This window comes from Lactuca serriola, chromosome 4, assembly GCF_051521515.1.
Source record: "Lactuca serriola cultivar US96UC23 chromosome 4, Lser_US96UC23_V15, whole genome shotgun sequence".
Lineage (NCBI taxonomy): Eukaryota > Viridiplantae > Streptophyta > Magnoliopsida > Asterales > Asteraceae > Lactuca > Lactuca serriola.
Genome location: NC_136411.1, coordinates 373,392,618 through 373,464,706, shown reverse-complemented (window position 1 = coordinate 373,464,706; position 72,089 = coordinate 373,392,618). Strand labels below are relative to the sequence as shown.

The 72,089-nt window shown below is 37.7% G+C and overlaps 3 protein-coding genes and 1 non-coding gene across 8 annotated transcripts; 1 reads left to right on the top strand and 3 right to left on the bottom strand.

The window, feature by feature from the left end:
* Positions 1-22,352: 22,352 nt before the first annotated feature.
* Positions 22,353-22,426, bottom strand: TRNAM-CAU (transfer RNA methionine (anticodon CAU)). The gene has a single exon. It is a non-coding gene; the product is annotated as a tRNA-Met (tRNA).
* An 8,022-nt stretch (positions 22,427-30,448) lies between these two features.
* Positions 30,449-32,985, top strand: LOC145097737 (amino acid transporter AVT6A-like). Of its 3 annotated transcripts, none has more exons than XM_079035379.1 (6): positions 30,449-30,723; positions 30,794-30,880; positions 30,987-31,455; positions 31,552-31,704; positions 31,793-32,462; positions 32,639-32,985. In XM_079035379.1, exons 3-6 carry the CDS (start codon positions 31,023-31,025, stop codon positions 32,778-32,780), a joined length of 1,398 nt encoding a protein of 465 aa, XP_078891505.1. In that variant the 5' UTR covers positions 30,449-30,723; positions 30,794-30,880; positions 30,987-31,022; the 3' UTR covers positions 32,781-32,985. The 3 variants fall into 3 exon arrangements, with proteins under 3 accessions (XP_078891505.1, XP_078891504.1, XP_078891503.1); XM_079035378.1 differs by having other exon boundaries at positions 30,794-30,913; XM_079035377.1 differs by lacking the exon at positions 30,794-30,880 and having other exon boundaries at positions 30,452-30,723.
* Positions 32,986-40,335: 7,350 nt separating this feature from the next.
* Positions 40,336-51,155, bottom strand: LOC145097735 (ARM repeat superfamily protein). Of its 3 annotated transcripts, none has more exons than XM_079035376.1 (16): positions 50,934-51,155; positions 50,661-50,828; positions 50,363-50,481; positions 50,113-50,289; positions 49,930-50,025; positions 49,738-49,855; positions 49,371-49,637; positions 49,184-49,285; positions 48,761-49,118; positions 48,554-48,667; positions 46,679-47,328; positions 46,400-46,596; positions 45,390-45,609; positions 45,178-45,297; positions 44,323-45,096; positions 40,336-43,572 (listed from the first exon to the last, which is right to left on the bottom strand). In XM_079035376.1, the coding sequence occupies exons 2-16, from the start codon at positions 50,754-50,756 to the stop codon at positions 40,537-40,539; spliced, it is 6,444 nt and encodes a 2,147-aa protein (XP_078891502.1). In that variant the 5' UTR covers positions 50,757-50,828; positions 50,934-51,155; the 3' UTR covers positions 40,336-40,536. The 3 variants fall into 3 exon arrangements, with proteins under 3 accessions (XP_078891502.1, XP_078891501.1, XP_078891500.1); XM_079035375.1 differs by having other exon boundaries at positions 50,661-50,801; XM_079035374.1 differs by having other exon boundaries at positions 50,661-51,155.
* A 12,259-nt stretch (positions 51,156-63,414) lies between these two features.
* LOC145099782 (uncharacterized) lies at positions 63,415-65,324 on the bottom strand. The gene is made up of 4 exons (XM_079037289.1): positions 64,707-65,324; positions 64,001-64,070; positions 63,831-63,892; positions 63,415-63,432 (listed from the first exon to the last, which is right to left on the bottom strand). Exons 1-4 carry the CDS (start codon positions 65,322-65,324, stop codon positions 63,415-63,417), a joined length of 768 nt encoding a protein of 255 aa, XP_078893415.1.
* Between the last annotated feature and the right edge of the window lie 6,765 nt (positions 65,325-72,089).

The following is a 72,089-nucleotide window of genomic DNA, read 5'->3' as shown; positions in this document are numbered from 1 at the left end:
CAATGGTGAGCATCTGTAATTCCTCCGGATAAACACTTTCATCGCCTTGAACTTGGTAATTTGTGTTTTGAATCTTCATCAGAGGTTGAGACAAAACATCATCAATGGTTTGCGATTGATGAGCAGCCATTGTTAGGGTTTTGGAAAGAACTTTGAAGAACAGAGAGAATGAAAGCACAAATCGTCTGAGAATCGTTTTGTGAGCGTAAAGTTGGAATAAAATCCCCAATTCCAAACGGTTGTTATTAATAGCATGCTATGTTTGCCTTGAAAGTTGTACCTGTATCCGTAAAGCACGCCATGTCAGGAAAAGTAATGAGTACTTTTTCCTAGAAAATCGCACAGTAACCAAACCATCATATCAGATGTCGTTTCGAAAGTACCCTATGGATAAGTATCAAAAACCTTCGGCGGGTTGGGCTCTTTCACTTTTGGGTTGAAAAGCGAAGTCATGAGCCAGAATTGCAAAATCATCAGCCTGAGTTGGTATTACTTAGAACCTCAAGGATTTCATGAGTGCAATGTGTGCCAAGGAAAAAAAATGAGAAACAAATTTAAAAAAATGATTCTTGTGATGTCGAAAATAAAATTTCGATACAAAGGCAGTTAGATCCCAATCAAAGATCGCTTCGCTAGTTATCAAAAGAGATCATCAACAGCTTGTGCGGTTTCCCATGAATTACAATCGAATACTTGTTAAGAAGTATCGAAGGGCATCTTTTATAAGGCTTTATGGGTGGGTAAAAATTTCGTTACATGTCACAACAAAACATAAGTGTGAGAATTTATAACTGAAATTACTTGTTTGACCAGTGTAGTCAGGGACAAGTATGCTTTGGAAAATTTTATCAAGTAACAAGGAATTAGAAAAATACTCACACTAAAATTAAATTCCACAAATCAAAATTAGGACTGGATCTTGTTTGGTAAAAATGTCATGGGTTTCGATCATTTTATCAAGACCACTGAAAGAGAAAGAACATGATTTGTAGTATCGAAAATTGGTACAAAAACAAATGTTTCGTTACATTCTGGAACAAATTTCCCTGTTAGTTCCTTATAGGTTTCGAAATATTGGGTTTCACTTCCATCACAGTTTCATGAATCCAGATCATTAACACAGAGTTTGTAGATACTTATAACTTGGTTGGTTTATACCAGATATGTCTTAGGTATATGTCATTGTGTGTGATCGTGAAAGAACTTTGAGATGAAAAAGATTTGTTTTAAGAATCGAATGTACCGCTGCTATATATGGACCAAGCAGTTAGATCTTAACTTCAATGAGAAGAGTAAGGTAGCTCAGGAACAAATGTGAATATAGCCTGATTGGGAAGGAATTCTCTGGATGGGAAAACCATTAAGGCTTCGAAACACATTGCGTTATGGAGGCTTTGGTCGACATGTTGCAACATGCTTCTAGGGACATCTTAACTAGTACAAAGTTTCGAAAGTTTACCTTTACCTAAAGCAGCAAGCATGAGGCATGAAAAATCTTTGCTAAAAGCTACATAAGAAAAAGTTAAACAAACAAAAATATTATTGGATTTTTGATTTTTGAATGAAAAATTACAAAAATAAGAAAATCCTTTTTGATATTTTTGAATTTTTGAAAAAAAAAACGAAAAAGAAAAATCTTTTTGTTGTTTTTGTTTATAAAGATAACAAATCATAAAAAAAAATGTACCCAAGTTGCGAAATTATGAAATTATCTAAAGTAGCGAATAATTTTTCAAATCAATGTGTATGATGTCGAAAGCGAAGCAGGTTGAAGCGTTGACTATGAACAGTAACCGCTAAATCATGAATAGTAATTGCTGAATCGACATCTTTCCTCCTCTTTGTCATTCTATCGAAATTAATATTGGAACTGAATTCGCATCGATCATTCCCAAACCATTCAGAATTCTCACGAAAGATTTTTCATCTAAGGGTTTTGTAAAGATATCAGCAAGCTGATCAGTGGTCTTTACAAAATGAACTTCTATGTTTCCATCTTCAACGTGATCTTTTGTAAAATAGTAACGAAGAGCTATGTGCTTAGTTTTCGAATGTTGCATAGAGTTATGGCAAATACGAATGACACTTTGTGAGTCACAATATAACGGAATCTTCTTCATGTTGATTGCATAATCACGCAGTTGACTTTGTATCCATATGATTTGCAAAGTGCAAGCTGCAGCAGAAACATATTCTACTTTTGTTGTGGAAATCGAAACACATGTTTGCTTTTTTGATTGCCAGCTTACAAGCTTCACATCCAATAGTTGACATCCACCACTTGTGCTTTTGTGATCAAGATTACATCCTCCCAAATCAGCATTTAAGAATGCTTGTATGAAAAGCCTGTCTTCGAAGGATACCACAGTCCTAATGAAGTTGTTCCTTTGAGATAACGAAATATATTCTTCACTACAGTTAGATGAGGTTCCCTTGGATATGATTGGTACCTTGCATAATTGCACACAGAAAAAATAATATCAGGTCGAATTGTCGTGAGGTAAAGTAACGAACCTATCATGTTTCGATATAATGTAAGATCATCAGTTGGTTTGTCTAACGAAGGATTAAGCCTTGTTCCAACAGCCATTGGTACTCTCAGCTTTATGCAATTCGTCATTCCGAACTTTTCCAGCAGATTTCTTATATACTTCTCTTGATTGATAAATATTCCTTCTCTACTCTGACGAATATTTAATCCCATAAAATTGTTTATTTCCCCCATCATGCTCATCTCAAATTGGCTTTTCATCATATTTTCGAATTCTCTTGACAAAACAGGGTCAGTAGAGCTAAAAATAATATCATTGACATAAATCTGAACAAGCATAAGATGATTTCCAACTTTCTTTCGAAAGAGAGTGGGATATACTGATCCTTGTTTAAATTTTGATTGCTTTAAGTAATTGGTAAGAATTGCATACCAGGATCTTGGTGCTTGTTTTAACCCATAAACAGCTTTGTCTAAGATATAACAATGATCAGGATATTTTTCGTTAATAAAACCTGGGGGTTGTTCAACATACACCATCTCTTCGAGTTCACCATTGAGAAAAGCACACTTGACATCCATCTGGTACACATCAAAATCTTTGTGCGCTGCATAGGCTAAAAATATTCGAACAGCCTCGAGTCTTGCAACAAGGGCGCAGGTTTCCTCATAGTCTATACCTCTTGTTGCGAATAACCCTTAACAACAAGCCTAACCTTATTTGAACATTGTTTCCTTCTTTATCAGTTTTATTTTTAAAAATCCATTTTAACCTGATAACCGATACATCTTTTGGTTTAGCAACTAGACGCCAAACTTTATTTCTTTCAAATTCAGCCAATTCAGATTGCATTGAAACAATCCAATCATGATCTTCCATAGCAATCTTGACCTTTTTTGGTCCAATTTTCGAAATAAAGACATTGAACAATCAAAATTATTGATTAACATTTAGTACCTCATTTTTAGCACGAAGTTGAGCTCTAGTCAAAACTCCATATTGAGGATTACCAAGAACTTGTTCCTTTAGATGACTTCGTGTCCATTTTCCTATGGTGGATATGCAGGATCAAACTCTAATGGTGCATCTTCGAATGTTTCATCATTCTCTGAACCTGCAATAGACACATTATCCGTTATATCATGAAAAATTTCAGTTTGATTATTTGAAATATTTGGTTGATTTTTATTTTTCTCCCCCTTGACAAAATTATCTTCTAGATGCTCCTCCTCGACATCAGTATTCATTCTCCCTCTCTCCCCCTCGAAAGTATGCTCCCCCTCAACATGAGTAGTCGAATTCAAGTGTTCCCCCTCCACTTGATTAGTTTGCAAAATTGGCAAACTTTCGTTATGAACTAGAGAATTTGTTGTCGAATGTACATCTGCAATATCTTGACTGATTGTTAAATTATCAGTATCCTTAGATGCTTCCGGAACTCGATTATCATCAGCATGAAGTTCCGCATCAACAACCCTATCAGGAACACCAAATATTAAATCATAATCAAAATCTAAAAAGTTTACACTTTGAGGTTCATCATTTGATTCATTAAGAATTTACTTTTGTTCAAAATATTTTTCAATACATTTAACATAATAATCATCAAAAGTAACATTGAACGTTTCTTCAATTTTGCGTGTTCGTTTATTTAACACCCTGTATGCAACCGAATTATGTGAATAGCCCAAAAATATTCATTCATCAGCCTTCGACTGAAATTTTGAAAGATTATCCTTAAGATTTATTAGAAAGCACCTGCACCCAAAAACATGAAAAAATTTCACATTAGGTTTACGGTTATTTATGATATCATAAGGAGTGATGTTGAAACAACGATGAATAAACGATCTATTTTGAGTAAAACATGCAGTTGAGACTGCTTCAGCCTAAAAATATTGAGGAAGATTCGCATATGTTAGCATTGTTCTTGCCGCTTCGTAGAGTGAACGATTTCGTCTTTCGACAACACCATTCTGTTGAGGTGTGTAGGGCGAAGAAAATTTATGCGAAATTCCTTTGTCTGTTAAGTATGAATCAAGAACATTGTTCTCAAATTCTGAGTCGTTGTCACTCTTGATCTTTTGAACCTTTTTCTTTAAACTTGTTTCAATTTGTTTGATAAAGTTGATCATTTCTTGAGCAATTTCAGATTTTAACCTGAGAAAATATACTCAAGTAAACCTTAAAAAATCATCAACAATAACCAAAATGTATCGTTTCTTGTTGAGTGTTTCAACAGTCGATGGTCTACAAAGGTCAATATGAAGAAGTTCTAATGGTTCAACAATCTTCGAATCAATTACAATTGGATGACCTTGTCTATGTTGCTTTCCCTGGTCACAATCTACACATAAAGTATCATTATCAAACTTTAAAATAGGTAAACCCCGAACAAGATCATTTACGACCAACTTATTGAGATTTCGAAAGTTCAAATGAGAGAGTCTTCGATGTCACAACCATCTGACATTTGATTAAGCTTTCGAGAGTAAGCATACTAAGGGAACACCAAAAATGGGTTTTATGTCGAGAGTGAACATATCGCCTTTACGTTTGGATTTGAGCAATACTTCTTTTGAATCAATGTTCGAAATGACACTGCATTCTTCATTAAACACCACTTGACTACCAGTTCCCACAAGTTGCGAAACACTAATCAAGTTATTTTGAATACCTTCAACATATGTTACTCTATTCACTGTGAATTTTCTATTCGTTGCTTTTCTATAACCTTTGACATGACACTTGTTATTGTTACGAAACTTCACCACTCCTGCATTATCTAGAGTTCCACAACCATGCAAGTTTTCTTTCTTTCCAGTCATGTGACGAGAGAAACCACTATAAATGTATCTTTTATCATCATATTGCTCATCAAACAAAACCTGCAATTAGTGAAAGAATTTAGGTCCCCAAGTCAGTTTGGGTCCTTGGTGATTAGATTGAAAAACATTACGAAATGAAGATCCTAATAACCAGTTACAAACTTTTGATTTGATACTATCAATTAGGTCCACTTCATTAGTTAAAGGCACAGAAATGTAATCATTCACAGATTTAGAGTTTCCACAAACTTTCGCCTTTTGCTTCTCAGAACATTTCTCATTCACCTTTGCTTTCGAAATTGGCTTCCACCGTTTTCCTATTTGTTGCGAATCTTTAGAAGAAGAACTTACATTCGAAGATTCATTCAAATACTTTTCATAGGCTTCCTTGATTTGTTGCTAAGAGAAATTTGCTGATTGAAATGATTTTCCTTTTCCTTCAAGCCAATGATTAATGTTTTTCACATTTGAATTTCCTTTTACATACGAAACTTTGGAAAAAAAATTCGTAGGAGGATTTGGAAATTTTGGTTGTTTTGGTGTGAAATTCACTTTTCTGTTGGTGACATTTTCATCAAACTTTTTATTCAAAACATTTTGTGACGGTACATGAGTTTGATAATTCCTCAAATTATTCGACAATTGAGTTTGTTTTGAAAATTGATTTTGTGAAAATCGTGTGTGATGATTTGTATATGGAGTCCTTATTGATTGATGATTTACAAATTGTTTTTCATTTGATGTTTGATTATTATTTTGAAAAGATGATTTTGATCCATGAAAATTAGATTTCGAAATTGGAGGTGGTGGTTTATTTTGAGACAACACTTGTTTAGTTAGAGCGGGATTTTCGTTGTTCTCAATATTCTTTGAAAAAGATTTTTGAACATATTTAAACTTTTCTGTTCATATGAATTATTTATCAAATCAATTGATTTCTTTCGAGACTCAGCGACATGCCAAAACACTTACTTTCTTGCTTGTCTTTTTGAAATTCCATTTTCTTCAGAAGTCATCAATTTGTTTCATAAACTCTTGAGAATTAATCTTTGCATGTTTGGAAACATTTTCAACTTGTTTTGGAACTTCATTTGAATTTTGAGATTTTTCAACCCATTTTCGTTGTGGTTTTTGTCTTTGAAAGGTGTAAGAATTCTTTGTGAGATTATTTTCGACAGTGCTTTGATTTTCAAAAAATCCTTCTTTCGTTGCTTTCTTGTTATCCTCTTCAAACCAAGTTGTTAAATTCAGGTTTAATTTTTATCATTATTTCCTGTAGTGACAAAAACCTGATTCGGAAAGATGACATCTTCCGTGCACTTGAAGTTTGGATACACAACTGTATTTGTTTCAAGATAATGTGAACCTTTTTCTTTCATTATCTTGTCGAATTTCTCAGTTTCATCAAAGAATTGATCAACGACAACTCTTGGAATTTTCTTTGGAACTTTATCCTATTTTATGGTTTCCTTCGAGACATCCACATCATCATCACTATCTGTTTGGCTATCTTCGACAGTCACATGGTGTAAGGTCCCTCAAACTGAGAATCCAAACAGTGATCAAACAAATATCAATAGAGCAAACAATACTGTAGTAGAAGACAGAATAATCCAAGCATGCACACGCTTTATATCAAATAAACTTCTAATACACCTTGGGACCGTAAACAGTAAGATACTCTATGATTCGTCAACAACCTGACAAGACACTGACAAGCCCTATATATAGGGGGAAGTTTGTCGTAAACAGGTTTACAGCCGTAAACCTGTTTATGACCGTACACACAAAATCAACCGTAAACCCATTAAAAACATATAAAACATGACCAAGAACTAATCAATACTTATACATATGATTCCCTAGCCCAAACCACAAAATAATGACCTATCAATCTCCCCCTTGGTTTGAGGCTAGCATGAGCTCAGTCCTTTTCAATTACCAGCACATCAGATCTTCCCATTGCACCCAACCACATTTCTTTGCTAATGATTTCATAAATCATGCTCATGAATTCTTTTGCAGCTGGTTCCAAAACTTCCTGCTCGCAAATTATTTGATGAGTTGCTAAAGTGTGAATGTCCCTCTTACCAAATTTAAGAAGATCCCTCTTATCGATTAGACAGAATACACCATCTTTAAACTTGATAACCACTGAGGTTGTTTCTGGATCATATACCCAATACAACATATTGTTCAAAGAACCATCACAAAAAAATTTTACGATGGGAATCTTTGTCAACTGATTCGTAGGAGGCCACATGACGTTTTTAATAGTCTTCTAGGTGATCGGGTCAAACACATGTTTAGCAGTCTTCAGAAACGATTCAGCAGTCTTCATACCATCAAATCCTCTCCTCACCTGATTTTCCAAAAAGTGTTTGAAATCTGTCGCCTGAGGATCATTGGAAGGATTGTAAAAAGGAGCAGCTGACAATTTAGTAAGATCCACCTTGGTAAGCGAAGAGAAATCATTTGGATGCTTATAATACTCCATGGTGTTGCTCTTTCTTTTGACCACCCAACAATTGATTTTATCATGAAAGCCCCACATACGGATTCCTGACCGATCTTCATATTTATGTTGGAACTTTTTCTTTTGTAGCTCAGTCACAATTAATTGAGGATGATCACCATGAACATTCTGATCAAAAAATTTCATAAAGAGCAAGCCTCCCCTTTTCTGAGATGTAACCGTTCTCCCTCCTCGCTTAATAGTGATTCGGGGTGGAGCTTGTTCTGGTTCCTTCTCAAAATGGTCAACAATCGTTGTGGTTCTAACTGGCACACTATCAGTCTGTTCAAAAGTTGGAGTAGCAGCTGGGGCAGTTACAGGGGCCTGAGAAACACTTGGGCCTTCAGCTGCTGTCAGAAACTTATCTCCAAATTCAGCAATAAGTCTATTCTTCAGATCAAAGTAGCCAACTGAAAGAGCACCAAGGTTGAGTTGGAGATCAGAATTTTGTTTGGTCTTCTGAGCATTATCTTGCTAAAGTTCAAATTTTTTGATCGGACTTTAAGGAACTTTCATCTTTGAGCTCAGAGATAGGAGAATCAAGGTCTTTAATTTGAAGATCCTTTTCGATTATTTTCTGTTTGAGTACAGTAATGTCCTCCCTAAGCTCTGGTTTTGATGTGTCTGCCCCCTTCATGCTACCTTCCCCTATAGATATACCTTTTTCTCGAGAGGGAAAGTTTGTTTCATTTTCTGCTAAGAACCTAGCAAGCCTTTCAGAGGCAATATCATGCTCAGATCTTGTAGGGGAGACATTCCCAGGAGCTGAAGAGCTCCCAGCTTCAAAAGTCGTTCTTGGTTGATCATGATCAGCTTCAGCTGTAGTGGTTGGAGTCGTGGTTGAAGTAGTAAGTACGGGCTGAACAGATTGTGTCAGATCTTGAATCAGTACCCCTAGCCTTGGATCTAGTCTTCTTCTCTTCAATGAAGGCACATATATATGAGTCTCAATCGGATCACTCGCAGACGCCACAGATGTAGGAATTTCAATGTTCGGAGGAGGAAGCGCTAAAGTTGAATCCATAGGATTGGAAGTGTCGGCAGTCTGATTAACCAATGGAGGCATTGCTTCTTGAATATTATCACCAAAAGTTTTAAAGAGTGATTCCATGTCTTCATGTGACGGGCAGAAGTTGTCAACAAAGCTCAGATAAAGCTCTAAATCTTCATGTAGAGACAAATTGCCCCTAAAAAGAGAATCATCGTATTCAATATCTTCATCATCAGCATCTTCACTTTTATTGCGGTCACTCTGAATATGCACAGATGTCAACTCATGTTCTTCAGCCACAGTTGCAACCGGAGGAACTCTACTCTCTTTATGGCCCGACACTGTAATCACAGCATCATCAACTGTCATATGATCAGACGAATCATGAGATGCAGAAACTTCACTAGACTTTGCGAAGATGCCAAATTTCACCAGAGGGTATTTGCCTTCAAAAGTAACTTTACCCTTATGATTTTGCGTGATCAACCCAATGGTATTTGGACCAAGAGACTTCATGTCCAAGGTTTCACCTTCTTTGGGAATCTCCAAATTCAGGGGCCTGAGAAACACTTGGGCCTTCAGCTGCTGTCAGAAACTTATCTCCAAATTCAGCAATAAGTCTATTCTTCAGATCAAAGTAGCCAACTGAAAGAGCACCGAGGTTGAGTTGGAGATCATAATTTTGTTTGGTCTTCTGAGCATTATCTTGCTAAAGTTCAAATTTTTTGATCGGACTTTAAGGAACTTTCAGCTTTGAGCTCGGAGATAGGAGAATCAAGGTCTTTAATTTGAAGATCCTTTTCGATTATTTTCTGTTTGAGTACAGTAATGTCCTCCCTAAGCTCTGGTTTTGATGTGTCTGCCCCCTTCATGCTACCTTCCCCTATAGATATACCTTTTTCTCGAGAGGGAAAGTTTGTTTCATTTTCTGCTAAGAACCTAGCAAGCCTTTCAGAGGCAATATCATGCTCAGATCTTGTAGGGGAGACATTCCCAGGAGCTGAAGAGCTCCCAGCTTCAAAAGTCGTTCTTGGTTGATCATGATCAGCTTCAGCTGTAGTGGTTGGAGTCGTGGTTGAAGTAGTAAGTACGGGCTGAACAGATTGTGTCAGATCTTGAATCAGTACCCCTAGCCTTGGATCTAGTCTTCTTCTCTTCAATGAAGGCACATATATATGAGTCTCAATCGGATCACTCGCAGACGCCACAGATGTAGGAATTTCAACGTTCGGAGGAGGAAGCCCTAAAGTTGAATCCATAGGATTGGAAGTGTCGGCAGTCTGATTAACCAATGGAGGCATTGCTTCTTGAATATTATCACCAAAAGTTTTAAAGAGTGATTCCATGTCTTCATGTGACGGGCAGAAGTTGTCAACAAAGCTCAGATAAAGCTCTAAATCTTCATGTAGAGACAAATTGCCCCTAAAAATAGAATCATCGTATTCAATATCTTCATCATCAGCATCTTCACTTTTATTGCGGTCACTCTGAATATGCACAGATGTCAACTCATGTTCTTCGGCCACAGTTGCAACCGGAGGAACTCTACTCTCTTTATGGCCCGACACTGTAATCACAGCATCATCAACTGTCATATGATCAGAAGAATCATGAGATGTAGAAACTTCACTAGACTTTGCGAAGATGCCAAATTTCACCAGAGGGTATTTGCCTTCAAAAGTAACTTTACCCTTATGATTTTGCTTGATCAACCCAATGGTATTTGGACCAAGAGACTTCATGTCCAAGGTTTCACCTTCTTTGGGAATCTCCGGAAACTGTTCATTGATAATTATTTGAAGAAACCTCGGATACATCAAAATTTTGTCTCTTGTCTTTGCTTGAATGTTCACAACAAGCTCATCCAGAATAAACCTTGAGAAGTTAAAGTTGAGTCCAGCAGCAAGAGCAGCAATAGCTCCTTTTGTTTCTTAACAAGATCTCATATGCACCCGATCTTCTACCTGAAATGCAGCTCACAAAAACATGAGCTAAAAACCTCCAATAAGGTTGTAGTAACTTCTTTAAGGTAGGAGGAAAATCGCCTTCATAACCTATTTTGCTTAGGAGCTCTTGAGCTTGATCCAATTCAATTTCTGTAGGAAAGCTTGATTGGTCGTCGATCTTCAGAACATCTCTGATTATTTGCTCTGTGACAATAATCTTGCAACCTTTAACGAGAGCTTCAATGAACACAGAATCATCCTCTTTCTTTACTGTTGCTGATTTCCAGAATTCTCTGATTAGACGTTGATAAATTAATGGATTCAAAGTTAGAGCTGAGGCCAAGCAACATTCCTTCATGCCATGAATCATGGACTTGAATTCACTATGAGCAACAGGAGGTTCAGCCAATAGGATTGCCCGATTCTGACTTTCTGCAAATTTGAGTTCGGCCATTTTAACCTGCATAAACTGAGACAAGTGAGAAAACAACAATAATACATATATTTTGTGCAAAAGATGTGATTTTGACTTTAATTTTTAAACCAAAAATGAGTTTTTAGCTGGAAAGGGGGTTTACGGCCGTAAGCCCTTCATTGACCGTAAACTCCGAAAAAACCATTTCTTGATTTTAGTATCGATCCAAAGTCAATTTCTTGTTAGAGCACCTTCGTGATGATCGGAATGCACGTACCTATACGTTCAAACGGTTAATTTCAAGATTAATCACGAATTTTGTGGTTCGGTGAACAGTGATTTTCGAGAGCACAAGCGAGTTTACGGCCGTAAAAAAGAAAAAATTAGCAGAAAGTGTTTACAGCCGTTTAAATGGGTATTTATACCTGGTCCAAGGCTCATAGGCTGCCCACTTCAATTTCAAGTCCAATACCACAAAAATTTTAAAAATAATACATTTTGAGGATTTTTTAAAGAAATAAAATAAAACAAAATAAAATCTAAAAATTTTAAACTAAAATAAAAACAAAAAAACTTTAATTTTAATTTTAATTTTTTAATTTTTAGAAAAATAAAAAATAAAATAAAAATAAAAATAAAATAATCAACGATCTAACACTAATTATCTTTTACCAAAGATGATAATATTTGAGTTTGGGATCAAAGTTCTTAGGCAGCCTGAATCCGTTTATCAGTATTTTCTTCTTCATGAATAGATCTGGTTGATCGCTGGTATTGTGGTCCACTTAAACACGAAAATTTTGTGACAAGATTAGGTTATACTGCAAGTGACAGGACATTCTGACTTTGCAATTCTAACCAAATTCCTAATAACCATTCATCTGATGATGACCAGGGATATTGTTGTCCACCTAAGTTAAGCAGCGAGATCTACAGAAAACCTATTTATTGATTGATTTTAGATGTATTAGAACATGTTTCCCACTTCCTGATATACCCCAACTATCAAGAACTTCCGAGGCACTCCTTACTTTAGGTGAGCAGACAATTATTATGGGAGAAGACAGATTTAGAGTGCATATGTTGTACACCCAAATCGGATCTTCCAATCACGCAGAGAGTGAAACATATGTCTAACCAGATTCAGAGGGATTAAGAAGTAGAATGGTGTATATGTTGTGTACCAGGTCGGATTATCAGACATGCAAAGGAGACAGCATATGGCTAACAAGTAGAAAGAATTGCATAGAAGGATATGCAGAGAGACAGAGTTGCATATGTTGCAGTCCAGGTCGGATCTTCCGATCACGCAGAGGAGGCAACATATGACTAACAGAGAGAAAGCATGAAAATAACCTTCTGCAGACCTATTTTAATTGGAATTTTCCGGCCGTCCCGTCAATATTGGAATTAAGGACAGAGTTCATACATCGAGGAAGAGTTAAGCCACGATTTTAGATATTGATTGTTTAATTTTATCCGCAGATTCCCATGTATATCTCCCTGCTCAACCTATCCAAGCATCATATTGTCAGGCTAAATAGATATGTCTAGGTCAAGAGTTGTCAAGTCATTTAATTCCTTAGCGCATCGAACACATAGCCTAGATAATTCAAATTTGATACCTTACACAAATTCAAATTTCCTGTTATCACCAAGTTCATATCACTTCCCATCACAACATCAAAAAGCAAGGAAGACACATAATACTTTTGGTTTTTTTGATTTTTTTTAATTAATTAAATTTTTTTTGTTTTGGTTTTTGTTTATTTCTCCCCCTAAATTTGTGCATGGAAGAGAATGAAAACTAAATGCGCAAATTTAAAATAACCTAAAAACAAAAATTAGTCCTCAAAGCATATCATTTTTAGAAATTCAACAAGCACATCGAATCGAGCTTTGTTAAAAGGTTTTGTGAACAAATACGCCACATTGTTAGCAGTGGGAACATGTTCCAACCGGATGAGCGAACGCTCATAACAATCTCTGATAAAATGCGCTTTGATATCGATGTGCTTGGTTTTTAAGTGTTGGACAGGATTTTTAGCAATTTGAATTGCAGCCTCATTATCACAGAAAATGGGGGTTTCTAGAAAATTCAAACCGTAATCCAGGAGTTGATGTTGTATCTAGATAACTTGAGAACAACAAGCTGAAGTGGCTACGTATTCCGCCTATGCTGTTGAGGTAAAGACGGTATGATGTTTCTTGCACTGCCATGACACTAGTCTATCACCGAGAAATTGACATCCTCCAGACATTGATTTCCTGCCAGCTCACAGCCTCCATAATTACTGTCAGCAAAAGCATATAAATCAAATTCAGAATTTTTCGGATACGAAAGACCCAATTTTGGGCTGCCTTTGAGGTACTAAAAGATTCTTTTGATAGCAATAAGATGTGAAAGTTTTGGATTATCCTGATATCGTGCGCATTGACAAATTGCAAACATGATGTCAGACCTGCTTGCGGTTAAGTACATCAACGATCCGATCATTGATCTGTAGTCGGTCTGATCTACGGATTCACCTTCAATATCTGGAGTCAACAGTGGTCTCTCAGCCATTGGCGTCAGTGCAGGTTTTGCATCTCGAAACCTGAACTTCTCTAGCATATCTTCAACATACTTAGCTTGATGTAACAGGATCCCGATTGATTCTTGTTTGACCTGAATCCCCAAAAACATGGTCATCTCCCCCAACGAACTCATCTCGAACCTCTTCTTCATAACGCTTTCGAATTCTTTGCACGGTTTTGAACTTGTCGACCCAAAAATGATATCATCAACATAGATTTGAACAAGAATTTGATCGGAACCAACATGCTTAATAAATAAGGTTTGATCAATTGTTCCCCGCGAATAGCCATGCTCGAGCAAATGCTTTGTAAGAGTAGCATACCACGCCCTTGGAGCTTGATGTAACCCATATAAAGCTTTGTCCAACTTGTAGACGTGATTTGAAAATTTTGAAATGACAAACCAAGGAGGTTAATCAACATAAATCTCTTCCTTCACAGCGCCGTACAAGAAGGAAGTCTTGACGTCCATCTGGTAAACTGTGAAGTTCATGTAGGAAGCATACGCAAGTAAGATGCGAATAGCCTCCAAGCGATCTACTAGAGCAAAAACTTCGGTGTAGTCAAGACCCTCAATCTGACGAAATCCACAAACAACCAATCGGGCCTTATTCCGCACAATAACCCCTGAATCATCTTGCTTGTTTTGATATACCCAGCATGTGTCGAGTGACTTCTTGCCCTTGGGTAATTCAACCAGCTTCCAAACCCCAAGCTTTTCAAACTGTTTTAATTCTTCATGCATAGCATCCACCCAGCTGGGCTTATTCAAATCCATTTGAATATTCTTTGGCTCTATTTGAGATATGAAGCAAGAATAGAGACATGTATTTACATTTCCATTCTGACTTCGCGTTCGAACACCATCACCCAACTGGCCAATGACGTTTTCAATTGGGTGATCTCGTTGAATTCTGGAAGGTAGTTCCTGGTTGATGTCATGGAGTGATACGGGAAGATTGTGAATATTTACAAATCCATCATCTGCTGATTGATCCACCTCAGATGGTCTAGGATCATGAGAGGAACTCACCACGAACTCGTTAGCAATCGGATCGAGAAAGAGAAGTTTCATAAACGATTAAGTATCAGCGGAAGCATCTATGGACATAACCTCTCTTTCATCAGGAACAAGTGGAGTAGGATCAGCATCTGGACTGTTTTCTTTATTCTGAGAACCGGATAAATTACTTGGAACACATGATTCCACTGAAGGAGTCTTAGAAGACACCACCAATGGTCTATATATAACTTCTTTGTCCTCATCTTCAATCACAGTTTTCGGGCCAGAACAAGAACCAGATAGATCATCTGAAAACACATTGAACGATTTGAACGGAGGTGTATAGTCAAATAGCCAATCTGGACCTGCTCTAGCATCCGTCTCGTTCTCCTCCAACCAGCGCACGTCGAAGGATTCCACAATTTTCTTTGTCTTCTTGTTGTAGACCCTATACGCAGTGCGAGCAGCATACCCCCACAAAATAACAGTCATTAGCTTTGGCATTGAATTTAGGGTTGGAATCCAGATGAAGGAGGGTGCAAGGACAGCCAGATATCTGGAAATGACTAACAGATGGTTTTTTACCATAAAGAATTTTGTACGGGGTCTTCATCTGAACTTTGTTGATCAATACTCGATTTTGGACATAACACGCCGTATTGATCACCTCGGCCCAAAAGAAAAGTGGAAGTTTGGAGTCACATAACATTGTCCTTGAAGCGTCTTTTAACGTTTGATTTCGCCGTTCAGCGACACCATTTTGCTGTGGTGTGTGAGCAGCACTAAATTGACACACGATCCCTTTTTCCGCACAAAAATGATCGAGGACAGCATCCTTGAACTCTGTCACGTTGTCAGTTCTGAGTGCCTTCACCCGTTGGTTGGTTTGGTTCTCTATCATCACAATAAAGTTCTTAATCAAGTCAGCGACCCCAGCTTTGTTTGATAGAAAGAAAACCCACGTGAATCGTGAGAAGTCGTCGACCACAACCAGGCAATATGAATTCCTGTTGATGCTGAGAACGTTGACCGGACCAAATACGTCCATATGTAATAATTGGAGCACCTGGCTGATTGAATTGACCTGTTTGGGTAGATGTGGCTTTCTGTGATGTTTTCCTTGAGCGCATGCCACACACATTTCAAATGTGATGAAATCATTGACAGGAAGCCCGCACACTATTTCATTTTTAGCAAGTCGATTCAAGTTCTTTGCGTTGGCATGTCCGAGTCTTCGATACCACAACATAGCATTGTGTTCTGCAACCTTTGAGAAGAGGCAAGTGACTTGTTCAGGAAGATTATTGTTCATGTCAATAATGTATGCATTGTCGTCCCGTTTGGATTTAACAAGGATCCACTTATCTGGGATGACAATGCATGGCTTCAGAATTAGACATTCTTTATCTGTGAAATGTGTCGAATAGCCCTTGTCACAGATCTGAGAAACACTTAACAAGCTGTGCTTTAACTCTGGCGCATAATTGACATTCTCGAAACTCGGCACTCCATTTGAAACAATTCCTTTCTGAGTGATTTTGGCCCCATCTCCTCCCGCAAAGGAAACATATCCCCATTAAAATTCTGAATGTTGTACAGTTGGGAGATGTGCCCTGTCATGTGCCTTGAACAACCGTTGTCGACATACCAAGGTCTGGCGACATTCCTCTGTAGTTGTTCCTGCACAACGAGTGAGATTTATTTAGTTTTGGGAACCCAGGTCATTATAATCCTGGGTCTATCCTTGATGTTCACAGATTTATCATTTTGTTTTTGTGACTTTACATCAGATACATTTTCAGAGGAAGACGATGATTGGGCAATTATAGATTTGGGCACCCATTTGTAGTTAGGTTTTGAAATATTTACAGGTGAATTAAGAACAATTTTCTTCTTCTTTGAGCGCTTAGATTTTTTGCTACAAGTAGTCGAAGATCCAGACGCACCCTTTGACGAAATTGACCTTGGCTTACCCATGGTCGATTTCGACAAAGCACCTGTAGCAAATTTATATAAAACCTGTTTATTCTATTTAGAATTTGCCCTTTTTCCATTATTATGAATTTTCCAATCATCTTCATGAAGACGAGATCTCGAAGACTTTCTAGTTAAAGACCTTCCTCGAGACTCATTTTCTTTCCTCAGTGTTGAAAAATCCACAAACATTCGGTTGGAACAATTTCGAGCGATATGACCAACAGTACCACAGTTAAAACAAATTTGTTTATTTTCAGAAGATTTGGTACTATTTTTAACATTTTTCATCCTCTTATTGACCTTCCGATTATTTCCACAAGTGCAGGTGCATAATTCAAGTTGTGTGATAGGCAAGGATAAGGTGGAAGTGCTAGTGACAGATTTAGATTTAATACAATTCACAAAAATAACACCACAATCATCAGAAGTTTTAATGTTAGACACCACATTATCACCAAGCAAAATATCAGTCTTAACATCAAACAATTTCATCATTTTTCAAAAAAGGAACACCAAATTTTGACATGCAATTATTATCAGATTCAATTCTTACATTCTCCTACTTTTCTTGGCTTACTGATGAATTTGCATTGGAAGTAGAAACGTTAGTATCTAAATTCCTAGCACTACAATTTGTTGCTTGTTCAGCAGCTGATTTACCATAAACCATACATGGTTCACGGTCAATCTCAGCTTGAGTTAATGGAAAAACAAGATAATTGTGATCGAATGGGGGAGGGACACTCTCATAACCTATTCCTACTTGTTTCAGGTCCTTCCATCTCATTCAAAAACCATTAAATTCATACACCCATAAAATGCGCTTATAGGATAATGTCGGTAGATGCGCCAAGTAGAGATTGTCATAATACTAGCAGATGTGCTTATGGGATAATCCTACCAAATGCCTTATAGGATAAATGTCTGCAGATGCGCTTAAAAGAGAATATCATAAACCTGGCAGTCGCGCCTCATAGTGTTTGACGTAATCCTGTCAGAGGCGCTTGAAGGATGATGTTGGTAGATGCGCCTTATGTAGCAATGTATTTTGTGCCAATTCCTTAGGTCAACCCTTAGGAATGAATGAATGAAGGACTTGACGAGAGATTTTGGATTATAGGCCAGTAGTTATGAATAACTGTTGTAAGGTCTATTTTGTTCTGTTTATGCTTTTGGTTTGTATTGAACATGACATCCCGAGATTTTGTTATATAATGAAAATACATTTCTTTAAAGAAATGCTTTGATAATTTTTATCATATTTTGTTTTGGGAACAAATTCCGCAATTGTTTTCTTTAAAAGATTACTCTGATTTTAAAAACAAAGCATAAACAAATCGGTCCTTTCTGGCCGTGAAATTGGGGATGTCACAATTGGTCCGCCCGCACCGGGCCTTCAATCCACCTGGTCCACTCTCTGATTCTACAGTATGACTGGTCCGCCCACACCGGGCCTTCAGTCGGCCTGGTCCACTCTCCGACCCTCGGCACGTCTGGTTCGCCCTCTTGGGGCCTTCAGCTTATCCGGACCGCTCGCTGGGCCTTCGGAATATCCGGTCTGCCCTGGATATGTTGGCCTACAGCACAAAGCAGGACCCGCCTCAACCCAACCCCCATCAAACAACCATGTGCACATAAAACAGTTAATCACATAAGAAATCCTTAACCAGACAAATAGTCTAACAGATCACATAGCATATCAACATCCTAATTAGGATTCCGACCTAAGCGGTCACTAGCATAACATTACCCTATATATTGGGTACCGACCTTAACCAGGTCACTAACATAACACCATCCTAAATACCAGGATGCAGATCTAGCAAAGCAATAACATAAAAAACAATACCCGAATTTCCATCCGATAAAGGGCCGGCCTTGGTGCCGTAGACCCTATCGATATAGTGAGGATAACTCACCTGTAATTTCCAAATGGAAAGATAAGACCAAGCTGCTCCGACCACCGATACGATCTTCACCACAGAACACTACCAAAGAACCAATTCCATAAATACCCAAAATTACCAAAATACCCTTGGAAGTCAAACTGGTCAACTCTTGGTCAAAGTCAAAGTCCTCAGTCAAAGTCAACTCTCCTGGTTGATTCTACTCGCCGAGTCAACCCGTCGACTCACCAAGTTCCCATTCCTAGAAAAACTCTCATAACACAACTTAACTCGCCGACTCGCCCCAAGACTCGCCGAGTCCAACAATCTCTGAGTCCCATCCTGTCCGACTCACTGAGTCGCCGGCCGACTCACTTAATCCAAGGCTTTAACTAAAAGAGGTTGGGGTCTGCGACCAGACTCGCCGAGTTGTTCTTCCAACTCGTCGAGTCCATGCACATGTTTATACAAGTCGTCGAGTACACCCATGTGACTCGCCGAGTCTCTCCAGTTCTCAATTATTTCAGAAGCTTTTCGGGCCATGCAGGGGCTCCAATCCATTGATACACCCTTCTACAATCTAACCCTCACATAAAGTTGCAAACTTTACGTGAAACCAAGGAGATATAGGCCCAAAACATACTAGGGCTTGGGTTTTAGACAAAGGGGCTTCACCAACAACTCAAAGAACGAAGCTTTATGACATTTTAGACCATCGCAAGTCTAGATCTAAAGTAGCAACCTCATATCTAAGCCTCTAACTCGAAATAACTCTCAATAATACCAAAAGTGCCCCAAATCTCAAAATGATAATATATCTAGATGCAAAAGAGCCCAAGCAACAGATTATTACCTCCAATATCAGCTCCAACCGAGGTAGATCCCGGATCTACACAAGCCCCTTGATGCTAGCCCCTAATTCCTCAAGCTCTTTCCACCAAATTCCTCTTCCAAGTTCTAATCTCCTCAACAATGAAGCCTCAGACGAAAATTAGGGTTTCTGGAACTCTCAGGGGGATTAGGAGGCTCGGGGAAGGACATAAAGTCCTTTAAATAGGGTGCAACCCTCGAGATTAGGGTTTTCTATCTTCAGCTCCAACTCGTCGAGTCCAAACAGCTGACTCGGCGAGTTGGCCACTTAAACCCGCGATCAATCCCGCTCCGACTCGACGAGTAGCATACCTACTCGTCGAGTGGCTTCCTTAATTTACACTTAGCACCCTCCAACTTCTTGCTTCCAAACTTGGGATGTTACAATTCTCCCCCACTTAAATTAGGCTTCGTCCTCGAAGCTTGCGGCAACACAAACTTCTGGATGATACTCCCACAATGCATCCACTGGTCTCAAACCAACCCAGATTCCTTCAAACACTGCTATCGAAACCCTAAAATCCATATATTCCCTTGTAGGGTCCTGGTCAACTGCTTCAAGCCGACCACCAGCTTCTTTTCTCTGATGCCAACACTCATCAATTATGTGCCACCTGGAGATACTACCTTACTTCCGTCTTACGTATTCATTTGCCACCTGCGAAAACTAGATACCACAACACCCACTGTGCTCCACCAAGATACTCGTCCATATTCCTTTGCCTAAGATTGGCGATGACCCTGATAACTTGCAACTTGGAACGAATCCTGTTCCATCCTCTGGGCCTATCCCTTACGCGTTGACAGGATACCGCATCCCTCGGCTCTCATAACCCATCAACCAAACATATCGCGTATCCACTCGTACCTGGCCCAAACAGCCTCGGGCTGGAATACCAAACACACTAGGTCCAATCAATCATGGGGTCCGGTCATCCTTATGATGGAATACCCTAGATTGGAATACCTCCACATACATAACTCAAGCCTACAACCATACTCGGAACTAAGGACCTTGTCCTTGCATCACCCTCAAACCTTTCGGTTCAACACAACGGAATGCAACCCACTCACACCTCCCTATCACGATCTCTAGGTCCTTGACCTTCGACTGAAATATCCTTATACCTTCCTCAGCACCGGTCCAGACTACTCCCGAGTCTGTTAACATGTTGTCTCACCTTCCCCTGTTCCAAATCTCCAATCTGGAACCACTATCCTCCTCCTCTTCCAAGGAGACTGAAAACATGTCAGCGCATCATCCAACATTGCCATAACCTCAACGAGCATCCAACCTGTATGTGCTTCCATATATTTGGTACAATCCAAGTGCTTACTACCAATAACTAAAATACTTTCGATCATCCATTTACTCTGTTGCCTCCCTTTCAGAGGACCCACACTCCTTCCGGAGCTACACACCCTTCCTTTACAGAAAGTCTACTCAACAACCCTTACCGCACCTATAAGTGTCACTGAGCTAAACTCCACTCTACACTATCCATGTAGAGCAACTGCTATTCTCGAACTCCCATATACTCTGAATCCGATCACATAACTAACTAGGCCCACGCACGGCCTCCAATCAACTCCATCGTCATGATCAATACTTGGGGCCAGACCATATCGCTTACTATTGCATGGCGACAAATTTACTCATTCTCCTCATATCGATCCACTAACACATACAAAGTCTTCAGCATGACTGGACCGCCTTTCTAGGCCTTCAGCCTATCTGGACCACTCTCAGAACCTTCAGCATGTCTGGGCCACCCTCCTGGGCCTTCAGCCTGTCTGGACCGTTCCCCAAGCCTTCGGCCTGACTGGTACGCCTCCCGGCCTTCAGTCTATCCGGACCGCTCAAAACCGATGTACGTCGCCCTGAACCATTCTTCCCAGGAATCTCTCCCATGCAGTCTGTTCAAGCCCTCTATGGGTTCCGAACTCCCATTCCATTCCCGGAATCCTTTATGTGGCCTAAACCCAGGCCTCACATTGACCAACTACCTTCCCTGAAACCATGGTCTGTTCCCTGCCCCACTTATCTATCGCTTGCTCCCATCATGCCACACTCTCGGCTAACAACACTGATAAATCTAAACAGCTAACCAACCCTGGATACTTGCTGTTTCACCGGAGAATTTTCCAATTCTCCCCACTTAGCGTACCCGCTACTAACTTCCGCTGAAAAACCGGCATAACACGATCGACTTTACTTGATAAAGTTCCCCCCCTCCCTTCTCCTGGAAAAAAACCCTCCGGAGTGAGCAACCTCCACAGGTCACTCCCCCGACATTGCACATCCCGAACTCCAAGGAAGTTCTAATCTCAACTGAACACCTCTCGCGACGTAGCTGCTATTCCAAGCAACGAGATCACATACCTTATCTTTCAACCAAGAATCCTTCTGAACGCTAACCAACTACAACCCTAACTACTTATATTCCCAATCATACTATGAAGCATACGAAAAGAAGCGAACAAATTTACAGTACCACATAATCTGCAAATAATAAGATATCAGAATGGAAACATACCCGCAGCTGCATCCGGCCCTGACCTGACCTCCTCTGTTGTAAGCTGGAAAGCACGTCCCTAAGCCATCGGAGGCTCCGCTCCACCCTCACCTCCACCCGTAATCCTTAAAGGGGCCGGTGCTGGAGCCTGCACCGGTCTAGCAACAAGTTGTGGACAGTTGAACCTCAAGTGTCCAACCTGATAACAATGATAACAGATCCTCATATTCATATAGTATGATATGAATATACCACATCAATTCGTTATGTATGGATGATGAGATTTCATTGATACAGAGCTAATTCCAATAGACTTATTGGAGGGTCTCATTGGCGTGCATCCAGTAGGAATTGAACCTACGAATTCGCCAATTATGAGTTGGGTGCTTTAACCATTCAGCCATGGATGCTTAGCGGGTCATAGTGAATGACCAGATTCCAATTCAAATGGAATCTTTCAACTAAAGCAATCCTGAGCCGGGACCGACTGACGGCAATCTCTCGCATAATGCCCCTCTTTCCCACACTTGCGACACGCACCACCAGACCTACAAACTCCGGCATGACCCTTCCCACACTTCTCACAGGTGCGGCTGCTCTGACCTCTAACCCAAGAGTTAACGGTTTTGGATCGTTTCGACGCCGGCTGCGACTACACCGAGACCTGCCTCTGCTCTCGCAACTGCAACTCCATCTCTAACTCTCGCCGCCTGGTGGCCTCGTGCAGCTCTAACAAGGTATCACACCTCTGTGTGGACACAAACTGCCTGATGTCCCTCTTGAGCATACTCAGATATCGGGACATCTGAGCCTGCTCCGAAGCAAACTCCGGGCAAAACATCGCCCTCTCAGTGAACATCCTGGTGATCTCCGTCACTGACTCTTAATCTTGCTTTAGCTCCAGGAATTCCTGATCCAACCTCTCTCTCTCTCTCTCTCAACCCGTGGAACATAACGAGTGCTGAACATCTCCCGAAACTAATCCCAAGTAACTGCAGCCTGCTGCGCATCCGAATAAGATCCCGTAGTCAACCTCCACCAATCCTTCGCCCCGAGCCTCAAAAGGTTCAAAGCACACCTCACCCTCTGATCCGCAGGGCATGAACACGTGAAGAAACAACCCTCCACATCTGACAACCATCTCATAGCAACGATCGGATCCTGAACTCCATCGAAAGTAAGGGGCTTCGTCTTATCGAAGTCCCGATACTGAAAACCTCGACCGGTTCCTCCCCCTGCCGCTGATACAACCGTTGTAGCTGTCGCGGCAGCCGCCTCCGTAAGAGCTGCATAGCGCTCATCAAAGTACTCAACCATGCAGTCTTGATCGACCTGAATATCTCTGGCAACTCAGCCTGGAACATAGCAACAACCTCATCATACATTATCTCAAGAATCCTGGCATCCAACTCATCCGTACTCATCTGACCAATGACCTCGGGTGGTACTGATCCCTCCTGACCACCCTCTCCTGATCCCGATCCCGAACCAGATCCTGCCCCAAGACATCTCCTAATCGCCATACTAAAAATACACCACAAAATATTAGGCATTCCTCATAATAATCCCGAGAACTAGCTCCCAACAAAACCCTAGGGGTTGTGACTTCCCTAATACGCGTATGGGTCCTATGCTTTCAGTAGTACGGGCCCATACTACCTTCCACACCTACCCATATTTGTATCAAGTATCACCACAACACCCTAACAATAGCATATACAAAATGAACACTCAACCCCCACTCCTAGAGGAGCACCACTATCCCATAACCGACCTACCGGTCTCACGCAACCCTCCCATCCATGAAACTTCCACCAACCCTGCAGCACTAGTGTATGCTAGTCATACATAACGCTGGACCCTATAGACTTTCGAATATCCAATCCTACCCTAAGCTCCTAATCATACAAGAACATAACATAAGGCCAAATCAAATATTCTCAGGCTATAAGATCTTAATTATGTATAACCATGATGCATACACTAAATAACTACAGTAATGATGTCAATTTCATACAAAGGAAACCCTAGGCTAGCAGGCATCATATAATTAGGAAATTCTATCATGCAATTCCTGAAGATCCCTAGCCTAGTACTAGCATGCTATTCTAACATATCACATAATCAAATAACTTGTATGGTATTTTAGGGTCTACTTACTGGCTCTGGCTGATTGTACCCTCTGCATCCTCCTTTACTTACTTCGAAAAACCTTTTGAAAACCATTTTGAAAATCCCTCCTTGATTTGAAACTAGATTCACACGAATGTTCCTCCAATTCACTCAAACCAAGGCTCTGATACCAACTTGTAACACCCATAAAATTCGAGCCAACTTAAAACATTTGATCTCATTCAATAACCATTAAGTTCATACATCATGTTTTCAAAATAGTTTAAACATCAAAGTATCCCCCAGAACCATATCACAAAAATCATAAAACATGAGAAGCGGTACAATCACGCCTTCGCCTTGCCACGATCTCCTGAAGTACCTGAAACAATACACTAAACTGTAAGCCCGAAAGCTTAGTGAGTTACCCCCAAAATACCAACCACACATAAACATACTCATAACATATCACAAATAGAACAGCCATGCACATCGGGTCTACTGTGTGACTGGTCCGCCCGCACCGGGCCTTCAGTCCACCTGGTCCACCCTCCGAGTCTAGCCATGTACATCGATTCTACAGTGTGATTGGTGTAACGCCCATAGATTAGGGCTAGTCAATTTAAGGACAATAAGCATCAAAAATGACTTTTTTATGGAAGATTATTTTGAAGGAATAATCTTAACTAATTTGTAGTATATGTTACAAGGATTCCGTACATATAAAGAACGCCGAAATCCGAGTTATAACGAAGAAGTTATGATCTGCCGAAGTTTCGCGACAGAACCGGCACGACGATGAATGACGTAAAAAGTGAATCTACTTTAGAGCGATATTTAGTCTTAGCGATCTAAACGAAAGTCGTATAGTTTGTTAAACCGTGAGCGTACATAAAAAGAACGTCCAAATCTGACTTCATATGAGGAAGTTATGATTTTTCTAAGTTTCGACTTAACGGTATGCAGCCCGAATACTCGATTTGAGATCGAGCGGTTTTTAGCCAAAACAATCTAAACAAGAATCGAAGATCTTGTTGATAGTAATGCAACGCTAAAGATAGACGAAAACGGACGTCGTATGAAGAAGTTATGAATTTATAACGAAGTTTTCCTGTCCCGGCCTACTAAAATAATATAATAAAAATAAAGTCAAAATTAGCCGACAGAGTCTAAACGAAAGTTGTAGATCGTAGTCTCACCTATGCGTGGATATAAAGAACATTGAAAACGGAGTTCGTATGAGGAAGATATGAATTTTTAAAGTTTATTAAATAATTAAAATATTAAATTTAATTATAAAATCCGATATTATCCAAAGGGGGGGAGTCACCGGGCTTATCCGGGTTACGCCCAGCGTACCTGGATTTACGCCCAACGTAAATCGTGAATCCAGCCCCTATAAAAGGAAGTCGAGGCTGCCGAGTTCATTGCTCCTTTTCTCTTCTTTCTCTCTCGTTTTTGTATCGTTTTTCGTACAAGAAATATCCCGAAGCCCCGGTATCAATCCCGAGACCCGAAGTAAGTCCCGAAGCCCCGAAGATCCCGAGAAGTGCGATTCCCGAGCCGAAGCTCTGCCCGCGAGAAGCCAATTTTTGTGAAGATCTTCCAGATCTATCGAAGAATACTACTTCTACAAGCCGTAGAGTAGTCCGATCATCTTCTGATCAAGTGAGTGTGTGGTCACTTTCTTCTAACACATAAATATTAAGTATTTGCTATGAAATACGTGTTATGTGTTTATATATAAGGTTGTTTATATGTGTGAGTGTATAGTCCCTTTCATAAACACGATTTTAATGCAAGTATCATTTGAATGTATTAAGTATATGTTTTTAGTGAGTGTGTGGTTACTTTCTTCTAACACATAAATATGAAGTATTTGCTAAAAATACATGCTATGTGTTTATGTACTGTTGTTTATTTGAGATAAGTGTGGAATGGGTGTTTTATATGGTTTTTAAATGAGTTAAACTGTATATGTATTTTATATCTACTAATATGTTGGGTAGAACATGGGTAGATGAGATAGTTGGTATGTGATAAAATGATGAGGTATGTAAGATGATTAAAGAATAATATTGGTAGATGCACCAATTAGAGAATGTCATAAAACTAGCAGATGCGCTTAAGAATAATATCGGTAGATGCACCAAGTAGTGAATGTCGTAATCCTGGCAGATGCGCTTATAGGATAATGTCGGTAGATGCGCCAAATAGAGAGTGTCATAATACTAGCAGATGCGCTTATGGGATAATCCTGGCAGATGCGCTTATAGGATAAATGTCGGAAGATGCGCCTAAAAGAGAATGTCATAAACCTGGCAGTCGCGCCTCGTAGTGTTTGACGTAATCCTGGCAGAGGCGCTTGAAGGATGATGTTGGTAGATGCGCCTTATGTAGCAATGTATTTTGTGCCAATTCCTTAGGTAAACCCTTAGAAATGAATGAATGAAGGATAGTTGAATTCTTAGGGTAAAATCCTAAGAAATAAAGGAGATAATGGGGATGGGTAATTTGGTTGATTGCTTGATGGTTGAATATAATAATTATATAATTGTGGGTCGAAAACTCTATATGCTCACCAGGCTCCCAAGCCTGACCCACTCAGTTTTCTTTGCATTACAGGTAATGGCACAAGATTATAAGTTGGTGGACTTGACGAGAGATTTTGGATTATAGGCCAATAGTTATGAATAACTGTTCTAAGGTCTATTTTGTTCTGTTTATGCTTTTGGTTTGTATTGAACATGACATCCCGAGATTTTGTTATATAATGAAAATACATTTCTTTAAAGAAATGCTTTGATAATTTTTATCATATTTTGTTTTGGGAACAAATTCCGCAACTGTTTTCTTTAAAAGATTACTCTGATTTAAAAACAAAGCATAAACAAATCGGTCCTTTCTGGCCGTGAAATTGGGGATGTCATAATTAGTCCGCCCGCACCGGACCTTCAATCCACCTGGTCCACTCTCTGATTCTCCAGTATGACTGGTCCGCCCACACCGGGCCTTTAGTCGGCCTGGTCCACTCTCCGAGCCTCGGCACATCTGGTTCGCCCTCTTGGGGCCTTCAGCTTATTCGGACTGCTCGCTGGGCCTTCGGAATATCCGGTCCGCCCTGGGTATGTTGGCCTACAGCATAAAGCAGGACCCGCCTCAACCCAACCCCCGTCAAACAATCATGTGCACATAAAACAGTTAATCACATAAGAAATCTTTAACCAGACAAACAGTCTAACAGATCACATAGCATATCAACATCCTAATCAGGATTCCGACCTAACCGGTCACTAGCATAACATTACCCTATATACCGGGTACCGACCTTAACCAGGTCACTAACATAACATCATCCTAAATACCAGGATGCAGATCTATCAAAGCAATAACATAACAAACAATACCCAGATTTCCATCCGATAAAGGGTCGGCCTTGGTGTCGTAGACCCTGTCGATATAGTGAGGATAATTCACCTGCAATTTCCGACTGGAAAGATAAGATCAAGCTGCTCCGACCACCGACACAATCTTCACCACAGAACACTACCAAAGAACTAATTCCATAAATACCCAAAATTACCAAAATACCCTTGGAAGTCAAACTGGTCAACTCTTGGTCAAAGTCAAAGTCCTCAGTCAAAGTCAACTCTCCTGGTTGATTCTACTCGCTGAGTCAACCTGTCGACTCGCCGAGTTCCCATTCCCAGAAAAACTCTCATAACACAACTTAACTCGCCGACTCGCCCCAAGACTCACCGAGTCCAACGATCTCTGAGTCCCATCATGTCTGACTCACTGAGTCTCCGGCTGACTCACTTAATCCAAGGCTTTAACTAAAAGAGGTTGGGGTCTGCGACCAGACTCGCCGAGTCCAAGAACAGACTCGCCGAGTCCAAGGCAATCTTCAACAAACTCGCCGAGTTGTTCTTCCAACTCGTCGAGTCCATGCACATGTTCATACAACTCGTCGAGTACACCCATGTGACTCGCCGAGTCTCTCCAGTTCTCAATCCATTCAGAAGCTTTTCGAGCCATGCAGGGGCTCCAATCCATAGATCCACCCTTCTACAATCTAACCCTCACATAAAGTTGCAAACTTTACGTGAAACCTAGGAGATATAGGCCCAAAACATACTAGGGCTTGGGTTTTAGAAAAAGGGGCTTCACCAACAACTTAAATAATGAAGCTTTATGACATTTTGGACCATCACGAGTCTAGATCTGAAGTAGCAACCTCATATATAAGCCTCTAACTCGAAATAACTCTCAATCATACCAAAAGTGCCCCAAATCTCAAATGATAATAGATCTAGATGCAAAAGAGCCAAAGCAACAGATTATTACCTCCAATATAAGCTCCAACTGAGGTAGATCCCGGATCTACACAAGCCCCTTGATGCTAGCCCCTAATTCCTCAAGCTCTTTCCACCAAATGCCTCTTCCAAGCTCCAATCTCCTCAACAATGAAGCCTCACACAAAAATTAGGGTTTCTGGAACTCTCAGGGGGATTAGGAGGCTGGGGGAAGGACATAAAGTCCTTTAAATAGGATGAAACCCTTGAGATTAGGGTTTTCTATCTTCAGCACCAACTCGTCGAGTCCAAACAACTGACTCGGCGAGTTGGCCACTTAAACCCGCGATCAATCCCACTCCGACTCGATAAGTAGCATACCTACTCGTTGAGTAGCTTCCTTAATTTACACTTAGCACCCTCCAACTTCTTGCTTCCGAACTTGGGATGTTACATCGCGATCATAGGAAACACACGGGAAAGGAAGGCGTCGCTAGAACCAAACGCAAGAAAATAGTCACCAAAGTGGAAGTCGGTGACAAGACAAAAAAATTTCTTCCCGTAAGACAACTCGTAACCCCTAATCTCAAAAATCATTTCATCTACTTCGTTTCGGGGGTTCGTGATAAATTCGTGGCAAAAACACGTAATGTAAAAGTAGAAGATCCCCATCTACCTTAGGATTATCTAACCACCTCCCAAAACATGAATTCTAAAACGTAGTCTCACATGTTGGTCTGTCTTTGATTGCCCTAATAATATCCGCACAAAGTTTGGGTTTACAAGACAGTGTAATAGATACATCAAAAACGTTGTCGTGCTGCAAATAGAAAACTTCTTATTAACCAACCCCGGAACGAACAGTGACGACCATTCTGGATCATGTCCTTAACACTCTGGACACGTTCTTCGTGTTCTGAACTAGTTCCTCGAATTCCGGGAGACAATTTTTTGTTCTGAAATACTAATTTCCGATGTATAATAACATGATATCCTAATGCACTATCAAAATGTATTGCTACTCTGGAACATGGTCAGTTTATTCTGGAGGTGTTATTTGCATTCCGAAGGAAGTTCCATAAACAAAAAATCTTAAAACTAAAGTAATAAAGGTATAAGAGTAAATGACTTACCCGTAAAACAACCGGATCATCGTGATCGTGTTCCATATCTTAAGTCGGAGTTCGGAATGCGTGTCGGAGATCAGAATCGGAAAGTCATAGTGTGTACAATGTTGGAGAGTGTGTCGGAGATTGGAATCGAAAAGTCGGAATGCATTTGTAAATCGAGATACAAAATTTATCGGAATATAATTCGGAAAATAAATTTGAAAATCGAAGTCTGGAATACGTATTGTTACTCCGAAATGGGCATTTCGGAGGATACTTGATGGGTCCACCCAGCAAATATGGAGTCTGAAATTGTTTCCGAAATTTCTCATTCCAAATAAAAATGTTATTTTGCAAGATACAATTTAAATAAGTTACTTTTTTTTCAAAAGTACACTAAAAAAAGGTTAAGTTACTCAATTTCCTTATTTATAAAACCATCGGCTAGCAACTATCACGTACCAAAGGAGCTCGAACCTAGGAATTCTTTTTAAAATATTACGAGTAGGCTTCTACTTCATTCATTTACCGTTTCAAAAAAAAAAAAAAACATTATTATTACCGTTGAATTTGGATTGCTTTTATCTAACATAGTTAGTTTTATCGAAAATAGCAAGTTTGATAAAAGAAAATGTCCTGATAGTTCGTCACGTTTGAAAGAACAAGTATATATTTTTTCGAAAAACCAGGAGAAGATCGATGGTTTTCAGTTTTAACCCACTGTGAAAAACATTTCATCTTTGTCCCTCCTAAAGAATCAAGATCACATGATAATGGGGTTTTGGGGATCTTCATCATCGTCAGCGTTCACGACAAAAACTCTCGATAGCGACATCCGTGGACGGCGTTCTCCCGATTACGTCAACCAAATTCATAATTCTCACAGTAATTCCAACTCAATTTCACTTTATACCCTTCATAACCCCCCTGTCAGTTCGTATATCCCCAAATCGCACTTATAATTCTACTGTTTTTGTGTAACCTTGCGTATACTACTGTAACTCCTTCGTCTCTATATAAACACACTCGATAATTTGATGGAAATAAATCCCCAGCCATCAATTTTTCTTTCATCGACTGCCGTAATCCGATATTGACCAAGCTAATTTTCTGGGGTTGAGAAATTCAGACCCGTATCCCTGCGTATCTGCATCTATCCAAATTGTTTGGTTGGTGTTAATCGATTTTAAGGTACGGTTTTGACTTCTAATTCTGATTTTTGGATTGGGGGTTTTGTAATCCAAATAATTGTATCATGTAGGGTTCTTTGGTTTCGAGTAATTAATCGATTCTGAAGCTTGTAATTTGGATTCATTTCCAGGAATGAATTGGGGGTTTTGTAATTCAAGTAATTTGTTTTGATTAAATGAGTTCATAACGCGTAGGTTTCTTTGCTTTCTAGTAATTAATCGATTCTGAAGCTTGTAATTTGAATTCAATGAATTCAATTTCAGGAATAAACTTGGGGTTTCTCAAATACACATCGGAAGATGACGATTGTGAATGGAAAACCTCTGAAAGAAAAGAGATCGAGAAAGAACAACAAACAATCATTGGTCGATGAGAAATCACCATTGTTGCCGACCCAGAAAGGTGAAGAACAAGGTTTTGATGAATTCAATGGCGCTTCTTTTCCTGGTGCGGTGTTCAATCTATCAACCACAATCGTGGGTGCTGGAATCATGGCTTTACCTGCAACTATGAAGGTTTTAGGACTTATTCCTGGAATTGCTTTGATAATCTTCATGGCATTCTTGACCGATGCTTCCATCGATCTGTTGGTTCGATTCACTAGGGCTGGAAAATCGGTTTCTTATGGAGGTGTTATGGAAGACGCCTTTGGAAGTATTGGTCGAATGTTGTTGCAAGTTTGTGTCATGGTTAATAACATCGGTGTTCTTGTTGTCTACATGATTATCATCGGTATGAATATGATTCAATCAAATATATCACAAGATTTACGAGATATACGTAGAACTTGATTTTGATTTTGATTCCGGTTTGGATTATGTTCCTTAGGTGATGTGCTTTCGGGAACAACTTCCGATGGAATCCATCATTCCGGAGTTCTAGAAGGATGGTTTGGAGTTCAATGGTGGAATGGTCGTTTCTTTGTACTTACTGTCACCACCCTTGGAGTTTTTGCACCATTGGCAAGTCTAAAGCGCATCGGTTAGTCTTTTTATTCAAACATTTTATCAAACACTTGGTGTGCAACAGATAAAAAGCCCTGACATTTTATCGAACACTTGGTGTGCAGATTCATTGAGCTACACCTCCGCATTATCTGTAGCACTAGCAGTTGTATTCCTTGTGATCACAGCAGGAATTACATTCTTCAAATTGATAACCGGAAGCATCTCGATGCCCAAATTGTTCCCCGATATAGTTGATTTCACATCCGCCTTCAATCTCTTCACAGTTGTCCCTGTTCTTGTCACTGCTTACATCTGCCATTACAATGTTCACTCCATCGATAACGAACTTGAAGACAATACTCAAATAAAAGCAGTTGTTCGAACATCACTAATCCTATGTTCATCTGTATACGTGATGACGAGTCTCTTCGGGTTCTTATTATTTGGTGATGAAACCCTCGATGATGTTCTTGCAAACTTCGACACAAATCTTGGAATCCCGTATAGTTCGTTGCTTAATGATGCTGTTCGCGTTAGTTATGCACTCCATTTGATGCTTGTTTTCCCAATCGTGTTTTTTCCATTAAGATTGAATTTAGATGGATTGCTATTCCCACGTAAGGGCCCACTAGTTTCTGATAATTTAAGGTTTGTGTCAATCACGGTTGCCCTAATTGGTGTCATCTTTTTGGGGGCGAATTTTATTCCGAGCATTTGGGATGCTTTTCAATTCACCGGTGCAACGGCGGCTGTTTGCATTGGGTTTATTTTTCCCTCTGCAATCACTCTCGGGTAAGTTGAATTTTATTAAATTATTCATTAATATTTCAATTTACTCTAATTATATTTAAACTTAAAATATTTATGATAATAGGTTTTTATTGAATAAAACTAATGCAAATCCGATGTGTGTATTGTTGTTATGATTGAAAGGTGGGATTTTGATTGAATTTTGTTTGGAATTTTAGGGATCGATATGGAATTGCGAGCAAGAGGGATAAGATTTTGTGTGTTTTCATGATTGTGCTTGCGGTTTTCTCGAATGTGGTGGCGGTTTATAGTGACGCATTGGCTTTGTTCAAGAGGAATGGTGGATCGACACGCGAATGATGGGTGTTGTTTGGAGATAGTTTTATTTTTGTGAAGATAGAACTCGAGTCATTCGTGTTTTGAGTTGTATAGATGTGTGCTTGTGTTTTCGATTGTTGTTTATCTTGTAAGATGTGTTTCTATATCATGTTTTCCTTTCACTACATTTAAAATTCGACTTCGTGTTACATAATAATATGTGCAAATGCATTTTTTTTTCCGAGAAGATGAGGGTATTAATGTATTTGGCATATACTTAGAAATCAACTAGTCCTCCCATATTTCTGTCTGCCAAAACAATAAGCGGAAAAACAACCATATAATCTCTAAGAATGCCTAATTAGGCTTATATCCTACCCATGACATTATTTGTAAAATGGTATAATTTTTAGTGAAGTGTTTCCTCTCAAGCACATTCCACAATTTTATTTTACTCAAAGTATAATGTTTAGAGTGTATTCGTTTTCTTTTTATAACGTCTATAGATGTCCCAAAAAAAAAACGCTCTTATATTTTAGTTTTTGAGTAAATCACTTTTGGTCCTTGTGGTTTTCCCAAATTCATACATTTGCTTCTACTATAGGTATTCTGACATGGCTGGCCCATGTGGTTTGCATTTGTTACATGCTTCTACTATAGGTATTCTGACATGGCTGGCCCATGTGGTTTGCATTTGTTACATGGGTGGTCCCTAAGGCGTTTAAACTAACAGCAACGCTTACTTTTTATAATATGACAAATTTGCCATTGTATTTATCATTTTTGTATTTGCTTATTATCTAATAATTAGAACTAATCACTATACTAATTACAACTATAATCACCACCGGTACTCAAGGTTCTAAATAACGTTAGGTGTGAATTGGTAACAATGTCAAGTCTTAAGTTTTTACGAGCCATAGCGAGTCACGTTGTTTTTAAAGCATGATTTAAGGCAACAAGTTTGTATAATTAGTAATTCTATATATTTTTTCTACTATTATTCATTTTTATCTAGACTTAAGAAGAAATTTTGCTAAAGAGTGACATCAAATACAAGACTTTGAGTCATGGCGTGCCATGTCAAAGCCATAAAAAGCTTTTTAGAACCTTGCCAATACCACAACCATAACCATCCCCAAACTCTAACTATTAACATCACTAGTTATTTTCTCGCAACAAAGACTATACATAATACCAAACCATAATACAATCTCTTAACTTGCATCAGATTTTTATTTGAAATGAAATTCATTCTAACATCATACCTAGAAGGTGTTTGGCTTTCCTTTTGAAATGACTTGTTGGACTTTCGGCTTTTTAAAAAGTTAAAAGTTAAAAAGTTGTTTGGTAACTTCAAAATATCTTTTAAATTGACTTTTTGAGAAGAAAAAAAATGAGGTGGTTAAGAAGGCACGAATATGTAACTTTTACCAACTTTTGACTTTTTTCCCTTTGCACCCTCAAAAGTTTATACAAATACATTTTAAAACTTTCTTTTGAAAAATACATAAATCAAAAAGTCATTTTCTAAAAAGGACTTTTTAGTGCTATCCCAAACAACCCCCCCCCCCCCCCCCCCCCCCCCCAACTACTATACCGTTAGCCACAATAAGTAATCTACATGTTCCAAGTTCCACGTCATTAGCTCCCAACAAAGCACACAAGCAATCCAAGGAAAAATGAAAAATAGAAAACCGGACACAACCAATGCAAGGAAGCTTATTAGTTTTGTGCTCAAAAGCATTACCAACAAACCACATTGTTTCTAGTAAAAAGAAAACAAGGACAAAACAAAAATAATGGAAACTTAACACATATCCTGGTCACAAACATTACAAAAAGCACGCTCGAAATCTTCACACTATAAGCAATGTCGTAGACTATATATTCGAATAAATTAATCATTGTTCCATTATTGGTGGACTCTTAACAGTTCCAATGAGAAAAAATTTCTTTCCTTGACTATTAAAATATACCAAGAATTTTGTTGATATTATCTGCAAAATCCTACCCATCCATATGGTTTTCGTCTACGATATCTCCCATAAAAAAGTCATTCACCAAAATTTAACGATGAATCATCGATCAATTAAATTAGATATGATATTTCCAAAGTAGTAAAGATTATCTGAACCCTTTTTCAGGAACTTCAACTCCATCGTCTCTTACAAGCAATATGACTAGATTTTGATTCTAATATTTCGATTTTAATTTTTACATAGACGTTTGTATTCCGACACAGACCTTTTGATTATGGTACTAAGGTTATAACTTATTTAGGATGTTGATTTCATCCTTGATATTATGATTCTGACACCAAGAAGTAGGGACGATGGTGTTGTGGAAAATGGAGATGAGAAAATGAACGTTAGGGAAGTTGTTCCAGTAATTACATAAATACATAAATGGTCACTGGCTTATAATAAATGCTAAAATAATAACAAAAAGAGAAATTTGGTCTTTTCAAATGGGTTTAATGACTGTAAGTAGGTAAAATTAGCCTCAAGTACCATCGATGCAACAAATGCAAATCACAAGGACACCCATGTCAAAAATCCAATAGTAGGACCAAATGTATGAATTTGAGTAAACCACATAGACCAAATATGTAATTTATAAATTTGGTACGCATCTTTTTTACCAAATTATTTGGATTAGTAGCCAAGTGCAAAATCCTAGATCATTGCCCTTTGAGAAATTAATTTATACTTTTAAGTTCAAATTTATTGAGTGGTAGTAACCCTAGATCATTGCCCTTGAGAAATTAATCTATACTTTCTTATCAAGCTCCATTATGAACTATTTACATTACAACTCATTAAAAAAAGAAAAGAGTTCTAATAGAATAGAATAAAGGATAGTTACTTAAAAGGGTAATATAGAAAAATAAAAAATGGAAAATCGGACACAAACAAGTCAACGAAGCTTAATAGTTTTGTGGGCAAAAGCATTACCAACAAACCACATTGTCTCTGTTAAAAAGAAAACAAGGACAAAACAGAAATAATGGAAACTTAACACATATCTTGGTCAAAAACATTAGGGAAAATGACTTGTCACGGTAATTATCTTTTCGTTTTGTTCACGTTTAGACAAAATTTTTTGTATACATTTGACCATTTAACTTATTAAATATGTTCTTATATTACCATTGTTAGTTGCTATAGCAGGTGACAATGGCAATATTTGAACACATTTAACAAGTTAAATGATCAAATGTGTACAAAAATGAAAGTAGTCTAAATGTGAACAATTTTTTTTACAAATTTATTAAAAATTTTATTATTTCTTAAAATATTTTTATGATATTTTTTCTTATAGATATTTCTAATACAATGTTTTAAACTGTGCTTATAATTGTTTTTAACTTTCAAGGAAAACGTCACGCCGCCTGGTCCCTTTAGTTTGCAAAATTACATGAAATGTCCTCCTGCAATTGAATCTAACTTTTCAGATGTTAGATTTTGATGAAAAATATCATTTTGTCCTTGTACCAAATTTGCAATATACTACAAACCTCAAGGAATTTTTGTGTAATTGTAACGCCCGCGTTTCCAGGCTAGGCATTTTCGTTGATGTAATAGTCTAGGTTAACCTTTGTAACCCATTTTGAAATAATAGAAGTATATTATTTGAGTATTATGTGTTTTGTGCTTAATTGCTTAATTATGTTATTTGATTAATTAAGAATAAAATGAGCGTCAAAATTTAAGTGTAAAATAAACTTGATATCTTTGGATAATGTTGTAGTAGTTGAAACGAGGTTTCCGAATATATAAAGAGCGTCAGAATCTGACTTCGTATGAGGAAGTTATGATTTTCTGAAGTTTCGACTTAGCGGTATGCAGCCCGAAATACTCGTTTTGAGATTGAGCGGTTTTTAGTCGAATCGATCTAAACGAGAATCGAAGATCTCGTTGTTGGTATCGAAGCGATGAAAGTTAGGCGAGAACGGACGTTAAACGAAGAAGTTATGAATTTATAACGAAGTTTTTCTGTCCCGGCCTACTAAAAATAATTAATAAAAATAAAGTCAAAATTAGCCGACGGAGTCTAAACGAAAGTTGTAGAGCGTAGTCTCACGTTCGCGTGGATATAAAGAACGTCGAAAACGGAGTTCGTATGAAGAAGATATGAATTTTCGAAGTTTATTAAATAATTAATAATTAAATTTAATTATTAAATCTCGGTATTATCCGAAGACGATTCATCGGACTCATCCGAAGTACGCCCCGCGTACACCGAGGTATGTCGACATTCGCACTCGAGTATTTCGGATACGTAAGCCATGACGATCTGAGGCGTACGCCCCGCGTACTCCGAGGTTCCAGCCTCTATAAATAGGATCCGAAGGCAGCGGACTCCTTTGCTATCTTTCTCTCTTCTCTCTCCCGTTTTACCTCGATTTGCGTGCCAGAAGTACCCCGAAGCCCCGGTAATATTCTCGAGCCCCGAAGCAAGTCCCGAGATCCCGAAGATCCCGAGAAGTGCGATTCCGAGCCGAAGCTCTGTCCGCGAGAAGTTCGATTTTTGTAGAGATCTTACAGATCTGCTAAGGATTACTACTTCTGTAAGCCGTAGTGCTGTCCGATCATCTTCTGATCAGGTGAGTGTATACTACCCTTCATAAACACGATAATAATACAAGTATGGTTTAAGTGTATTAAGTATATTGTTGTTTATATGTGTGAGTGTGTAGTTACTTTCTTCTAACGCATAATTACAAGGTATTTTATACGAAATCTGTGTTATGTGTATATTTTGTGTTATATGTGTGAATGTATATTCACTTTCTTCTATCTCATAGATATGATTTATTCTCTATGAAATACGTGTTATGTGTGTGTGCCTCATCTGTTATGTGAAATATGTATTGATTAAAGCATGCTATACAGGTTTTTAAACTATCTATATTTTTATCTACTAATATGTTGGGTAGAACATGGGTAGATTAGTTGGTGTGTAATAAACAGATGAGACGCCTCGTTGTTGTTTGATTTAGTCATCTAGCGGAGTTTAGATGACGACCACAGACTTTTCTAGACAGTCTTGTGGAACGCTAGCAGGTTCGCCACCTGTAGGTGTTAATGAACTTGGGTGTTCATTCGCTGTACTCCATCCCCCTCATGATTGCCTTATTTGACTTATATTGTTGAGGAACCCCCGAAGCATGTGTTGTCGCCCCGATGAAATATTCTTAGACTAGGTCCCTTATGTTAGTTGTCTTAGGGACATAAAGTGAGAATAACGGGAATGGGTAATTGGGTTATTGTTGGTTGGTGGAAATTAAATATAATTATTTATTGTGGGTTGAAAACCCTATATGCTCACCAGGCTCCCAAGCCTGACCCACTCAGTTTTATTTGTATTACAGGAAGTGGCGCGAGGGCATAAGATGGATGAACCATCAAGTTGTTTTGTTTACAAGTCTGTATATGTATATATTTGTTGAATGACTTGTAATGTTATCGTTTATGCTTATTGGTCTGTATCGGAACATGACACCCCGAGTTTTGATTATATAATGAAAATACATTTCTTTTATGAAATGCTTTGGTAAACATTGTTTTATCATGTTTTGTTTTTGGGAACAAATTCCGCAACTCTTTCAAATCAAAAGGATTTACTCTGAAATTATTTTAAAAGCATAAATGAAAATCGGTCTTTTCTGGCCGAGATTTTGGGGATGTCACAGTAATTTTGTGTGTGTGTGTGTGTGTATATATATATATATATATATATATATATATATATAATTTAAACAATTTGATATTTTTTTTATCTTTTTGACATTTTGTTTTCTGTTTTTATTTAATGATATTTAATATTTATGGTTTTTTTAATGTTTTTCGTAGACTATATATTCGAATAAATCCAAATAAATTCAGACATCATTGTCCCATTATTGGTGGACCCTCAATAGTTCCAATTGGAATAAATTTCTTTCCTTGGATACTGAAAATATACAAAAAAAAAATTCGCATATTATCTGCAAAATCCTACCCATCCATTTGGTTTTCGTCTACGATATCTCCCACAAAAAAGTCACTCACCAAAATTTTAGGAGGAGTTAACCTAATTTACTCCACTGCTTCTGGATCAGATCGTAATCATCTTTATTTAGGACACGATATTACTGTCGATCAATTAAATTAGAGATGATATTGGCAAAGTAGTAAACATTATTTGAACCCTTTTTTTCAGTGCTTGGAACTTCAACTCGATCATCTCTTACAAACGACATGATTAGATTTTTATTCTGACATTTCGATTTCAATTGTTACGTAGACATTTAGACTCCGACACAAATCTTTTGATTACAGCACTGAGGTTATAAATCCATTTAGGATGTTGATATCATCCTTGATATTATGATTCCTACACCAATGAGCTGGGACGATCGTGGTGTGAAAAGTGGAGACGGGCAAATGAACGTTAGGAAGCTAAGACTTTAGGGCTTCTCTAATCAACTTTCCAGAAAAATTACATAAATGGTCATTGCTTATAATAAGTACCAAAATAATAACAATAAGGGCAAATTGTTTTTTTCAAATGGGTTTAACGAATGTAAGTAGACAAAGTTAGCCTCAAGAACCATCGATGTAACAAACGTAAATCACAGGGACAGCCATGTCAAAAATCCAATAGTATGACCAAATGTATGAATTTGAGTAAACCACATAGACCAAATATGTAATTTATAATTTTGGTATGCGTCTTCTTTACCAAATTATTTGGATTAGTAGCCAATTTCAAATTTATTGAGTGACATCAACCCTAGATCATTGTCCTTGATAAATTAATCTATATTTTCTATTCGAGCTTCATCACGAACTATTTATATTACTACTCATTAAAAAAATGAAGGGATCTAATAGAATATAATAAACAACCTCAAGCTAAGAGTACCTTCATTAGTTATTGGTTCGGAGAGACATAGTCATTTATATATATTTTTTCTTCGCTACATGAATAATAAATATTTTTATGAAGAAATCTTAGCAAGTCTTGGACATTTTTTTGTATGAACGGATTGTTTTTCATAAATCTATATCTCAAAAGATATATATGACTATAACTAACAAAAATAAGACGAATAAATAAATTCTATTTGACTTCCACGCTCAAAGTGATTCTATATCACATCATTCTACTTTTACAGGAAAACCTATATTTGATTATCATAAGAAATATTCTAAATCAAATATTTAACAAACTTTTTTAATATTCGACTATGTAGCTTGTGTGCTGACAATTCTATTCGAAAAATATTATTCAAAATTGTGGTGTGTTCTTAAATTATCATTATCATGAAGTAATAAAGTATTACGCTCTTAATTAAATTTAAAACATAAAAACTGAATTTAATATCAGTTAAACTTATAATATAATACTACATGCAACATATATTACAGTACGAAAATTCATTATATGCTAAAATAAACTAAAAATACATTCATTATACCTGAAAGAGACAATTTGTTAAAAAAAATAATAAAAAAATAAAAAAATAAGGATAATGCAGAGAGATTTAATACCAAATGTCATGTAAAAATTCAGCTTGGACGTGCATTTTTAAAACTATTATGATAAATATCAGAATGAGATAATAATTGATCAAAGCTGACAATAATACATCATTTTACACAATACTTATTACACAAAAATAGTAAAAAACAACTCGAATCAAAATGAGCATAAATCACTATTTTTCTAGTTTCAATTATATACAAAACCCATCCATCCATTCACCAATGTACAAATCATAAACAAGATACAACTTCCAAAAAAAAAATCAAGGGTTTCCAGTAGTAGTCACAAAAGGCACCAATCTTTTATAATCCCTTCTCCTCCCAAGTGCACAATTATCAAGCACTCTCCCAAGTATCAACTTCGTATTCTGCAACGCCAATTCCCTCGCCGGAATCCCCGATTCCGACACCCCAACCGACACACCTGCCCCGAACCCCAACCCCAACCCCAAACCCATCGCCTGTTGCAACGGTCCACTTCTCGCCTTAAAAGACGATTGAGGAAACAACACCTTTTCATCAACCCCGGGCCCACCACCACCAAGCCCGTTTTCATAAACCCCGGAATCATGACTGTGGGACCCGGTCAACGAGCTGCAACTTTGTAACAAAGCTTCTAGAACACTCAAAGCCTCCCAACAAAGCGTGCTTTCAACTAATTGGGACACAATCGCGTACATATGAGGGCTTTGTGCAGCATCCATGGGCGTATGTTGTAGTAAAGCCTTCATCATTAATAAAATAACGCGTTGGTATTCAACGGGCCCACGTTCTAGAAGCTTTAGAAGATGCCCGAATGCGAGAGCGGAATATTTCGGTAGCCATTCGTTGCATAAAAGCGGGGAGACACACGCGAGTAGGTTATCGATTGTTTTGATTTCGCCGTGTGAATACGCGATGAAAACCGTCGCTAATCCGTCTAAAGATTTTGCGCGACACCAAATCGCTAAATTTGTCGATACGTTTCGGGATTTTTCGGTAAGCGTGTCGTGGGTGAGTTGTAAAGATAGCCATGGAAGTAATCCGATGATGTGCATTAGAAGACGTGTTTCGGGGTCACCGAAGATGGAATCACATGAGTGAACTGTTATCCGGGAAAGAACCTCGATTGAGACACTGTGGCTTACGGTTGACATGAGTCCTTTGAGTACGAGCGGTTGGACGCCTTCGAACGCCGGGACTTTGACTTTCGCGTTTCCGTTTCCGTTTCCGGATTGTGATTCCGTCCGGAAGTCGGAATCAGAAACGGTGTGATCGAGCTCGTCTCGCGGCATGCTTGAGAGAAGGACGTTTTCGGTAGTGCGGTCACGGAACGATAACCGGTCGATTACACGCGCGAAAAGCTCGAGGACTTGGCAGTACACATGGACGAAATCCGTATGCATCATCGCGACACATCCCCAAAAAAGTTGCGGGTATAAAATGACCTTTTCGGGCTCCATATTCTCAACCATAACTTGTAAAGTCAAAAGAATTTCCATAACAAACCCTAAAACCGAAGGGACCGGGTTCGCGAGGCATCTATGGAGGCAACGAAGGAGTGAGACGCACGCGTCGTTCGTGACAGCTGGACGTAAAGCCCGGTAAATCTGGTGGGACCTACATGACAGGTGGCGCGACGTGCATTCCATGGCCCATTTTAGTGCTTCTGCCCCCCAAGTTTCTCGTAAATCGCCTTGGAAAAATATCGCATCCACCATGCTTTGAACTAAAGCGGATAAAAGAGCGGCACTCGGGAGCTCGATTTTGACAAGTGTCGGGTCCTCATTCTCCCACATCATGCTTCCGCGTTTTGATTGGACGTATTTTATTAAACTCACGACTTGTTGTTTGTTTTCACCATCGTTGTTTTCAACATCGTACAGCTCCAAATGACGGCCGGCTAACGAGTACAATAAATTCACGAGCAAATGCTGACAATGTTCCAACACGATGTCTTCCGAGCTATCCATCGAAACAAACGTGACATGAAAAAGCAACGGCAAATGCTCCCGAAAATCCTCGTCATTCTCATATGCGATCTCCGCAAGCAAAATCAACGCGATGTCCGCATGAGTCAACGAATGCTGTTGATGTCCTTGTAACGCGGAATGAAGCTCTTTCGCGTTCACCCCGTGGGTCCCACCGGGCGGATGCAACCCGTCGATTTCGGAATTCGGAGTATCGATCAAATAATCGCCGCTATCACGCGACACGTGGCGGCTTCTCATGCTTCCGGTTGAGCTTCGAACGCCCATTAGCGGGCCGGACATGTTGACCAGCGCCGGAATGAGTTGCCCGGACCGCCCGCCGGTCACGGGAACAATGTTCATTTCCGGCGCCATGGGAGTCAACGGGCCGGACTGTGTCCGGCCCGTTCTCCAGGTCAAGTTTCCGCTTGTATTCCGTAGCGGGCCGTCCAGGGAGCCGCGTACCAATAGTGGTGACATATGCGGTTGGTTGTCCAAAACCGCCGCCATCTGTGCCACCGCTGACGTCTGAGAAAATTCCAAAACGTAACCGTTTGGTTCGTTTTTATTAGCAGTCGGTCTCACCGGTTCCATACTGTCTTCCAACATACGTTGTGCCAACTGATACACCAAATGATCGATCGTCCCTTGCGGACATATACGCGCTAAATACAAACTCACACGCTTCGCAACGGAAAAGTACGTCGCGAACGCACCGCTTATTTCCGCCGACGCGTTGGAATCGCAATCCTCGATTCCCTTCGTAATCAAGAAATCCAAAACCGGGCGGATATTCCGGGGTTTGGAGGCGATCGTACGCCAAAGCTTTTCGATTTCATCCGGAAACTGATCCCCGTGACGCCACGTCACATAATAAAGACTTTTCAATAACCTTTCGCTCCATCCGGAGTCTTTTAATTTCCAAAAATTTAAATTTTCGATCCATGGAGCCATGCAAGTGAGGACTTGGTGTTGGGCGATGATGTCAACTGCATCGAGTTGTCTTTGCATGATTTCTTCACAAAGGAGTTGGCTGAGTTCGGGGTGGTCTTTGGCGAGTTTGCAAGAGAGTTTGTATTGGAATTGTTGGTAGGAATCGGGGAGGTTGCCAACGACGGCTGCACGGTAGCTTCCGGAACCTTCTATTTTGTCTTCAGCCCATTCGCGAACGGATAAGGTTTCGAGCATTTGGAGGGCGTCATCACGGATTTGGCGGGAAGGGTCAACTACTTTGTAGAGGATTAGAGAGAGGAGTCTTTGGATTTCACATTTGGGGATTTCTTGGCGCATGTAGACTTCGGCTAGGACACTGAAGTAGCCATCTGCTATGGCAGCATCGGAATAATAGCACTGAAGGAGAAAAAAAGACGTTTTTAGTCAAGACAAGTAACATATAAGATGTTTGGGTTGTGAATTCTGACAGAATTGGAATCCGAGATTCCATTCTGTGGCGTGTTTGGTTTCTGGATTCTGACAATTGGAATTAGGGACTCCATTGGATGTAAATCGATTGTGTCGGAATCCTTTAAAGTTTAAACTCAACGTTCAATGGATTACTACCCCTAAAGGAGGGTGCAAGGAATTCAATTCCATTCTTTCTTTTATAATAAAAGACCAAAATGCCCTCATGTTAAAGAAAAAATTAAAAAACCAGGGAATGAAATGGAATTCAATAATAGAACTTGAATATTTTTATAATTTTTACTTTTATTTATATACAATGACGGCTGCTTTGGTCTTTTAAGAAGAAGGAAAGAATTAAACTGAATTCCTTCCACCAGAATGGTAAAATCCACCAAACATGGAATTTAAATCCGATGCAAATGAACTCCATCAATTTAGCAACCAAACAAGCCACAAAACTGGAATCTCCGATTCCAATTCCGACGTTCCACTGGAATCCATGAACAAATTATGCCTAGAATAGTAGAATCTGAGGGAATTGGAATCTGTTGTGCATTTAGTTGGCAGGAAATGAAATGGGATTCAATGATATACTGAATCGTCCATTTGGCAACCAATCACACAACGGAATGGAATCTCGAATTCCAATTCCGCCTGTTAACATTTTACAATACAAGAAAAAAACATCTATCTAACCTGATCAATGCAAGCAGGGAACAAATCCAAATTCGTAAGAAGAAGATTCTTCAACGCCATTTTCGCAAGTGAAACCCTAAGATGACCCCCTCGATTCCGATCCCGACCCGTACCCCCTCTCCCACCATCACCCCCATACTTATTATAAGACGGAGTTCTCGGGTCAACGGGTGAATACCCAAACGGGGCCCGCGGAGCAGGCTCAATAAATAAACTATTAATCCAAGAAATAACCCTTCCACTCATCTTCCTTGCATTATCATCAAAACAAGGCCCATATAACAAAGAAGCCATGGCATTCATTGAAGCCCATTGAATCGCCTCAACTTGTTCAGTCACTTCTTTATCAAACGAAATCTTATCAATCGAATCTTTCGATCGAGAATGCTGACTGGATTTATACCTTTCCACTTCACGTCTATAATCACTTGCACTATCTTGACTCCATGTGGACCCCGATTCATCACACCAGGATAAAAGAAGATCGAATAATCTTTTTCGGGTTTTCGGGTCGAATTTCTCTGATTTTGATTCGACAAATTCCGGGGCTAAAGATCTTAGGACACACGCGAGTGAGTATCGAAGAGGTTGCATTTCTTGAAAGGATTCCAGAGGTGAAGTTGAGATTAATCTTGTGGTTTCATCGATGTATTTTAGGTAGTGGAGTCGGAATACCGGTTTCCGGCTTAGCATTCCGGGCCAGATGTTTTCGGCTACGGTTCTGTATATGTTTGCTATCCGGATTCGGAGTTCTTCACGCCGAAGCTTTTGACTCTGTTTCAATTTAAATAAACAAATAAAATATTAAGTTTTTTTTCAAATATTAGAATTAAGTGGATTAGTGAATGGTGATACCTTCCATTTTGATTTTCCATCTGTTTCTAAGGAAATTTCGTCCATGAAAGAAGCGAGTTCACTGAACATTATTTCACACACTTCTAAATGGGAATGCCCTAGAGCCATAGTTGCTGCATGCTGAAATTCAAGAAAGGAAAAATAGTTAGTTTTAAGAGAATATACTGTATTTTTTATTATTGATAAAAAAAAAAATTGGCTTTGGTGCTTACAACATGAGCTTCAGAGCCAGATTTTAGTGAAGGGAAGATGAGATGGAAAAGATCACGTGTGGTTGCAGCACCAGCTCCTTCTCTTCCAGGTGGACATGAACAGGCAAACATTGCATACATGAGCCATTGATCTAATTTGCTGTCTGCTTCTTGATATTGATGAGCCTTTCCCCCCAATTCAACAGGTGTAATGTGTTCAAGGCGTTGAATTACTTCCAATCTGACAAAACAAATATCAGTTTTCTCAACATTTCAATTTTTGGTTGTTTTCCTTTTAAAAACAAGTGTTTGAAGTTCTAAAATTGTTGGATTCATTTATTATTATTAATCGTGTCATGACAACTGTTCCATTAAAGCAAAAAAGACACATCTTATGGTTAAGGACTACCTACAGTAAATACATATAGTATGTTTATATATATATTATTACATGTTTGGATTAAATGATAAAATAGGTATGACATTTACTAATATTTTGCATTAACCATGTGTTAATCTAATAAGTTATTAAACATATATCATTTGACCATAACAATCATTATATCTTTTAATCTGCAGTTACTTTAATGAAACAAACAGTTGGCATGCTGTTGATAGAAAACAACAAAAATGGAAAACCGAGAAAACTGAAAAAATGAATGATTTTAAAAAACGCCGAAAAACATAACCAAAAAAACAAACTGAAAAACTGAGTCGTTTGTAAGAAACGAAAAATGTAACTGAAATAGTTGAACCATATCTATAAAAAAAGCTTGACAACTACCGAAACTAGAAATAAAGATAATTGTTATTAATTGTAATAATAATAATTAATAATAGTAGTAATAATAATTTTTAAATCACAATGGCTTTTCCAAAAGTAGATACAAAACGTAGTGGTTTTATTGAAAAAATAATGTCTGAACGTTAATGGTGATATAGCAGGTTTTAAATAAAAGGTTGAAAACTTTTATGAAAACTTTCCATAAAACAATTTGATATTAAAAAAAAAGGTAGAAAATTTTGATTACTTTGCATCTTGAACAGACTGAGGACAGAGCACTGCACCATATTTGACAAGCTCACTAAGACAGCGGGCCCATCTGTTCTTATCAGGGCTTTCAAAAAGTATAGCCTGCAGTGTTGCATCTGGAGGCACCACATCAGATTCTCTTCTCAGATCAAAAGGTCTCCCTGAATCCCAATAGCAGCTTTGAACAATATCATCCTATCATATCATATCATATCAAACATTTTTACACAAAAATAGAAACCATAAGTAGAACAAGAACATATTATATATTACATACCCCATTTTCTTCAAGAACATCGATTATAAAAATGGGTTCAGCTTCATCTTTCAAAAAATCCGATCTTTCATACAACGACAAATTCCTTATATCATTCCTTAAAGCACGCACACATCTCAACAACTCCAAAGCCGTATGCCTAATCTGACTATCAGCAGAGCTAAGAAAAATAAGCCCAACCGCATCAATCTCCGAAGCGCGATATTCAATCGGTTGTTCACCGGGATGAAAAGAAGATCTCTTAAACCCTTTTTGTTTTTTCGCATTATCCGAAACCACAACAACATTTTCATCGTCGTTTTTGTTTTTTTCTATGTTGTTATCATCGGACAAACAAGCTCTCCAAAACCGAAGGAGTTCTAGAAGGCGTCCGAGGGATGTTTGGATCAAGAGAGGGAATTCGTCTGGGAGTTGGAGGATGAAGTTTGACATTCCACGCATGACTGCAAAGCGGCGGTGTGGGAGGTAACGGACTATCCGGTTGAGGACTTGGACCGCTTCTTCGCGGACCCCCGGGTCGATGCTGATTCCGTGTTGCGGGATTATTTCGGTTATTTTATCGGTTCGACCCACTTCTTCGATTAGGTAGGGTATGCATTTTAGAACTGAGCGGAATAAATACCCTTGTGATTTTTCTTTGGTCACAGCATCTAAGGTAAAAAGTAAAAAATTTATTACATCTCAGAAGTGCATGTGTTGTGCTGTTGTTGTATGATACTAAGGTAATGTTTGGTATGTAGTAATCAAAGAGGGAATGGAGTGGAGCAATCCTTCTCTTTTCATTCCTTGAAGGAATGGAATGCTATAGATATATTATAGTTAGAATTATTACTCTTTATTTGTAGAATCTTTAAGGGCTTTTGACATGAAAGTACTTAAGTTTGTCAAATTTTCTAGGTTTTTTTGTTTGTTTACTTTGTTAATGTCCAGAGTTTTGCAAGTTTTTTTTTCATTATTGCCCTTGTTACATGTAATGGTAGGTTTACAGGGACGAAACCAACAAAATTTGAAAAACTTAAGGAGTTTCATGTCAAATTTGGAAAACATACTCAGGGTAAAAACATAAAAGGTTTGTAAACTTAAGGGTAAAAGTGAAAAAAACTTGGCGCACTTTAGGCATTAACACATAAAATCGTCGCAAGGACAAAACCGTCACATTTTGACAAATTAAGGACTTTTATGTCAAAAATCCAATCTTCAATAACAGCAATATTTTTATGGTAAGTAACTTATATTTCTATTTTAATATTTAGAAATTAAATATCCTCCTATATTTTCTTCCTACATATCCTCCTACCCATCTTAAATGATAACATGTGTCATATTTAATGAAAGTAATAATATTTTAATACATTTATATGACACATGTCATCATTTAAGATGGGTAGGAGGATATGTAGGAAGAAATGTAGGAGGATATTTAATTTCTTTTTAATATTTTATGGTAATTAACTTTTATTTTTGAAAAAAAAAAAAAAAAAAAGAGTTTTTTAAATAATAGATAAATCTTTATTAAGGTTTGAAATACATATAGTATGTGTTTTAAATGGTATGAGATATGTTTATGTGTGATTTATATATAGATGTATCTTTATTAGTTTATTTGATTTAAATTTAGATTAATAATATACAGTAGCATTTATTTATTTATCAGTTTAGTGATATTTAGTTTTCTGATTATGCATAACAAACAATATGTTTGAATGACTCATTCCATTCCTTTGAGCCAACAAAACATGACAATGGAATGTAATGATCGATTCCATTGAGTTGCACATTCCATTACGTTGTTAATTCCATTCCTTAGTAATTCCATTCCATCATACCAAACAGATCCTAAATGCCATAAAAATGGTAGATTGTGAACTGGATTACCTATCGTGGTCTTTGAAGAAGTGAGAAGAGCTTGACTATAAGCTCGATTACATGACCTCAAAATAGACTCGATTGCAGCCTTGACTTTTGGAACATAATGCCCTATATCATGAGCTGCAAAAGTAGCACAAGTCAACAAAAAAAAAAAGTCAAAAAAAGATCCAAATTTCACAAATGGGATTTGAAGATTCAAGATTGATTATTTACCATGAAGGATTTCCAAGCCAACATGTTGACTTGTTGGTGACATGGCGATTGCAAGTAAGGCACGAAGGCCAATAACCTTTGCTTCACTTGGACTATCTTGTTTTAACAATTCCAATATCACATGATTCATGGAAAAATCAAGGTTATGTTCTGCTATAGTAACACAAAACTCAACAACTTTATCATGTTGGACATCCTGTGTAAGCATTCCTTTCCTTAAAATTGTCAAAAGCTGAGCTGTCACGCTGTCCAGGTAATCCCATACGCGATTGGGCGGTTGAGAATTCCCATGAACACTCAAATAAAATCTTAAAACTCGGTGGAGACAATCCAGAGCCATGAAACGGTTGTTCTTGTCCTGTAAAATCAATGTTCTAAATAATCTCTTATAATTATCTCTAAATGTTGAAATTACGATTTTACCCTTAGATGCTTGTAAAGTTGCTCCATATGAGGGCCAAAGTTATTGAGGAAAACAACAGGATCACCAAGACAAAGAAGCAAAGTCACCAAAGGGTACGCCACCTAATAATAAATCAAGAAACTTATAAACTTATAAACTTATAGTAAAGTAAGAAAAGGGTAATATGGGGAATTTGCATTTACTTACGGCTATATGTTTGCTTTGTTTATCTGTCCACTGCATGAGTTGACTTCTTATTCGTGCAACAGCTTCATACCAAAGAGTAAGTGCGGGGTCCACGCCAGGTGGCGGCCAGTTACCTTTACCACCATCTGCAAGTGGTGCTAAAATGTTTGAAAGCATATTGCAAAGGGCATTGTGAAGTTCACTCTTTCTTTTATGTGGGACCCGATTAAGAGGGTTTGCTTTTGCCACAAAGGAAGCTGATGCATTTAAACCACCCTCTGTCTTCACCTAATGTATTATTATTCACTGTATATTATTATATGCTTCTAGAAAGAAAATAATTTTTTTTTAAAAAATGTTGTATTTAGCATATATAGTTATTATATACCCCGAGCTTTAAGTAACGCATTCCATTAATGATGCTAAGTGTTTCACTTCGAGCACCACTAGTGTCAATTCGACGTGTGTTGAGTTCCATGAAGAAACGCTCAGTTACAGAACTGAACCTATTGTGGGATAGGATAAAGATAAACATTGTTAAATTACTAAAAAGACCCTGTATTAGAAGTAGTAAGTTTACCTTATACGTGAAAGAGCGCCTAAGAGTTGTGCAACAAGATCTAGAAGGAGTCCACGCAAATCAACCAAAGAAGGGTATTCAATCTGACTAACAACCCTGAAAAGAAACAAAATTTCAGCTTATATATTGGGAAAAATGGAGGTTTTTAGAGAGAACTTGGTGTTATTAGTTATTAGTTATTACCTGTCAGCATTTATGAGCCAATCAAATACAAAGTTTTCAAGTCCAATCCAGAGTTTTTCTGTAAGTCCTTCTTGTGGACAACATTCCACAAATCGAATACATGCTGAGCAGAAAATGCATTCCACTGCAAGCTTTCTTTGGAATGTAGATGCATCATTAGCACCTTTTGGGGATTCACTGAAAACAGACAAGAAATAACATGATCAAACTCCATAAAAATGTAGAATAACAATGGAGTTTAGAGACTCACGTTTCTCTCCAACGAAGTAGTGCTTCTAGAAGAGGTACAGGTGTGTGTCGTGCCACCATTGCTAAAGAATCCAGTACTTGCTCGTATGCAGGGTCTGAGGGCCTAAGGTATTGTCCATCCTGTTTATACAACAACACAATCTAATCAACAATTGCCACGACTTCAACAGAATACGTCAATTTGTGGATAGAACTAGCGTACATCAACTCTGATCGTCTTGTACAAATCCGAATTGTAAACTCGGAATCGGAAATTAAACATAGATGTAGATGATAAGTGAGTAAGTGAATATCTTTACCTGTGCTTGTGCTGTTTCAATTCGACGCCTCGCAAGTGGAAGGAACCGTTGCAGCAGTGCATCGACAATAAGCTTCGCCGCACTCCCCGCCTTCATCTTCCCCCAAAATTAGTTATCAATCTCTACTTCTTCTAACTCCAACTGAGCAGTTTTCACTTCATAATCAAACTTATGATCCAAAGTTGTTTAAAACCAGAATTGGAAGCATAAGTTATAGAAACGAAGTCGATACTATATCATACAAAACCCCAATTCGTCATAAATCTGAAGTACCTGAAAAAGCCCTAAAAGCAAAACGGTCACAAACTTTCGCCTACAATATATTCTTCTATGTTTCCAGGAGCTCTGCAACTTCTTCTTCCTCTCTGTCCATGTGATCTCGAAAGCTTGAAAAAATAATTTTAATCAAAAATCAACTATAAATTTGTAGCCTTTTTCACCATTGATGACGACTGCAGAGCTCTACCATCTATCTCATTCTTTGCCGTTTACCGTCAAATTACCAAATGTACCCTTAATATCTCTAATGCTTTCCAACTATATCCCAATTTCCATCTGTATTCTATACTCGCCAGGTTGGAAAAGGAAGAAATAAAACACTATCTCATTTTTAATTACAGGAGAAAATAACAAATATGTCATTTATCTACCATTTTTGTTGAAAAATATAACCAAAAAGTTTAGGTTGCGTTTAGATACGGAAAAACAATTTTCATTTTTCGTTTTTCGTTTTTCCTTTTCAGTTTTTGTTTTCCATTTTCAGTTTTCATTGGAAAATTTAGAAAATTTGTTTAGTTAAAACTTATTCATTTTTCATTTTCAGTTTTAGAAAATTAGAAAAACGTGTTTAGATGTGTATTTTTCTATCCGTTTTCATTTTTGGAAAATGGTAGCGGTGGTAGGGTGGGGGCGGGGACGGTGGGGGCAGTGGTGGTGTCGATGATGGCGACGGTGGTGGTGGCGGCGGCAGTGGGGTGGCAGCGATAGTGGTGGTGATGACAAGCGGTGGTGGTGCTGCTGGTGATGGGGTAGTGGTGGTGGTGATTGTAGGTCAGTGATTGTGGTAGTGGTGTTGGGTGTGTTTGTGTGTATTTGTAGGGGCGAAGGTGTGGGTGTGTGGGTGTGTGTGTGTGTGTTGTGGGTGGGGGTGGGTAGGTGGGTGTGTGTATTTGTGTGTTTGTGTGGGTGGGGGAGGGGTGTGTGTTTTTGGGTGTATGTGTGTATGTGTTTGTTTATGGGGGTGGGTATGTGTGTATGTATGTTTGTGGGGGGTAGGGATGGGTGTGTGTTTGTGGGTGTGTGTGTTTGTTTGTGGATGTGTGTGTATGTGTGTTTGTGGGGGTGGGGGTGGGGATGGGGGTGTGTGTGTGTGTATGTGTGTTTGTATGGGTGGGGTGGGGGTGAGGATGGGTGTGGGTGTGTGTTTGTGTGTGGGGGTGTGGGTAGATAGTAGTGTGGTGGGTTAGGGGTGTTAATGTGGGGGTTGGTAGATGTGGGTGGGGTAGGAATGAGTGTGTTTATATTTTAGAAAAAATTTGATTTAGAAAAATGTGGAAAACAATGATTATCAGTTTTCCAAAAATTTCCAACTTCTTTGTAATTTTAGAAAACAGAAAATTTCATTTTCTGTGAAAAATTTAGAAAATTAGACGAACTAAACGCGTTTTCAAAATTCTCATTTTTCTTGGAAAAAAATTTCGAAAAACGGTCTATTTTTCCACAACTAAACGCACCCTTAGCATTTCCGGAAATGACCATTAAGTGCATAGAAGGTCTTCTATAGACTCAGCATCTCCTCTGTGAATTTAGCATATGTTTAAAGAGTCGGATTTCATGTTTTTGTTTTTCAGCTCGCAGAAACTTCTATACGAACTCACACTCTAAAGATCCAATTCGTAATACGGATTTGAATAAAATTGTTGTTTTTTATTACTTTTTGACTCTATATAATGGACCAATGGTATGATAAGAAATTTCATAATTCCCAAGTAACTTCCAAATTTCAGATGGTTGTTAGCGTTTATATAAACAATTTCATATTTTTCTTAAACAGGAAAGTTAACAAATCAAGAGAATCTACTTTATCTAGATGGAAATCATTACGTAGTTGAAGACCAGTAACTCGCAAAATATGTTCCTAAAATCATTATTGCAAATTGCAGAAACTCTAAAATAATAAAAGATTTTTCAGTGTTGATGATATTTAGTGTAACACTTAACTTTTTAACACAAAAAATAACCACCTAAACTAGGTTATTATTCCATACATTCATATTTTCCCCATTATTCAATTTTTACCTCATAAATCAATACTTGTAAAATCTCCATCACATTCGCATGTTAAAAAAAAACTTATAAAACATTAATCCCTAATAATCAGTATATTATATTATTCACTTAATACGATAATAAACACCTATCTAGATGTCACTATCTAGAAGAGATGCACAATTACTCATTCACTACATCTCAACTATAATTAGTTTACTAACTCATATAACAATAATTTGTAATCAATATCAATTACAGTAGTTAATTACTCTATACACCATCAAGTAACAAGAAGTCATATACTATACACCTCGCGTAACACAATCATTATCACATAGCTAGATATCAGTTCTTTAAAGAACAAATATGGTTACTCACCTCGAGAAGGTGTATACGAATGGAATTCCAACTCTAGAAGTTACTCACCTTGAGAGGGTGTATACGAATGGAATTCCAGCTCTAGAAGTCTCATAATTTATCATGTTTTAGAAACTGCATAACTATCAAAATAACACATATTTATTGAGTATAACTCACTTATGCACAAGTTGATCCAACATTTCATCAAGTTCATATTTCTTGAATTAGTTATCTAGATGTATTAATTCATTAAGACATTAACTTAATGTTACCTTATTCACCACCTCACAAATTTAAGCATTGTAGCTTAATATAAGCCATTTATACATGACTTAATCCATGAGATTAATTCAACTATCCAAAACTAGTTTTGTTCCATGTATAAGTCGTTTATATGACTTAATCTATCAAGACAAAAAAATCCACTTATAAAAATTGTCATATTTAGGGTTTATAATCATCACCATCATCAATTCTACCATATTAAGATCACAAGCATTTAACTAATAGTTTAAGCAGGTAAACATGTGATCGACATACCTCTTTCCCTAATTCATCAAGGATTTCACTAATTAAGAGCATAAAAATTATAAGGTTCATAAACCCTTTCCCAAAAATCAGCAGATGAATCAAGAATTAACAAGGTTTAAGAGATTATACCTTTGGTTTAAGTGGTAATCAAAAAAACTCTTGTAATTTCTCTTTAATTCTCCTTGTAGCTAGTTATAACCCAGACCATCAAAATCACTATTCCTCAAATATTTGGAAGTGCATAGGACAAATATGTGTTAAAAACACAATTTGGCCTTTAAACCCCATATTTTTTTAATTATTATGCATTTACACATTGCCTACTTATGTGGACGCGTCATGTTCTTGCAGTACTTTTGTCTTAACTTTGTATGACCATAACTTCTTCACACGAACTCCTATTATAATGATATTTATATTCGCACATTTTTATTCGAGTTAACTATATCTTTCTTTTACACTATGTCTGCCAAAAATGATTATATTTGTATTTATAATCTCATAAACAAAAAGGCATACATTATTCGTCCTCAAAACCACACACCAATACATATTTTACATTCATCCTTTCATATACTCTCGAAAAATAAATGTATAACCCTTTATATAACATATAAAGGTATTACTCCTCTCTTGATATAATTAGTTAAAAGAAATATGTGTTACAAGCTCTTCTATGCTTCAAAAGATTACGTCCTCAAAATCATTTTAAAACAAGTTAGGTATTTAGATTTAAACTTTTCCTCAAACTTTTAATTACAATTACACTTCTCCATATTTTGTAACACAACACATAAAGTACATCTGGGTTACTCTCGAGTCCACATGTTAGCTCTATATAATACATTATTACTACTATCCTTATCAATCTCCACAAAGAGTCTAATGAATCAGAACGTCATCCACTAGTCTGAAGTGGATAATACTTTCCTTATTCATATCTCATTAATTATATTGGATAAACAATTAGGAATTCTTCCATTAAATCAAACATAACTTAAACATATCACTACTTTCCCCTTGATAGATTTGCTATCATGTAGGCTTTGCTATAATGATAGGAAATTTCGTAATCATTATCTTTCAACAATTCATTTACCGTGTATAATAAATGCTTCTAGTTTGGTGTGAAAACCACCACAGTCATTTCTAAATCATAAACCAGATATGCTTCCTCTACTGTTTATAGTTATCTTAATGTGAAGCAATTACTCATCTCATTTGTACATATTCATGTCATTATGTGAATTGTCATTATAAGTAGCATAATCATCTCTACTTTACAAAACACCAATACCATAGCCTTACTCAAAACTCAGTTAAGGTGATGAAAATGCCACATATTATATCCCAACTATTTAAAGTCTTCAACCGTTCTTATCAATTTAATCAACGATACCTTTATACCAAGGAAATTTTTCTACAAAATGCTAATAACAATCATCTTATCCTCATGTACATTTCTTGTATTATTAAAGTTTTATTTTTTGGGAGAAATTTGGTCCTACACGGGGCATAGGATAGTCACTTACACATGGAGCAGGTCAACAAGTCTTGGCAAGGGTTTAATGCCCTACGCGGGGCGTTGTTGAGAGAAAGCTTTTGAGAAACACACTTGAATAAAAGTTAGAATAAGTTATAATGCGGAATAAGTCTAACTCAAAGGATCATGAAGCTCAACAATAATAAGAAGTTAGTGTTAGAAAGTTAGATAATTAGATGCGGAAATATAATGACGAAAATGTAAGGAAATATAAATGACAACAAGTATTATATCAAGTAAACACTAAGCTGATTCTTAACAATGATTGCATTCAAACCAAGTTAGAAAGTGTGATCAGCTTAAAGTGATTAAGTCAAGAATGACTTGCTCCGAAGGAGACATTAAGATCTTAAGGTAAGAATTTAAGTTCTGTAAGATCTTTGAGAATAAGAGAGTAATGAGAGAAGTAAGGTGAGATGAAGGAGATGAGAGATGTATGTGATAATAGATGTGTTTTCATTAAAGGTGGGACACTCTATTTATAGAGTTCTGAGAACATTACAGGAGAATAAAAAAAGACTATAAATGAAAGGAAGTGTCCATGTAAGGTACACTGGACAATACATTGTAAAAACAAAAGTTAAAAGAAAAACTAAGTCTTTGTTCCAGACAAAGTAGTTGCGGACGACTTCTTGTTGTGGTAGCAGAAGCAGTATTGTGGTAGTGAGGAGGACTTCGGACTAAGGTTCAAGAGGTTCACTTTCTTGATTCAACAATTTCCCCCTAAGTGACCTCTTTAACCTTCTCACTTGTTAAGCTTCAGAAATTTGATCAGCATCCACCAAAATTTTCTCAACACGTGTGCTTGCTCCCTAGCAAAATGCTCTACTCTGTCAGCGTACTTATCTGACTAAGGTCACTTCCTAGGCTCTTCCTAGGTTCTCACACTTCTCCGCCATCAGCTGCTGGGAAACTCCTTATGATGACAGTCATCTACCTCCTGAATATCGTCACGTTCACTTGGTAGCTGACTCGCATCATCGGGAGTTCCACAAAGCACAAAGCAAGCAGTATCCGTGCGTCGAATAAACACATATAACCCACTCTAGGTGATAACTCCACTATCTCTACTCATACTCAAAAGATATCACCGAACTCTGTAACTCTACCCCCGCGGGTATCTAGCTACTCTCTCAGTAGGCTTCACACATTCTCATCTAGGTATCTCTCCTAGATTACTCCTCTACCCAAATCCCTCTCTACATAGGATTCCTGCTGGATACTCTTACTCAACACATACTCGAAAGTGCATCACAGATAATAGCAACTCATAGGCTAAGGCATCACAAATCAGGCCACTCTAGTCCTAAAATATGAAATACCTAGCCTATCTCTAACGTGCATAGTATCTCATAACATATTTCATAACACAAAAGTAAAGGTATTTTGGGAAATCACCGTTCGGGCTCTGGCTGATTGTACACACTGCTCCTTCCCGCTTTCTCTTAGAAACTCTTGCTCGTTTTAGAAAAATAATTTATTTTGAAAATTTTCCTCATTTCCTCAGTTTGAGCCTAGACATACCCGAAGGTACATCCGAATCCCTCAAACCAAGGCCCTGATACCAACTTGTAACGACGTGAAAATTAAAACATTTTTCATTTTTAAAATGCATACTATTCATAACATATCGTGTAAAAATCTCTTTTATTCAATTACAAAGCACAAATCCATTATTAATCCAGAATCCTCCTAACTCTTTCTCTGGTGTATACAATCAAGTCGGTGCCTTCCCGCGATCCTAAGAAGAAAACCTGAAACACATAACACATAACACGGTAAGCACGAAGCTTAGTGAGTTTCCCAAAATACCACATACAACACATATTAGCCACTCGGGGCTATAACTCTGTTTGACCCTCTGGTCAATGTGTCTCAATGGGACCCTCCAGTCCCATAACTCTGTGGACCCTCTGGTCCGAACTCTGTGGACCTTCAGGTCCTAACTCTGTAAACTCTGTAACATACATAGCATAAATCACATAGAAATAATGCAGTGTATCACATCATATAAATAGCATACAAAATACTCTGTCACATAACTCTAATTACCACTCTAGGTAAAGTATAGTAAGAAGACTCACCTCGGATGAAGAACAACTCCTTTAGACACTGTTGATACGCATCGGCCTCTATCTCTGTGCCAAATCTACAATGATCTCAAATTACGATCTAAGTGTTGAGTTAATTTTGAGCATTCTAACACTCCTAAGTGTAGATGCAACCCTAAATACCTTGGATCTATGTTTTCTCTATATGTACGAAATCCTTGTAACATATACTACAACTTAGTTAAGATTATTCCTTCAAAATAATCTCCCATCAAAAATTCATTTTTGACGCTTATTGTCCCTAAATTGACTAGCTCTAATCTACGAGCGTTACAATTATCTCCCCCTTAGGATGATTACGTCCTGGAATCATCAACGAAATAGGATTCATATACTGACTCCATACGTTATCTCTCCATCCTAAGTAATAACCGTGATACTCAATCTTTCATCTGCTCTTCATACTATTTTGGACTTTCAATCGTAACCTTCAAGTTACAAAATAAATCCTTATTGTGGACTCCTTCTTCTTCCTGGGATAAATACATTCCTTTATCTATTGTAATAGATCGATGGTTCGTGTCCCGATGGCCTCTCATCGTAGTCGGACTCAATTGATATGACCACTAGGGTCGAAATAACAACCATCTTACTAGTCATTACCGAAACAATGGTAATGACATGCTTGAATAAAACGGAAACAATTTCTAGCTTCTTGGTAACCTTGTGACTTTCCCTGATCCAAGTGCGAGTCCTGTGCTTCCAGTAGTATAGATCTCTACTACCATTCACACCTACTCATACTCGTCCCAAGTATTGTCTCGCAGTCCCCAAGTCCTAAAATCACAAAGCAACTTAACGCATACGAATGTGTCCAAATAATCATAAAAAATTTCCTAGACTCTACTAGGACTTCTTCCATGCGCATCTCCAGTCATTAATCCTGCTTCACCTTGGTTGGTGGTGGAAAGTTCATCCGATGGGACAACTTCAGGAATAACACCAATTGTTCCATCATTCCGCCAATCGAAGGTGTACTTTAGACGTATCATACTCCTCTAAACGTTTTGTTATTTTATCAGACATAAACTAAAGGCAAGACACCACTCTTACGATATCTTCCGATAGGTGTCATTCACTATCATAAGCCTTTCATTTCCTCCATTTACTCAATTCTCTACGAGTCTTGACCATAACGGTTTGTACACCCAACCTGATGTTCGGTGTATCGGGAAAGAATTTAAGATAAGAAAGCTTTATTTACGATAGACTTATAACTCTCCTTATCACTCCGAAACGTTTACATGCTAGTTCTAATACCGTAGTCATACGCTTAGAATCCTAAACACAGAAGGTTTCCAGACCCGGTCGGCAACAGACCATAGATCCGAACAAATAATATCATATATGGCAAACATATAACATTTAGCACATAAAATAACTTTAGGCAACTTTCCTAAAATAAACTAGTGCTCGTGTCGATTTAGGTGTACCACCTAACATTTAATGGACACACTCAACTCACAATCATCGCTTAACATTCTAAGTTTAAGTTTAGAAATAAATCCATATTCCTAGTTCGCTTAAACTAATGCTCTGATACCAACTGTGACATCCCCATTTTCATGGCCAGAAAAGACCTATTTGTTTATGCTTTGTTTTATAAAATCAGAGTAATCCTTTGATTAAAAGAGTTGCGGAATTTGTTCCCAAAATAAAATATGATAAAATTTATCAAAACGTTTCTCAAAGAGAATGTATTTTCATTAAATAATAAAACCTCGGGATGTCATGTTCCGATACAGACCAAAAGCATAAACAATATAAAATAGACCTTACAACAGTTATTTATAACTACTGATCCATAATCCAAAATCTCTCGTCAAGTACACCAATTTATACTCTTGTGCCATTACTTGTAATGCAAAGAAAACTAAGTGGGTCAGGCTTGGGAGCCTGGTGAGCATATAGGGTTTTCAACCCACAATAATACATTTATTATATTCAATTATCAAACAATCAACCCAAATACCCATCCCCATATCTCCTTTATTTTCTCAAGGGTTTACCCTAAGAACCAACTATCCTATTCATTCATTCCTAAGGATTTACCTAAGGAACTGGCACAAAGTCCATTCGCTACCACGGTTTATACAACAGGCACTATGTCACATAGTCACCAGGGTTCATACAATAGGCACTACGTCTCATAGTCACCAAGGTTTACACAATAGGCACTACGTCTCATAGTCACCAGGGTTTACATAACAGGCACGGAGTCACATCGTCACCAAGGTTTATCAAATAGGCACGAAGTCGCATCGTCACCAAAGCTTACTTAATAGGCACGAAGTCACATCGTCACCAAGGCTTTACTTAATAGGCACGAAGTCGCATCGTCACCAACTATTCCATCTACCCATGTTCTACCCAACATTTTTGTAGATATAAATACAAGCACAATTTAAATCATTTAACACCCGTATAAAAACATCAATTCCAAGCCCATCTCAAATAGACAAATAATATATAACACATAACACGTATTTCATAGCTAATACTTTATATTTATGTGTTAGAAGAAAGTAATTATACACTCACACATATAAACAACAAAATATATACACATAGCATGTATTTTATAAAATACTTCATATCTATGTGTAAGATGAAAGTGACTATACACTCACTTGATCAGAAGATGATCGGACAACACTATGGCTTGTAAAAGTAGTATTCTTCGGTAGATCTGGAAGATCTTCACAAAAACCGGGCTCCTCGTGGGCAGAGCTTCGGCTCGGGAATTTCACTTCTCGGGATCTTTGGGGGCTCGGGACTTGCTTCGGGGCTCGGGAATGATACCGGGGCTTCGGGATAATTCTTGCATGAAAAACGATGCAAAAACGCTAGAGAAAGAAGAGAAATGAGCAAAGGAATAAGGCAGCCTCGACTTCCTTTTATAGGGGGCTGAAACCCAAATTATACTGGGCGTAATCTTAGGTTACGCTGGGCGTAACCTGGATAAGCCCGGTGACTCCCCCCTTGGATAATATCGAAAATTTATATTTAAATCTAATATCAAAAATATTTAATAAACTTCAAAAATTCATATCTTCCTCATACAAACTCCGTTTTCGACGTTCTTTATATCCCCGCGTAGGTGAGACTACGCTCTACAACTTTTGTTTAGACTCTGTCGGCTAATTTTGAATTTATTTTTATTATATTATTTTAGTAGGCCGGGACAGGAAAACTCTGTTATAAATTCATAACTTCTTCATCCGACGTCCGTTTTCGCCTATCTTTTTATCGTTTCACTACAATTAACGAGATCTTTGATTCTTGTTTAGATTGTTTCGGCTAAAAACTGCTCGGTCTCAAATCGAGAATTCGGGCTGCATACTGCTAAGTCGAAACTTTAGAAAATCATAACTTCCTCATACGAAGTCAGGTTTGGATGATCTTTTTATGCGCGCTCTCGGTTTAACGAACTCTACGACATTCGTTTAGATCGCTAAGGCTAAATATCGCTCTAACGTAAATTCACCTTTTATGTCGTGCTGTGTCGTACCGGTTCTGTCGCGAAACTTCGACAGGTCATAACTTCTTCGTTATAACTCGGATTTCAGCGTTCTTTATATGTACGGAATCCTTGTAACATATACTACAACTTAGTTAAGATTATTCCTTCAAAATAATATCCCATAAAAAAAGTCATTTTTGATGCTTATCGTCCCTAAATTGACTAGCCCTAATCTACGGGCGTTACATTGAATGACCTTAAACTTTTCGGGAACTTATGGGTTAGGGTGAATAATTGGAGGAGGTGAAAGAAGTATGATTTCCATAGGACATCATCTTCATTTAGGAAAGCTTGTTTCAAGAGATTTGGAGAGATCATAAATGTCTAAACCAGACATCTTTTGGGAGATATTCAAGATAGTTGATTTAAAGTCCTTAATATAACACCCAATATGAAATATTAAGGCTAGGACCCTACAAACTATTTTATAACTCGGAAAAGGGATGCCGTAATCCAAGCTATAAAATATTTGAAGGTAGGTGAATGACGATTCACCAATTTCCACCATGAAAACGAAATAATTTAATTAGGTTTTACTTGGATTTGAAACTCCTAGATTCTTTTGAGATTCATTGAACTGTTCAATGACATGTTTCAATCTCGAGTGTGCCCTTCAGGTTTTGTGACTGGGATGCCAAGGATCACAAAACAAGGTGTGAATAACCATGCGAATATACTTGGTACCCTTAAGTGTTTACCCCTTAATCGATGTGCCGGTTAACCACACGCGCTCCACCGATACTATGATAAACATTAAGTTACCCTTTGCCTACCTTGTTAAGTCCAGGTTAGTGTGCCGGTTAACCACACACGCTCCACTAACGACTTAAGCAAAGTGCAAAGTGTAATTTCATGTATTAGCACCTTATTCACATTTTCCTAGGTAACTAAGATTGGGTATTTATAAATGGTTTAGTTACTTAGTATTTATCATTAATATTTTTAATGAAGGGAGAATTATAGTCCTTGTCCTACCTGTTCGGCTAACGACCCTCCACCAGTCAAGGAAGCGGTGGGTGAGAGTGGACACCCATTAAACTGCCATTTTATAGGCAGTGACCTTATACCCCCCTTATAGACCGGCTTCGTGAATGAGGCCTACTAACGGTAAGACTGACTTTACTCTTATATATATATATATATATATATATATATATATATATATATATATATTTATTTATATAATCAACTTATAATATTATAAAGTATAAGGGTTGAATTTTAACTTTTAAAATTCTAAGGGCTAACTTGGAATTAAAGTATTCATAAGTAAAAACCTTTCAAATTCCAAAACTTGAGGGCAAGTTTTGAAACTATTCAAAACTAATTAATTCCATAACTTATGAGTTTAAAGTAGTTTTAATTAAAAGACTCTTCAAGTTCCATAACATGAGGACAAGTTATGGAAGACTTTAAACTAATAAAAAAATGCAACTTTTCTTTATTTTGTAACTTATGGAATTAATTAAGGTTACACATTTTGTTACTTAATGAAGTGAGTCTTGAACCTCCATAACTTGAGGACAAGACTCTTCATTTTTGTAACCATTGCCAACTATTATGAGTTTTATGAAACTTAAATGTGACTTTCCATATAACTTGAGGACAAGTTACAAAAACACATTTTAGAATCAACTCTTAGATTAAAATGGATTGAAAACACATAATCAATTAACTTAACTATTAATCTAAGCAACTCATATGAACAAAGATAATTCACATCAAACTTTTTCATGTAATTAGCATAACTTTTAAACTAATACAAAACATGAATCTATTGACAATTATCTTTGAAATTGGATTAGCATGAAAATTACCACATCAAAAACAAGTTTATAAGTTCAAAAACAGCTTAGGGTAATGTTCCTAGTCCAATTCCAGCCAAAACAACAAACAGCAAGATGTCAGCACCCAAAACTCGTTGAGTTCCTTGAGAAACTCGTCGAGTTCATGCCCAAAATGACACTACAAATAAAATTACATTTAGTGGCACAAAAAAAGTGTCACTAAAAACCAAAAATGTGTCACTAAAGAACCCCTTGGCAATCAGCGGCACAAAAAAATAGTGACACTTAAGGCGTTGCCACTAAAGACCTTGAGTGGCACTTTTTGGTTGTGTCGCTGCAGACTAATTGGGTTTTAGTGGCACTTTTCAGTTATGCCACTAAAGCACTTATAGATTTTAGTGACACTATTTTTATGCCACTATTTAAGTGCAAAAATAGTTATTATTTTCATACTTTTAGTGGCATTTTTTTAACAAAAAAAATTATATTAATAAATTAAATCTTATTTTTTTTTATTTTAAATGAAATATAAAATAATTATAGGATAATTGTGAAGGTCATTCAAGAGAGTTTGGTTTGCATCTTGTCCACCAAAAATGACTAAAGTACCACCCATAACTGTAACTGATTAACCCCCACGTGAAACCTGCAATAGTAACACAAAATAGAAATATGTTTCAAGTCCATCAATAACAAATGGTTGAGTTTTGTTGTTTGATTTGATTTCTTGCATAAATTTGACGAATATGTTGAGAAGGGTAAAATGGTCATTTTACTCTTATTCAAATAATTCATTCTATCCAAAAAAGAAACAATATTTGTTCATACAGAACTTACTCCAGACATCATTTATGCAATGCATAAACATAACAAAAAAGTTTGCATATTGTGATTTAAATCTAATGTTCATGTGTATATTTTTACTTAAAACAATGCATAATTTTTATACTTTTAGAACACAATTAATAACTATATTTTGGAATATTGTTTGATGCTTATGCCTAATGGAAATAAAAACTAATGAAAAAGATTAATAACACATACATGTGGTTTTCCATAGGTCTTCATAATTGACCAAGTATTCTTTTGCAAATCAAATGCCTTCACTGTTTCAATAAAATTAAAAAGATATAATTATACATATAAGAACAAATAGCTATATTTTGCAATTAAGTTATGTTTGACTAAAAAAGATAGTAAAAATTCAAACAAACCATTGACAACTTCTGAAGGATCCTTCAAATGTCCTGCAATTGATATAAGCTTATTCCCTCCCCATGGTATCTACAAAATCAACAATGAAAATTATTTACAAATTTATAAAATCATTGCTTAATAAATTTTTATATATATAAAAAAAGATCTTGATACTAACCAAAGAATACCCAGTACAAGGAGTTACTGTGGTCGGGGCCTCAAAATTCGGTTTGACTTCAACCTTTGACCACGTCCAAAAGTCTTTTTAGAATGCTCGTCAAATTCCATCCTCATGCTCAAGTGGCTTAAAGTTATAATAGTTTGCAATAAACTTTTTTTTGCATAACAATATATCTCCTTGACACGAACGACATAAGATATCTACAAAATTTGTAAGAAAACTAATTATGCATACTAAGTGCAAAAACAAGCTTAGATGTGTCAATAATCGAATGGAACAAATAGATGAACAAAAATGCTATGTCTTTCGAACAATGTGACCAAGATCCATAAACAACCACAAGAACATAATCAAAGTCGAAATGAACAAAAAATTATATATTTAGATGTGTAAATTCTGAAACCAAACTTAAAACATTACTAAACAAAAGAACATCATGATTCATGAACCACATTGTATCTCTAATATATCTCTAGAAAACTACTACAAAATCAAAAGATGCATGTGGAATTACCTCAAGGGTGAGAACCGTAGCCATTGACTATTCTTTCTTGCACTAAATCAAGCTTCTTCTCGACAAACACTTTTCCTTCGTCTTTAACATTATCATCTTCATCATCTTCGCTATCCAAAGTAAACTGAGCATGATCCAGATGCAGCATCTCAACTCTGAGTGGTTTATAATGCATTAATTTATTGCTCACACCATGTTTTCTGCTAAGTAAACTATAAACTCCAGCAACAAAACACACAAGAAGTGCAAGATGACAACTAAATTGCAGGGTAGCAATGGCTCTAGCTCTATGAAACTCATGGTGTCCTTTACACCTGATTGTAAAATTTCCTCTACTCTTTTCACGCATGAAGCAACCATTTGTGATAGAGCTCGAATAGAATGAAATCCCTATTTGAACAAACCACATACCTTGCAGAACCAAACCAACTCCTCGCCCTAACCTAGAATAGTTTGATTTTGGGGTTATGAGTTCGAGAAGTATGGAGACAATACAGATACAAATTGGAACAAGGAGTAGATCATAGTAACGATTCTCGATCCCGTATGGATATTTCTTATGGATGTAAAACAGAAAGAATTCTTCGACGAAACCAAACAGCCAGAGAACGTTGAGGGTTGATGATGGGAATTGGAATGGGAGCATTGAGGAGTATCTATGAACGTAGGAGGACGAAAAGGGAAGACGATATCGCAGTCAGAGTGGACGATTATAGGTCAATGAGCGAAAGCGCATGGCGGAGTGGAGCATTGCAGTTCCCACGAAGAAGAAAGGCGCGAGTAGGCGAAGCACGGGCTAAGGCACGAACGAACAGATACACAGATGAGTGAAATTTTTAGTGAAAATAATTTCGTTTTCCCGCTCAATGTAAAAAAGGGGCGGTAATGAAAAGTTTTTAAGTTTTTTTCAATTAAAATTTTATTTTGGGGTTCTAAGTATTTTATCAATTATTTTAGTAAAATATAAACTTGCACTTTAATTTATAATGCCGCTAATAGATATGGAAATTTGTGTCAAAAAAATGTCACTATATCTATTAAAAGTTATAGTGGCATAAAAAAAGTGCCACTAAAAGTATGATATAGTGGCACAAACACAAAATGCCACCAAAAGTTTGTGCCACTAAATGTAAATTTATTTGTAGTGTGATGAACTCGTCGAGTTTTTTGCATAAACTCTTCGAGTTTATGGTCTGGACAGATTCAAGTTTGAAAAACACATTTGCATCAAGTATAAGAGAAAGCAAGCCTAGGCTCTGATACACTGTTGAGTTTTGAGCATTCTAACACTCCTAAGTGTACATGAAACTCTAAATACCTTGGATCTATGTTTTCTCTATTATACATGTAAATATGAACTTTCCAAGGTATTCATCCTAACTATCATAATAACATTGATTCATATGAGTATATAAAGTTAGAATTACATACCTCTTTGATGTAGATTGTCTTCATGAAGCTTGAGTGCCTAGTGCCCCAAGTGTGACACCTCAAATGGTTCACACAACACCAAATACACTTGGAATAGATTAGATAGAAATCCATACTTCATGAAAATCGGCTAGCCCTTTCTATCACACAGAGTGGCCAATTTTGTCACCAACAAGATCTTTATATAGTGTCACAATTAGGGTAAACCCTAATTGTCATGGATTTCCATTTCTTTGGATCCATGGGTTCAAATACACCATGGAGCATCCATGGAGCATCCTATGGGTTTTAGCCCAACTTGATAATCCATGGAGTCTCAGCCCACTATACCAAGTATGGATGATTTACACAATCAACCCATATATTTAATTAGTCTTCTCTTGATCACTTAATTAATCCTAGATTAATTCTTGATCAATACTAATTAAATAATCTTATTAATATATTAGAACTTATAATATATTAACAAACCATAAGTGTTATTTCTCTCATTATAGTCTATCCAAATGCATGATGCCATGCAACCCAAATGGACCATGTCGGATCGGGTCAAGTCTTACCAATTATAGTTGTGGACTTAGATATTAATCCAACACTAAGTCCCAATCCTCATTCTCTAGGTCTAAAAGTAGTCCACTAACTAGCCCATAAATAACCCCAAAACCCATTGGGCCCACCAAGGCCTAATAATAAATGGACTCTCCCGAGGCCCAAATCTCAAGTCCAAGAGGCAAGCCCAACTCAAGGGCCCAAGGCACATATACATATTCCTATGGTCCAAATCTCTAGCACAACAAGCCCAAACTCCAGGCCCAACACTTAAGGCCCAATATAAGATTTAGCCCAAAAAGTCCACAGTGGGGTTACGCGGGGCGTACCTCCCTTGGTACGCTCAACGTACTCCATCATACACGAATCCTAATCGGGGACACCAACCTAGTACGTGGGGCGTACTAGATTTATGCTCAGCGTATGCCTAGATTTACTTTTTCAACTCTTTTGGTCTTAATGAGTTAAGACCATAGCTATACTCTTAGATCTGGATTCCATAAAGGCTCATACTCAATAAAGCTCGTGACTTTAAGCCTTTGCATGGCTGATCAAGTCCCAAACACAAAAACTCTCACTCTTTACTACCCAAAATTCTCATATCTCATGCATGGTTTGATTCCAACATCCAAGGACTCATTTTTATGAATGCTTTCCACTAGAAACACTTAAAGGACATATATTAGGCTGTGGAGCTTAACCACTCATAAAGCTTCAAGCTTTGGGACCAAAAACCCTAAACCCAAAACAAAAAATAGCACAATAATAAGCAAGTTCAAAACTTGATACCTCTGGAAGATGCACCAACAAGAGAAGAACATAGATCCAAAAGCTAGGTGCTCAAGCCATTCTCTTTCAAAGCTCCCTCTTCTTCAAAAGACAAAAACAACAAGTGATCACCCCACTAGATCCACATGAGAAAGCCACCAAGATTCAAACCTTATGCTTTCTGTAGCTAGATCAGCATGATTAGGGCTTGGATCCATAAGCTCTAAGCCAAGCAGTGCTTCCTCAAGGAACTCCTTCTTCCACAATATACACCAAAAACTCACCAAATCACTAAAATGCTCAAGAATCACTCAAATGGAGGCTTAGGGTCGATTTCTAGGGCTTAGAGGGATGGAGGCTGAAGATATTAGGGTTAGGTTATGAGATAAGTAGCTTAAATAGGGTCTAAGACCCTAAAATAGCGTTCAGGTCTGTTTTGCGTACGCCTAGCGTTCATATGGTACGCCCAACGTACTCTGAAGAACATTCGCGACCATCCCTGGTCAGTACACCCAGCGTACTCCAAATTATGCCCAGCATACTGAGTACGCCCAGCGTACTCAAAATTACGCCCAACGTACTGGGCTAAGCCTGAAACCACAAAACTTCTGAAGGCCATAACTTCTTCGTTATAAGTCCGTTTCCGACGATCCTTATATCCACAGAAAGCTAACGAGAAGCCATACACTTCTATCAACTTTATTCCTCCTGAATCCCACTCGAACTCAGATTCAAAATTCATGAAAATACCGAACCAGTGCCTATAACAATACATTTAGGCTATAAAGCACAAACCAGACTCTTTTATCACACAACCTACCTCACCCACATCCCAAAAGGGCCTAAACTTTCTCTTTCAACGCCTAAAAACCTTTTCATACTCGGATTAAGGCCCACGGGCCTTAAGTCACAAAACAATCCAGAACAGGATGTTACAATTTTCTCGATTGGAGTGTTTTTTTAAATTTGATTTGAGATGATATGTTTTTCAGGACCCTGTTGTTTTGAGATTTTGGTTTTGGTTTTTGAAAGAGTTTCTCACTTTTTCTTACAAGATTTGAGTTCCTCTTTGAAAGCCTGTTTAGCTTGAGTTTTTGGGGAACCATAGTTAGTGAGATTTAAATGTGGTTTCCTGGAAAATTTTACTCCTTTTGAAAATGAGGGTTTAAGTCACTTGAACTAGAGGATACATGACTCTAAGAGCATTGACCATTGTGACAACCTGGAATTTTATTCTTGTACAACTAATCAATTCAATCAATATTCAACTTGTTTCGTCGATTTCTAGTGTTATTCAAGGGATCATTTAAGTGTTATAAGCTTGTATATAACCAAGGTTGAGTTTAGGAATGAGTCGGAGTGTTGAGTAGTGAGAAAATTGGGCCATACATACCTTTTGGAGGAATGTACGGCCGTACACACGGGTGTGCGGCCGCACACCCACTCCCTTGGCAACACACTCACTTTTGGGCGGCACCTTTACCCCTATATAAAGGGTAGCCCCCTTCCTTTCATTCCTTTAACACCTTGGCAGCACACAACATCATTTCCTCTCAAGTTTCTCCAACTTTGAACCTTGCAAAGCTTCAAGAACGTGAGTACTTCTTCCTCTAGCTTACAATCCATGAAATACCACTCTATCCAAACCCTAAGTGTGTAAAAACGCCATGTTCTTCATGCTTGGAAGTGAGTGCGGCCACACACCTTTAAAACACCCTCCAAAGTGAGAGTTTAACTTCCATAAATCGATGTAGACATGCCCCTAGCCTGGTTGCACCTTAGAATGGACATTTTGGGCATCATGTTGATGGGTGTACGACCACACACACCTGTGTATGGCCGCACACATCTGTGTACAGTCGCACACACCCTTGTGCGGCAGCACACCTAAGTGTGCGACCATACACCCATTTTAGAGCCATAAACCCACCTCTAGGACCCCTATCTTGCACTTCAACTGAGTATAGACCTTAAACACTTCGTGGATGTGAGTATAGACCTTGAGAACACTTCAAAGACACCCCATTTCAGGAATATACGGCCGCACACCCATTGAGCCGCACACCCATGGCCGCACACACACTGCAAGTGGCCACACACCCCTATACTCAATCCTACAGGGTCCTATCAATTGGTGCAAGAAATTTCAAGTCCCTAGAGTGATTTCCAATGGTATTTGGTAGTGAAATACCTTCATTTGACTCGTTTATGTGTCATTTTGTTTTAATTAGGATCAAATCGTGTTCAAGGCTTCACTTGAACACCCGACTCTTCGTATCGATCCTTCAATCAACCCACTTACCCAAGGTGAGTTCATACCCCTACATTTTTCCGTATATTTAATGTTTTCAGGGGGAATACAAGCTAAACATAAATGTTTTCAAAACTCATGAAATTCTCATACTTTAACCCTTTTGTACTGTGTTGAGCATAAGGGTCGTTTTTCACTAAAATTTCATAGTTTTCTAGATTCGCTATTCACTACATTACTCATGCAAACTATAATCGGTATAGTTTGGGATTTTTCTAAACATAACAAGTATGGAAACTTTCACTACTAAACGTATGCACTAAGAACAATAATAGTTTACAGTTTGCACCACTACTCTATCACATTTTTTTTTCATAACTGCAATCATCTCTACGAACGGTATACATTCGGATTTTCACTGCGGTAGAACGCTACTACACTACCTGTAAACTAGATTGTAAGATACTGTGAGGCGCTACTTCACTACTGTACCTTTAGGGTACATGGATAAATCCTATCATAGTATAACCAGAGTCTCCTGGAGGGAGACTTGAGATTTGTGAATAGATCTATTCGGGACTGACAATCCCACACCCGAACTGCTAGCTACAGTTGGGCAGGCATGCCCAGGGTGACAAATGTCATTTAACTAAACGCCTGAAGAATGTTGGAAAGGTCTCTAGTCATATCAAGTATGGTTATACGACTCACATTATGTATAAATCACCTTTAGTTTACAATCTGACACTCTTCAACGGTTTTATTTATACTAAATAGAACTAAAACACACTACGTATACTGGCTAAAGCCAGGGTTTTCAAACAGAACCAATTATGCAATGGCTTCACATACAAAATACTTGTACTTCATGATTATCTTTAGCTAGTCACAGGAGGTAGTATTTGCATATATCACTACAGTTTTCAGTAACAAACATTCATGGTTTTATACAAAATCGATAACGCTACATTTTCACTAAAGAAAATATCGGATTTTCTTGGAAACATACAGATTTTCATGGTTTACTACAGAACTAATAGCACTACATTTTCACTAAAGAAAATATCGGATTTTCTTTGAAACATACAGATATTCATGGTTTACTATAGAACTGATAACACTACATTTTCACTAAAGAAAATATCGGATTTTCTTGGAAACATAGATATATTCATGATTTACTACAGAACTGATAACACTACATTTTCATTAAAGAAAATATCAGATTTTCTTAAAACTATACAAACATTTCTGCTAGCTCATCAACAAGTTTCATTACAAACTACTACTTTTGAACTCACCAGCTTTATGCTGATATTTTTAAACTGCTTGTATTCTCAGGAAATCAGTAGACAGGTACCTGCTGGGTTTTTGAGGAGTTGGAGCAATAAGAGTTTAATGTTTATATTCTATATATATTATGTATGACGAAATCCAAACAAGTTTCAGACAATTTCCAAATTGATGTAAACATTCTTATTTAAGTATTCAATGTAATGGTTGCGTTGTTATGATTGCTATTATACATTGGTTGTGATGTTATACATAATGTCCTTCACCCCAGAACGTTTCCGCCATTCTGGTTTTGGGGTGTGATAGATTGGTATCAGAGCCCTTGTTTATAGCTAACTAGTATACCGAACCTTACATGGTATACAACTATAAACACTAAGGGGGCCTAAGTGCTCTACACAAAAAATATACTTTCAAAATATAAGTTTTTTATAAAAGTATACGAGCATGCATACCTAACAGAATTCGTGCCATTAATGGAACAACACAAAAAGTACTTGGATGTTGGGACACTGCGACCAAACCTGGGCAGTTATATAATCATGTTTCGGGTGAATATAGCCTGATCAACTATATTCAGTCAAAACATGACCAACATGTGATTGGGAGTGACGGTGTAGTTACAGTAGGCCTAAAACTTACCAACAACATTCACTAGAAAATACTATAGGAGTATTTCGCTAGAGCCAAATTCAGTGGGGAGATTCATTCTTAGTGTTACTACCTATCTATTTTGTAACAATAACTTAGTTACATTAGTAAAATTTCTATGCTTATCGCGGGGTAGAACACTATTATTATCAGGATGAGATATATATTATTTTTATATATTATTGAGGACTTACCATCCTCTTCTTCCTAATTGTTTCTAGAGAAAAGTGCCTCCTCGACCAAGACCCATCATAAGAAAAGACAACACTCCGCCACCACCACCACCCCCTCAGTTCGACCCCGTCATCTCTCAGGCAACAGTTACAGCCGCCGTGACGGTAGCAATGGCACAAGTGAACTCTGGTGGGGCTGGAGGTGGAACCGACCCACAAAGACAAGACGGAAGTCAGGGACAACAAAAGGAATGTTCCTACAAGGACTTCATGACCGCAAAACCCAAGTCCTTCG

What these genes read in the sequence shown, in the direction of transcription:
- LOC145097737 (XM_079035379.1), top strand. Translation starts at nt 31,023, where the DNA reads ATGACGATTGTGAATGGAAAACCTCTGAAAGAAAAGAGATCGAGAAAG. An exon ending in TGTCTACATGATTATCATCG is followed by an intron (nt 31,456 to 31,551) that starts GTATGAATATGA and finishes TATGTTCCTTAG; the next exon opens with GTGATGTGCTTTCGGGAACA. An exon ending in GGCAAGTCTAAAGCGCATCG is followed by an intron (nt 31,705 to 31,792) that starts GTTAGTCTTTTT and finishes CTTGGTGTGCAG; the next exon opens with ATTCATTGAGCTACACCTCC.
- LOC145097735 (XM_079035374.1), bottom strand. Translation starts at nt 50,756, where the DNA reads ATGAAGGCGGGGAGTGCGGCGAAGCTTATTGTCGATGCACTGCTGCAA. An exon ending in ATGTTCTTGAAGAAAATGGG is followed by an intron (nt 46,597 to 46,678) that starts GTATGTAATATA and finishes ATGATATGATAG; the next exon opens with GATGATATTGTTCAAAGCTG. An exon ending in TCCCTGCTTGCATTGATCAG is followed by an intron (nt 43,573 to 44,322) that starts GTTAGATAGATG and finishes TTTCTCCTTCAG; the next exon opens with TGCTATTATTCCGATGCTGC.
- LOC145099782 (XM_079037289.1), bottom strand. Translation starts at nt 65,324, where the DNA reads ATGCTCCCATTCCAATTCCCATCATCAACCCTCAACGTTCTCTGGCTG. An exon ending in ATTTAGTGCAAGAAAGAATA is followed by an intron (nt 64,071 to 64,706) that starts GTCAATGGCTAC and finishes TTGATTTTGTAG; the next exon opens with ATACCATGGGGAGGGAATAA. An exon ending in TCCTTCAGAAGTTGTCAATG is followed by an intron (nt 63,893 to 64,000) that starts GTTTGTTTGAAT and finishes TTATTGAAACAG; the next exon opens with TGAAGGCATTTGATTTGCAA.